General features: G+C 44.9%; 3 protein-coding genes across 4 annotated transcripts; 1 reads left to right on the forward strand and 2 right to left on the reverse strand.

Annotated features, from left to right (window-relative positions):
• Window positions 1-1,345: 1,345 nt before the first annotated feature.
• MKRN2 (makorin ring finger protein 2) lies at window positions 1,346-11,422 on the reverse strand. The gene is made up of 8 exons (XM_077276147.1): window positions 11,231-11,422; window positions 5,425-5,553; window positions 5,155-5,327; window positions 4,464-4,774; window positions 4,046-4,260; window positions 3,685-3,795; window positions 2,053-2,197; window positions 1,346-1,608 (listed from the first exon to the last, which is right to left on the reverse strand). Exons 1-8 carry the CDS (start codon window positions 11,254-11,256, stop codon window positions 1,462-1,464), a joined length of 1,257 nt encoding a protein of 418 aa, XP_077132262.1. The 5' UTR covers window positions 11,257-11,422; the 3' UTR covers window positions 1,346-1,461.
• Window positions 11,423-16,043: 4,621 nt separating this feature from the next.
• On the forward strand, window positions 16,044-23,252 carry MKRN2OS (MKRN2 opposite strand). The gene is made up of 4 exons (XM_077278192.1): window positions 16,044-16,347; window positions 19,476-19,525; window positions 22,633-22,795; window positions 22,874-23,252. Exons 1-4 carry the CDS (start codon window positions 16,097-16,099, stop codon window positions 23,091-23,093), a joined length of 684 nt encoding a protein of 227 aa, XP_077134307.1. The 5' UTR covers window positions 16,044-16,096; the 3' UTR covers window positions 23,094-23,252.
• Window positions 23,253-23,487: 235 nt separating this feature from the next.
• Window positions 23,488-44,917, reverse strand: TSEN2 (tRNA splicing endonuclease subunit 2). 2 transcript variants are annotated; one of them, XM_077276163.1, is made up of 12 exons: window positions 44,859-44,917; window positions 41,788-41,986; window positions 37,320-37,401; window positions 36,940-36,976; window positions 35,135-35,597; window positions 33,832-33,909; window positions 33,695-33,745; window positions 31,750-31,888; window positions 31,382-31,418; window positions 30,209-30,320; window positions 26,457-26,546; window positions 23,488-23,716 (listed from the first exon to the last, which is right to left on the reverse strand). In XM_077276163.1, the coding sequence occupies exons 2-12, from the start codon at window positions 41,971-41,973 to the stop codon at window positions 23,657-23,659; spliced, it is 1,335 nt and encodes a 444-aa protein (XP_077132278.1). In that variant the 5' UTR covers window positions 41,974-41,986; window positions 44,859-44,917; the 3' UTR covers window positions 23,488-23,656. The 2 variants fall into 2 exon arrangements, with proteins under 2 accessions (XP_077132278.1, XP_077132279.1); XM_077276164.1 differs by having other exon boundaries at window positions 41,788-41,983; window positions 44,859-44,902.
• Between the last annotated feature and the right edge of the window lie 27,172 nt (window positions 44,918-72,089).

The raw sequence follows: 72,089 nt of genomic DNA on the forward strand, positions 1-72,089 counted from the left end.
AAGTTTTGGCAAACTCCAGCCTGGCTTTTTTATGTCTCGGGGTAAGAAGTGGGGTCTTCCTGGGTCTCCTACCATACAGTCCCTTTTCATTCAGACGCCGACGGATAGTAGGGGTTGACACTGTTGTACCCTCGGACTGCAGGGCAGCTTGAACTTGTTTGGATGTTAGTCGAGGTTCTTTATCCAACATCCGCACAATCTTGCGTTGAAATCTCTTGTCAATTTTTCTTTTCCGTCCACATCTAGGGAGGTTAGCCACAGTGCCATGGGCTTTAAACTTCTTGATGACACTGTGCACGGTAGACACAGGAACATTCAAGTCTTTGGAGATGGACTTGTAGCCTTGAGATTGCTCATGCTTCCTCACAATTTGGTTTCTCAAGTCCTCAGACAGTTCTTTGGTCTTCTTTCTTTTCTCCATGCTCAATGTGGTACACACAAGGACACAGGACAGAGGTTGAGTCAACTTTAATCCATGTCAACTGGCTGCAAGTGTGATTTATTTATTGCCAACACCTGTTAGGTGCCACAGGTAAGTTACAGGTGCTGTTAATTACACTAATTAGAGAAGCATCACATGATTTTTCGAACAGTGCCAATACTTTTGTCCACCCCCTTTTTTATGTTTGGTGTGGAATTATATCCAATTTGGCTTTAGGACAATTCTTTGTGTTTTTTCATTGGACAAATTAAATGAAGATAACAAAGAATTTGTGATTGCAATCATTTCCAGGAAGAAACTGAGTATTATCTGACAGAATTGCAGGGGTGCCAATACCTTTGGCCACAACTGTAATGGTTGTGCCTCTACTTTTCTTATGGTATGCAAACATGTTGTTATTGTGATTAATGGTGGTCTCCTATTCTAATTAATGGGCGCTGGCATCTCCATGTTGTCCCAGCAATTGGTTCATAAGTCAAATTCTAAAACAGATTTAATATAACTACAATAATCCCAACCAAGCGTCTGGCAACAGAATTGGACACATACAGTCTGACATCAGATAAGTCAGAATATATCTACCCCCCTGGACCAATAGCCCAGATGCTTTTAAAGCTTTTGCAGATGGATGCCTTTCGGTCCATACTTTGCATCAGTATTTGTAAGCACAAACTAGAGGAGTAAGTTGAACGCGGAAGATATATAAATTTTTTTTGTGTGTTTCTTTTCCACTCCTAATTTTGGAAAAAGGACAATTTCAGATGAGTGCAACACAGGCAGATTTTTGTGCAATAAAAGGTATCTATAAAACCTGTATCCAAGCTAAACAATTGCCATAATATTCATTCTATTTACTAGGTAAAAAAAAAAAAGAGCCTGAGCGGAGGAGAGGGCCTCCCAGAATTAGGACAAGATCATGGAGCGGTTCAGTTTTATTTTCTTGTGAAAAGGACACTTGGTTCTGCCATCACACTACTCCCACACAGTCTCTGTGCTCTACTTTCTAATAAATATACGTTTTAGCTAGAAGAAGCTGCGTCTGGCTGGTCGGCCCCTGACAGATGCATGAACAAGTCTCCTAGTTCAGACACTTCATCATCCGTACTGGGGACGCTTCGATTTTCTCGATCTTCAATAAAGTCCCAGAGCCTGACTGCATTAAAGAACTGTAACGAAATAGAACAATGGATTATATGGTCGTATACGACGTTTATCAGCCATATAGTCATGCGCCATCTATTGTGAAGTAGTGACCGGTAAGGTCCCCAATACACATTAGACCAAAGTTGGCCGAACACAGGATCGACCACCAGACTAACATGTACGGAGACTTCACGACTCATTGCCCAATGTCATCTGTTGGGAGAAGGGATCTAACCGCAGATTCCTTTGTTCTCCATGAAGAGGAGTCTGACCGCAGCTCACATAGGGGACACGAGAACTGTCGGCCAAGCAGAGAGTACCCGAGTCTATTCAGGAGAGCTGATGGCTGAATAATCATTCTGCCGACAGCCATCTCAAGTGCAGGGGGTGACAGGACTTTAATGTCATCACAGTCGGAGTTTTAGTGATACAGTAAATTAAGAGATTTTGCATAAATATACACGCACCCTCACTGTGCCCTCTGATCCAAGCTGTTTTCTTGGCTTCTCGGGGTCTGCTCTGGTTCCATCTGGGTATGCATGCAGGTACAGGCACTTACCCCCAAAGGGGCAGGTGCTGCGTCCCTGATCAAAATACTTGCAGGCCTTTTTACTAAAACAGAAAAATAGGAATATTTTACAATAATACACACATTTTCCCCACATTCTTCTCTGACCAGTACAACCTGGCAATGGCCACACAGCCAATACGACGGCTCTTTATAAAGCATTGTACAAACATGGAAACAACCCAGAGAAAGAGACTGCACTAGTTGTCAGATGGGTGAAGGTTTTTTTTTCCCCCTTCACAAATTGTTCCTCACATTGAAATGCCCATTATGTCATTATATTTCATTTTTATTATTTTAATTGGCTCTCTGCTGTAACTGGAGCTGGTAAATTAGCCCAAATTACAAGGGACCTTCAGCCTCCTGGCTGCATAGCACAGGTGACTGGGTGTCCTAGGACCCAACATCTCCTGCTTTCTCCCTACATCCAGCGATCACGACCGCTGAGTCCAGAGGAGAAAGCAATGTCACCGCTTCCTACACTGTATACACGGAACTTGTTCAGCGCTGTGTATACAGCAATCAGGAAGGCAGAGATGATAATAAACCCTCTCTGCCTTCTCTATGTAGAGTTGGCTGTGTCTGACAGCCAGCTCCCACCATCCCTCCCGCAGCTACATCATCTCAAGCAGATGCACTACTATGCAGTTACGTTTTAATACATGACTACAGAGTAGAACGCGGCATCCTGGACCTGCAAAAGTCCTCTTCTATTTAACAATTCCCAGGTGGCGCGACACCTGCACCCACCCCAGGCTGCGGCAGCATCTCTCCAGGCCACAACCTCCAACCCAGGCTGTGGCAGCATCTCTCCAGGCACCGGCACCCAACCCACACTGCAGCAGCATCTTTCCAGGCCGCGACTTCCAACCCAGGCTGCGGCAGCATCTCTCCAGGCCGCGACTACCAACCCAGGCTGCGGCAGCATCTCTCCAGGCCACAGCACCCAACCCAGGCCCCGACACCTGCACCCACCCCAGGCCGCGGTAACATCTCTCCAGGCCACGGTAACATCTCTCCAGGCCGCGGCACCTGCACCCACCACAGGCAACGGCACCTGCACCCACCACAGGCCGCAGCAGCATCTCTCCAGGCCGTGGCACCTGCACCCAACCCAGGCTGCGGCAGCATCTCTCCAGGCCGCAGCACCGGCACCCACCCCAGGCTGCGGCAGCATCTCTCCAGGCACCTGCACCCACCCCAAGCTGTAGCAGCATCTCTCTAGACTGTGGCATCTGCACCCACCCCAGGTTGCGGCAGCATCTCTCTAGACTGTGGCACCTGCACCCACCCCAGGCCGCAGCAGCATCTCTCCAGGCCGTGGCACCTGCACCCAACCCAGGCTGCGGCAGCATCTCTCCAGGCCGCAGCACCGGCACCCACCCCAGGCTGCGGCAGCATCTCTCCAGGCACCTGCACCCACCCCAAGCTGTAGCAGCATCTCTCTAGACTGTGGCATCTGCACCCACCCCAGGTTGCGGCAGCATCTCTCCAGGCCCTCTCTCAGATTAGATGGGAGACAGACACTTACCCCATGCCTTGCTTAAAAGCATCAATAAGTTCATCCTTCTTGCTCTGATCTTCTACCCAGTACACGCTAGGAATCACAAACTCGGAAATAACACGACATTCTGGGCACGACCTGATGAGGAAACAAGGAACATTACAGAGGAATAGACACAGGGTTTATGTTAAAAGTGATGAAATCAGACGTGTATTATTATTTGATTGCATAAAGGTAATTAAGATTTAGAGAGTCTCAGCCTTCACATTTTACGGTGGGGCGACTTATAAAACATTCTAACGTCCAGTGATAGAGCGGCGGTGCAGCTGATCTAATGTCTGTGTGCTGTTGGATCACTTTTTTGGGAGCGCGTCGTGGTCACACTTACTTTATAACCGGATTCTCAAACTGTTTGGCACATCGCCACTGTCTGATGCAGGAGAGGCAATATGTATGGCAGCAGTTCGACAGGATTCCGAACCTACGCTCCGAGGGGGAAGGCTTCTCATACACCACCTCCATGCAGATACTGCACACTTTGTCTTGGCTGGCCTGGAAAGCAAAAGCCTTTTCCATCTCGTGTTCAAATGCCGCCATGCACAACTGGGAAGGAAGCAAATACGGGCGATTATCCGCAGTCCTAGAAATAATGCATTAACGGGATCTCTGGAAAGTGCTCAACACTAATGTAATAGAGATATAAAATGTAACTTTTTGTATAGCTTAACATACTATTTTTTTTTTATATAAAATGTGTAATCAGCACATCCAGGTTATTGACACTGATGACTACGACTTTCCCGCACCTTTTCGTGGGATTTTCTCTGTTCCTGGTCATATGGATGAAGAACTTGTAGGTTGCAAATCTCACACATGTCTCCATGAATGTAGACACAGGTTTCTCCAAAGTGACATGTCCCAGCGGCTGCATAGGGACAAAGCTGGTGGGGGGCTTCAAGATAGGGGGCTGTCATTTCTACTTCTTCTAATCCAGTGCAGATGGCTTCCAGGTAAGAATGTGGCTTTACGACCAGATCGGCGCCTTGTGCATCGCTGCAAGACTGCGGATTGGAAATTGGATCGACTCGGCTCTTCTCTTCCGTCTGTCCGCATAGATCTGATTACAAAAGATATAACATTAGACACTTTATTTCTCCCATCAGCTGAAGGAAAAGAGATACTGTGTTAGGCCGGCTTCACAAGTACATGCTGCAATGTAACAGCAGCAACTTGAGCTGAGCTCCAATCGCTGCTGCTTAACCATCTAGATGCTGCTGTCAATCACTGACAGCACAATTTACATGATTCTAAATGTTTTGGGCATCTGTTCCCTGTGATGCAATTGTCTACTTAAGGCCAACGATGACACCATCTTACTGCTCCTGAAAAGCCCGACCTAAGGAGCGCAGGTTCACATCCCCTAGGGGGGATAAAAAGTTATGCATAAAGAAAAATGGATGGGAAGAGAAACATGGAAGGCTAAACTACTGTACATACCACGATCTCGGAGAACGATAGCCTTCTTCTCTCGCTTGTGCGGGGTGGTCTTGGTGACATCTGGAGGGGCTTCCACTGGCAATGACGATGCAGGAGGGGCCTCGACCGAAGCTGCTGGGACATCTTGAGGGTAATAAACCATAGGAGAGCTGGTAGGCTTAACATGATCATATCTGGAAAACAAACATATATATGATGCTGAGCTGTGACCCGAGAGTTTGCGCCTTAATGCGATGTGTCATGGTAATCAGCAATGTGTAAGCTCCGTACCTGCAGCGGGACCCATAGGCGCACTGGCCTTTTTGGTAGAATCGGCAGATAGAAGAAGGTTTACTGTTCGCCAAGTCATGAGAGAACAAACAGCGGTTTCCTTCTCGACACACCCCATGTATGAAGTATCTGAGGACACAGAATGAAGATGTTACAGGAGCAATGGAAGAAACAAAAGGGTCAAATCTGAAGTCCTACATTATGTGTCGAAAAGAAACTCGGCTAAAGATGATCAGACATTACCGTCCATCACGGCACAACTATTTTTTTAACCTGGACCATATTTTATAGGCAGCACGCATTAAATTTACTAGCAGCGTGCTCTGCGCCCAACATGTGGCTACAATACTCTCCAGCACAATATCAAAGGGAACTCGGCAGCATGCATCTGCAGTCAGATTCCCTCTAAGAAGCATCAACAATGGTCGTGCATGTCCAACGAGGGCAGATGGCTGGGTTCAGGGATGGTTCTACAGATGCAAGCATGGCCCTGGTGCGAATGTTGAGACTTGTCTGTGGTTCGGGCATGAGACACAGGTTTGGGTTGGGCACAGATCTTGAGGTTCAGGTAAGGACGCAGGAGCCGAGTATGATGGTCTTAGGACCTTATTTATTAAGGTGCAATTAAACATCGAGTGCGGAAAGACAGAACAGTCCAGAACGGATCAATGTGGAAAACAAAAAACAGATTAATTTCTAGCTAATATTCCAGTTTTAAGAAGAAAACTTTTGAAATGTGACAAGTTTTGCTTAGTGGGGTCCGGATGTAGAAACCCCCTGTGATCACTAAAACAACGAAGCAGAAGCGGCTCTCTGAGGCTATGTGCGCACGTTGAGCATTTGCTTTCAGAAATTTCTGCAACGTTTCTGCATACCTTGGCAAGATAAACACTGCAGAAAAAAAAAGCGCAGTTTTGGTGAATTTTTGCACAGATATGAAGGCTTTTTGAGCTAAATATATTTAGAAAAAAAGTTTTGTGATGCAATTTCTTGGTTCCACACCACCTTTTTCGTGCTCACGCAGTGTGGCATCAGAGTAATGGGATTAGGGCTTGGTGTCAGAAGAGGTTATTGACACCTAGCTCTAGGATTAGTAATGAAAAGGTGTCAGCCCGAAACCCTCATTACTAAGCCGATAAGACTGATATCCAAGAAGTATATTTTCTCCTTGCAGAGATTGACATGCTAAGCATGTCGAGATGAGGAGACTTAAAGCCGCAATGCTCCTCTGGGAAATATGCTAATTATGCAAATTGTCTCTTCAGAGAGGAAGAGAACTAGAACTCTCCAATAGGTGGCACTAGAGTTCTAGTTCTCTTCCTCTCTGAAGAGACAATTTGCATAATTAGGATAAGACTTAAGGTACCTTCACATTAAGCGACGCTGCAGCGATACAGACGATGCCGATCGCTGCAGCGTCGCTGTAGAGCTGTCACACAGACAGCTCTCCAGCGACCAACGATGCCGAGGTCCCTGGGTAACCAGGGTAAACATCGGGTTGCTAAGCGCAGGGCCGCGCTTAGTAACCCGATGTTTACCCCGGTTACCAGTGTAAAATGTTAAAAAAACAAACACACATACTCACCTTCGCGTCCCCCCGCGTCCGCTTCCTGCACTGACTGAGTGCCGGCCCTAACAGCAGAGCGGTGACGTCACCGCTGTGCTGTGCTTTCACTTTATGGCCGGTGCTCAGTCAGTGCAGGAAGCGGACGGCGGGGGACGCGAAGGTGAGTATGTGTGTTTGTTTTTTTACATTTTACACTGGTAACCAGGGTAAACATCGGGTTACTAAGCGCGGCCCTGCGCTTAGTAACCCGATATTTACCCTGGTTACCATTGTAAAACATCGCTGGTATCGTTGCTTTTGCTGGCAAACAACGATACACGGCGATCTGACGACCAAATAAAGTTCTGAACTTTAATCAACGACCAGCGATATCACAGCAGGATCCTGATCGCTGCTGCGTGTCAAACACAACGATATCGCTATCCAGGATGCTGCAACGTCACGGATCGCTAGCGATATCGTTTAGTGTGACGGTACCTTTACACACACACATTGTCACTAGCCGAAGGAAAGATGAAGGCTGGAGGCAGATGTTCATAGTCTGGGAAGGAGCCAATAGCCAAAGGTTCCCAGGTTATTAATATCAGCTCACAGCTGTTTGCTTACACTTTACTGGCTAGTTTACAAGGGCACCCCAGAAAAAATTGACATAGGGCTCCCCTATAAAATCTAACCAGGAAAGGCTAGGCAGACAGCTGTAAGCTGATATTAATAACCTGGGAACCTTTGGCTATTGGCTCCTTCCCAGAATATTAACATCTGCCTCCAGCCCTCATCTTTCCTTCGGCTGGTGACAATGTGTGTGTGTTAGTCTTTACTTAGCCTCGCTCTTCCCACTTGCCCTGTAGCGGTGGCAAGTGGGGTTCATATTTGTGGGGTTCATATTTGTGGGGTTGATGTCACTTTTGTATTGTCAGGTGATATCAAGCCCACAGTTAGTAATGGAGTGGCTTCTATACGCCACCTATCCATTAGTAACCTCATAATGATATTAGAAAAAACAGAGACACCCAGAATAAAGTCCTTTATTTGAAATAATGACACCGAGTCCTTTAATGAATCTTAATTAAACCATACTTACCAAATGCCTAATCCACCGAAGCCAATTTCTCCTGCAACAAAAATAAAATAAACTGCAATATTCCTCACCTTTCTGCAGATATGATCCATAATGTCCCACGATGATCCTGATCACTTCGAGAGCAGTCACTGATACACTGAAGGAGGTAATCGCTCCCGCAGTGTATCGCTGGCGGCCGGGTAGAGCGGTCACATCTCCCAGTACACGGGAGAGTATATAGTGGTTTATTATTTTACATTTTTTCTAGGAGATGAGGGCATCGGGGATTTGGTATTAGGCGAGTATAATGGGTTTTTATTTGAATATGTATGTAATTATTTTATCTTTTATTTATTTTATTTTTTTTTAACTGTGAGCACAGGTGTAGGCTGTCCAGACTACGTCTCCCATCAGCGGCACTGTTATCAGTGACAGCAAACGTAGCCCGATGGGAGCAGTAGTCTCATCAGCCCACTCATGCTGACCTGCGGTAAGCTTTTTACAGCAGGTTATCGTCACAGCTGACATCTTGAACCCGCGGGATCCTGACCGACAGAGTTACCAGCGGTAGCGTTACCGTGGGTCACAGTCACGCTGACATCTGACATGAACCCGCAGTGCTCTGACAGACGGTCTTACCGGCACTAGCGTTACTGCCACTAAGAACCACAGCGCCGGTGTTTCTTTCCCACGCTGTCACACAGATGACAGTGTGTGAAACACCATAGGAAGCTGGTAAAACGCAAACAAAAACTCAGCAAATCCGCAAACATTTTTATACCTGCGTTTTTGCTGCGGATTTAACTGAGTGAATTGAAGTCAATGGGTGGGGAAACGCTGCAGAAACGCAAGAAGAATTGACATGCTGCAGAAAAAAAACGCTGCAAATACGCACGAAAATTTACTAATCATGTGTACAGGACTTCAGGATTGTCACTGAATTAGCTTGCATAAGGATTCCATAGCGGTTTGGCCCATTTCTGCGCGGAAAAAGCACTGCGAAAACGCATCAAAAACGCACTTTGTGCACACAGCCTGACAGTTCTGCGTTCCTCCAACAATAAGGACTGGTGGCCACAATGGCCAAAACCAAGAGGTGAAAGCTGCTCTTCTCCGAGACCACGGACAGGCTCAATAGAAAGTACAGAGTTCATCTTCAGCGATGTGGTCGGCTGAGGGCTCCCTCTCCTTTGTCTTCGCCATGGGTGGTGGTCTCGGCACCAGTGTACCCACCAAAACTTCATATGTCATTATTACATGACGAAAGTTTTCTAAAAGTTCAGTTACATTTTAAAAGGCGAGTTGAGTCTTCAAATACATCTAAAAAGTCTTGTAACATGGGAAGGTACGGTCTTGTGATGAGGGTGTAGGCCAGGTACCGTCCAGGATTATGGTGCAGTTATGGGTCATGTATAGGTACGGATTGGGAATGTTCAAATATTAGGGTCTAATACCTGAACTCACAAGATCAATTATCACAGACCCGCTGTCTGACCAGGATCTGCAGCCATAACACAGATGATAAAATGTGGCCAACACCAGGTGGCCTAAATAAACCCGAACTAAGAATGTGAATTGGGCACAAATCTGGATAAACGAAGTGTAGAGGGGCGGTAGGGCCGGGTACGGTTCTTGCCCAGATTATTTGAGGCCGAGGCACAGAGAGAGGCAAATCTTTCCAAGATGCTTGTGACTGGTGGGTGGGCTTATGCAACTCTATTCCCTTCTCACACAGTGGCCCCTGGTCGTGTGAAAACAGGGTCTCATTGGAGTTATTGTCACCTTTCCGCAGGATCGGTGATAACTTACTGATCGATAAGGGTCCAACTGCTGGGACCTGCACCGATCGGCAGTGTGGGCATGTTACCCTCGTGTGAACGGAGCAGCAGAGCACATGCTCATCGGCCACTGCATCCATCCATTTGCCAACAGACCCCACGATCAACAATCACTGGAGAACCCCTTTATTTATCAGGATCGGACGGGGTCCCAGTGGTCCACACCCCCACGATCAACAAGTGATCATTGGAGAACCCCTTATTCTCAGGATGGCAGGGTCCCAGTGGTCTCACCGCTCATCGTATGGCAGGGGCCCAGTGGTCGCCCCGCTGATCCTATGGGAGGGGCCCACTGGTCGCCCCGCTGATCCTATGGGAGGGGCCCAGTGGTCGCCCCACTGATCCTATGGGTGGGGCCCAGTGGTCGCCCCGCTGATCCTATGGGAGGGTCCCAGTGGTCGCCCCGCTGATCCTATGGGAGGGTCCCAGTAGTCGCCCCGCTGATCCTATGGGAGGGTCCCAGTAGTCGCCCCGCTGATCCTATGGGAGGGGCCCAGTGGTCGCCCCGCTGATCCTATGGGAGGGGCCCAGTGGTCGCCCCGCTGATCCTATGGGAGGGGCCCAGTGGTCGCCCCGCTGATCCTATGGGAGGGTCCCAGTGGTCGCCCCCGCTGATCCTATGGGAGGGTCCCAGTAGTCGCCCCGCTGATCCTATGGGAGGGGCCCAGTAGTCGCCCCGCTGATCCTATGGGAGGGGCCCAGTGGTCGCCCCCGCTGATCCTATGGGAGGGGCCCAGTAGTCGCCCCGCTGATCCTATGGGAGGGGCCCAGTGGTCGCCCCCGCTGATCCTATGGGAGGGGCCCAGTAGTCGCCCCGCTGATCCTATGGGAGGGGCCCATTGGTCGCCCCGCTGATCCTATGGGAGGGGCCCAGTGGTCGCCCCGCTGATCCTATGGGAGGGGCCCAGTGGTCGCCCCCGCTGATCCTATGGGAGGGTCCCAGTAGTCGCCCCGCTGATCCTATGGGAGGGGCCCATTGGTCGCCCCGCTGATCCTATGGGAGGGGCCCAGTGGTCGCCCCGCTGATCCTATGGGAGGGTCCCAGTAGTCGCCCCCGCTGATCCTATGGGAGGGGCCCATTGGTCGCCCCCGCTGATCGCCCCGCAGTAACACCGGACAGTATATAGTCAGGCCCCTGACCTCCTGGTGATGGAGGAAAATCTCCCCGCTCCCCACACTGTCCTCCCCTGTAGAGAACCCTCCCCCCCAGGCAGAGCCCCTCCACATGTACTACCCACCCCCTGACACTCCGCACAGTCCCGCCCACTAGCAGCACGGTCCCGGGCCCCCCTCACCCCAGTCCGTACACAGGGCAGACCCCACAGGACCGGGCGCCCTCACCTGCACGTCACGTGTTTTGTGCTCATGGCTCCGTCCAGACAACGGCCACACGCGTGTTATTGTCGCGCAGAGGTCTCCTGCAGACTCCTCCCCTTCTTCTCCTTGCCCCGCCCCCCAGCTGCCGCCGGTATGACGTCAAGAAGCGGTGCAGCTCAATAGCTCTTCCGGCGATAAACATGTCCGCAGCGCCTTAGTTCCGGAGCATCCCGTCACTTATTTTTTCCCTAAACATGAATGCGTCCCTCCCCCCTCCTAGGATTAACCCATCACATCCTGACAGTGAGAAAAGCGGACTCCCCGCACAAATCTATATACACGGCGATATACAAGTCCCTGCAGCGCGGAAACGCTGTGGAGAGTCACGCGTGGCGTATTTTTCCACTTATTTCGCTGCAACACATTCAGTTTGTGATTTTTTTTATACATATTAATGCAAATCTTACTCTTTGCCCTAAAACCGCAGCGTAAAATTCCCCGTATGTGAATTCTCGCCTTAGCGCGTGTTCACACTCAGCTTTTTGTAATGGTTTATAGATTTTGTGCCGAAATCCGCATGAAAAAACGCTTAAATCATCGGCTTTCTATTCTTTCATTGAAACCGCAGGAACTTTAGATCAGAAGCAAAACTCCAGCGCTGAAATAATAAAAAAAAAACCTCATGGAGTGCTGCAGGGAAGGTGCCATAAAAAATAATTTTATAACAAAAAAATTTAAAATAATAATGTTTTCATTAAAAAAACAAAACAAAATATCATTTGTTTTTAATGGATTAAAATATGAAAAATAATTTAAAAAGTTTTGATATGTTCCACTTTTAAACACTAGGGGGAGCAGCTGCTGAAATGTGCAATGAAAACCCAGTGCACATAGTGACCTAATGGGCCAACAAATAAGGGCCATAGCTCTAACCAAAAACCTACAGAAACACAGGGGTATACAGGCAAAGGTAAACGCCAAATCTTTATCAATCAAAAGGTCGAGACATATTAGCAGAATCTAAACATAAAGTGTGCGACATCGGCAAAGCCACACAAAACGGCTCCAGATACAGAAAATAATAGACATTAGATGACCAAGTAAATGGACAGTCAGGTGAAAGGTCATGTATATTATCTCCCGATTATAGTCATAATATTTAGAGACCAGTATAATATAAAGTGGACATAACCCTGTGCTGGACTAAACAAGAGCCGTGCAGAAAAGATTAAACCAATGGAATAGGGAGGTAAATAAACCTGTGTGGCAGCCACTGAGGCACCCCGACGCGCGTTTCGCATTCAGCTTCCCCCGAGGGGTGACGGTTCATTTATTTGGTTCTCAGTATTGCTCCTTCTTTAGAACTAGTGACTATAGTCCTGTGACTAATGCACAACTCTTTTTTCAGAAAAGATCTCTGTTATATTTCAAATGGTTTTTTTTTTCCATCTGTTTATTTCCTTGTAGGAGTTCATCATTCCACTTTCTATCCATTTTATCTTGATGTATACCTCTAGAGATCAATTATTTGATTGCTGTATTTTTTTGTATGTGAAATTCTTTCTGAGTGTATACTTACAATGTCTATTATTGGCTGTATCTGGAGGGGTTTTGCGTGGCTTTGCCGATGTCTGACACTCTGCTTTTAGGCTCTTTAACTATGTCTTAAAATTTTGTTCAATAAAGATTTGCCTTTTTATCTTTAGCTGTATCCTCCTGTGTTTCAATAGCTTTTTGGGGTTTATAGTTCTTTTTGCTAGTGTACAACTAGCTCAGATTACGACTGCAGTAAATGTGGGCGGGGTCTGATCACGTGTGTGATGTCACCGCTCCCCGCCCATACTGGGTGAAGTTTAGGACCACATTTTGTTGGTGAGTTCAAAGTGATACTGAGAAGTGGAAACACTGGAAAGTGTCACCGAGGACGGCCGGCAGAGCGGATTCTGGTAGTTGGTGCAACTCGCTGTATCATGCGCTGGTGTTAGATACATGAAGCATATCATGTGCTGCAATTAGATACATGGAGTGTAACACGCTGGCATTAGATACAGGGCTCAGTGTCGTATATCGCACAGGATGGGATTAGATATGCAGTGTCTAATGTATGCAATGCATCACACCGCTCCGTCCACTTCTATGGGAGCAGTGGTGTAATGTGTGACACCGTTCCGTCCACTATGGTGAGTGAGATGTATATCCTCCAGGACACTATTGTGAGTGAGGTGTATATCCTCCAGGACATTATTGAGAGTGGCGTGTATATCCTCCAGGACACTATTGTGAGTGAGGTGTATATCCTCCAGGACATTATTGAGAGTGGCGTGTATATCCTCCAGGACACTATTGTGAGTGAGGTGTATATCCTCCAGGACACTATTGTGAGTGAGATGTATATCCTCCAGGACACTATTGTGAGGTGTATATCCTCCAGGACACTATTGTGAGGTGTATATACTCCAGGACACTATTGTGAGTGAGGTGTATATCCTCCAGGACACGATTGTGAGTGAGATGTATATCCTCCAGGACACTATTGTGAGGTGTATATCCTCCAGGACACGATTGTGAGTGAGATGGTTATCCTCCAGGACACTATTGTGAGGTGTATATCCTCCAGGACACTATTGTGAGTGAGGTGTATATCCTCCAGGACACTATTGTGAGTGAGATGTATATCCTCCAGGACACTATTGTGAGGTGTATATCCTCCAGGACACTATTGTGAGGTGTATATACTCCAGGACACTATTGTGAGTGAGGTGTATATCCTCCAGGACACGATTGTGAGTGAGATGTATATCCTCCAGGACACTATTGTGAGGTGTATATCCTCCAGGACACGATTGTGAGTGAGATGGTTATCCTCCAGGACACTATTGTGAGGTGTATATCCTCCAGGACACTATTGTGAGTGAGGTGTATATCCTCCAGGACACTATTGAGTGAGGTGTATATCCTCCAGGACACTATTGTGAGTGGCGTGTATATCCTCCAGGACACTATTGTGAGTGAGGTGTATATCCTCCAGGACACTATTGTGAGGTGTATATCCTCCAGGACACTATTGTGAGTGAGGTGTATATCCTCCAGGACACTATTGTGAGGTGTATATCCTCCAGGACACTATTGTGAGTGAGGTGTATATCCTCCAGGACACTATTGTGAGTGAGGTGTATATCCTCCAGGACACTATTGTGAGGTGTATATCCTCCAGGACACGATTGTGAGTGAGATGTATATCCTCCAGGACACTATTGTGAGTGAGGTGTATATCCTCCAGGACACTATTGTGAGGTGTATATCCTCCAGGACACGATTGTGAGTGAGATGTATATCCTCCAGGACACTATTGTGAGGTGTATATCCTCCAGGACACGATTGTGAGTGAGATGGTTATCCTCCAGGACACTATTGTGAGATGTATATCCTCCAGGACACTATTGTGAGTGAGGTGTATATCCTCCAGGACACTATTGTGAGGTGTATATCCTCCAGGACACTATTGTGAGTGAGGTGTATATCCTCCAGGACACTATTGTGAGGTGTATATCCTCCAGGACACTATTGTGAGTGAGGTGTATATCCTCCAGGACACTATTGTGAGTGAGGTGTATATCCTCCAGGACACTATTGTGAGGTGTATATCCTCCAGGACACGATTGTGAGTGAGATGTATATCCTCCAGGACACTATTGTGAGGTGTATATCCTCCAGGACACGATTGTGAGTGAGATGGTTATCCTCCAGGACACTATTGTGAGGTGTATATCCTCCAGGACACTATTGTGAGTGAGGTGTATATCCTCCAGGACACTATTGTGAGGTGTATATCCTCCAGGACACTATTGTGAGTGAGGTGTATATCCTCCAGGACACTATTGTGAGTGAGGTGTATATCCTCCAGGACACGATTGTGAGTGAGATGTATATCCTCCAGGACACTATTGTGAGGTGTATATCCTCCAGGACACGATTGTGAGTGAGATGTATATCCTCCAGGACACTATTGTGAGGTGTATATCCTCCAGGACACGATTGTGAGTGAGATGTATATCCTCCAGGACACTATTGTGAGGTGTATATCCTCCAGGACACGATTGTGAGTGAGATGTATATCCTCCAGGACACTATTGTGAGGTGTATATCCTCCAGGACACGATTGTGAGTGAGATGGTTATCCTCCAGGACACTATTGTGAGGTGTATATCCTCCAGGACACTATTGTGAGTGAGGTTATATCCTCCAGGACACTATTGTGAGGTGTATATTCTCCAGGACACTATTGTGAGTGAGGTGTATATCCTCCAGGACACTATTGTGAGTGAGGTGTATATCCTCCAGGACACTATTGTGAGGTGTATATCCTCCAGGACACTATTGTGAGTGAGGTGTATATCCTCCAGGACACTATTGTGAGTGAGGTGTATATCCTCCAGGACACTATTGTGAGTGAGGTGTATATCCTCCAGGACACTATTGTGAGGTGTATATCCTCCAGGACACTATTGTGAGTGAGGTGTATATCCTCCAGGTCACTATTGTGAGTGAGGTGTATATCCTCCAGGACACTATTGTGAGGTGTATATCCTCCAGGACACTATTGTGAGTGAGGTGTATATCCTCCAGGACACTATTGTGAGTGAGGTGTATATATCCTCCAGGACACTATTGTGAGGTGTATATCCTCCAGGACACTATTGTGAGTGAGGTGTATATCCTCCAGGACACTATTGTGAGTGAGGTGTATATCCTCCAGGACACTATTGTGAGGTGTATATCCTCCAGGACACTATTGTGAGGTGTATGTCCTCCAGGACACAGAGAGCAGCTGCTGGGGACAGCTCAGGTGTTGTGCCGCTTCCTGTTTCATGTGACAGTCGGACAGCTCCTATGGCGACGTTCAGGGATCAGGAAGAAGCTGGAGCCCCGCAGCCTCTGGCACCATGTCTGGTGAAGTTCACACATTGTGACCGAGACATCTACAGCCGCTCTGTCCCTGAGCAGTGCCCTGTCTGTGGGCGCCGGCCGGTGAGCTCCTGGGCCCTGGAGCAGGCTCCCGTCAGCATTCCTAACCCTTTTGTTAATGCACACAGCGAGAAATGCTCTTTTGTACTGAAACCAACAAAAGGCCACTTTCTAGGGTAAGTTAATCATCAATGAGACCTAAGCTCTAGATTTTCTGGAAAATCGAAAGCTCCACTGATTCCTGGCAATGCAACAACCTTGAAAAATGGCAACTTTGGCATGACACGTCCATAAGATATCAGTGCGATGATCTATATATATAATCGTCTAAGGGGCACTTCCGTCTGTTTGTCTGTCTGTCACGGAAATCCCAAGTCGCTGATTGGTCGCGGCCAGCGGCCGCAACCAATCAGCGACGGGCACAGTCCGGCCGCGAAATGGCCGCTCCCTCCTCCACTGCAGTCAGTGCCCCCTCCATACTCCCCCCCCAAGTCACCACCCGCCGCCCACATAGCGTTTTAGCAGTCCGTTAAACCGACTGCGTTACACCGCGTCATAACGGCTCTGCTATATACTACATGGCTGTTATATACTACGTGGCTCTGCTATATACTTTGTGGATGTTATATACTACGTGGCTGCTATATACTACGTGGCTGTGCTATATACTACGTGGCTGTGCTATGTGGTTGTGCTATATACTACATGGCTGTTATATACTACGTGGTTGTGCTCCATACTACGTGGCTGTGCTATATACTATGTGGATGTTATATACTACGTGGCTGCTATATACTACGTGGCTGTGCTATATACTACGTGGCTGTGCTATATACTATGTGGCTGTGTTATATATACTACGTGGCTGTACTATATCCTGCACCCCGAACCCCCGACATCCAGCGCCCGAACCCCCGACATCCTGAGACAAATCAGTGACAGACGCAGTCCAGCCGTGAATTGACGCGGGATTTAAACCACGCTTCCCTGATTGGTCACGCCCGGCTGGCCGAGACCAATCAGCGATATTGGCACGGGATTTAAACACCGCTTCAGTGATTGGTCGCGCACGGCCGGCCGCGACCAATCAGCGATATTGGCGCAGTATTTAAACACTGCTTTGGTCATTGGTCGTGCCCGGCCACGACCAATGAGCGACAGGCGCAGTCCGGCCGCAAATTGGTGCCAGATGTGAACCACACTTCGCTGATCAGCCAGCCGGACGCGACCAATCAGCGATATTGGCGCGGAATTTAACCCCCACTCACAGCGTGACGTACATACATACATACATATTCTAGAATACCCGATGTGTTAGAATCGGGCCACCATCTAGTGGTCTAACTTGTAGCTAGATGTGTGGTGAGTACCTTGAACCTCCAAGTGCTTCACGAAATTTGATAACGTTTTTTCCACAAAAATGTTGTTTTAGCACCAGTTTTTTTATTTTCACAAGGGTGAAAGGAGAAAATGGACCCCAAAATTTGTTGTGCAATTTCTCCTAAGTACGCCGATACGCCACATGTGGTGGGAAACTACTGTTTGTACACACTGCCGAGCTCCAAAAGGAAGGAGTGACGTTTTGGAACGCAGACTTTGATGGAATTGTTTGTGGGCGCCATAACGCATTTGCAGAGCCCTATATTGAAATCGTTCTACCGTCTCCTGGCATGTGAATTTCACAATATGGTGGCATATATGAATTGTGTAGAGTGCATCAGGTTGGCATATGTACGTTGTGTAGAGTACATCGAGTCGTACAGAAATAACTTTAGTAGATCATGGATGAGATGTAGAGTTTGAAACAGTCGTTCATACACAGACCAGGTATGTCCAGGCAGGTGTCACCTTGACAAGTGGTGTCCTTTCGTATCCCCCTTTTGTAACACTTTGCACCTTTTCAGCGACCTTCCTCTCTTTGCAGTTTGAGGGACCTCACCTGGGAAAATATTAAGATGGGAGAAGGTATTACGCCCCACGTGTTGCGCCACACACGATGGCTTCAGCAGGGGCCCTGATACACTGTTCACTTAAAAATCCATGGTGGGAGTTTTAGATTCACGAGACCTGAAGTCTCACAAAAAAGCAGCTCATCAGATGATCACACAGTGTCTGTTGTGAGTTATTTGCATCCCCACTGATTTGTATGACCGTTTCTGATCCGTAAAAGCGGATAGGAATATGATCTGCTCTAATTGTCATGGATCCCACACTTGGATCTGTGATTCTCACAGCTAGGTGTATAGATGAATGAAACACTGTGGGTCACTGTGCCATCCGAGAAAACAAAATCAGATATGTGAATGCAGCCTTAGGTGTTGCAATGATTTACCAAGGATCAGGAAAATCATCACTTTGATGCAATGCAGAATATCTTAAAGGGGTTGTCCACTACAGGAAGACCCCAGCTTAATCAATTGAGGACCCCAATTAACATAATAGTGGATATTTACCTCCCGAAGGGGGCAACAGATGCCTCTTCATGCCACTTTCCGGGAACAGCGGTGCAACTTTCCAGGAGCGACATCGCTGCAGGAAGTGATTACACACTGTTTTTATTTTAATTGATTACTGTAAGTTGTCCGCTACCAGGACAATCCATTGAAGTAGTTCCCCTCTTGTAAAATGAAAAAAATAGCAGATACTCATCTCCTGCACTGGCGCCTTTCCACTGATGTTGACGCCACAGCTCCCGTAAGCGCTGCAGTCAATCAGTGGTGGCTTTTGGACTTCTTTGTTCTCAATTTTGCTTGATCGCGATTAATCCAAGGGAAGAGCACTGCAGCCTCTGATTAGCTGCAGGGCTCACGTGGCATAAAATTGTCAAGCGAGCCCCGGGAGACCGGTCACCAACATCACTGGAACACCACCACTGCGGGAGGTGAGAATTTTGCTTTATTTTACGAGATGGACTGGAGATGTCTAGATAGTGAGTCCAGCAGCACATGACTGATCAAACCCAGCACAGTTGCTCGCAACACCCTTGGCATGACCAAACAGTACAGTGCACCTTCCCACCTACTTATTCCACTCTCCTCCGGCTCCTGTAAATCCAGAGCTGTCAATCATGAAAGCAAGAGATGGAAATCCAGCAGATGGGAAGGTGAATGTAACTGTTTGGCCTGTGCTTGGTTTGAACAGTCATTTAGTGCTGACAGCTCCTTTTAAAATCCCATTGCTCTGATAAGTTTTGTGCTGTCCCTGCAGTCATTTACTTACTAGCGTTGTCCAAATCTTCTGTACTATTATTTCACTTACTGTACTTATTTAAATGATGGCTGCCGCTTCTCCTTGTTTCTTCTAGGGAGTATGACGGTTGCTCAGATCTCCATGTTGGCATCACCAGTTCTAAAGGTAAAGGTTATGTTGCATATTGCATGGGTAGCATTCAATCCCTATTCACATACACCACAGTATCGAGGAATCATTCTGAAGGAAGGTTGTGACTTATCCCATTGTATAGGCCTACATCCATACATGCTGCATGTGGACTGTTGAGAGAAAAAAAAATATATATATACAGTATATATATATATATATATATATATATATATATATATATACACACGGTATATATATATATATATATATACACACATACACACACACACACACACACACACACACACACACACACACATACAGTACACACCTCATTTAAAGATTTTTCTGTATTTTTCTGACTATGAAAATTGTAAATTCACACTGAAGGCATCAAAACTATGAATTAACACATGTGGAATTATATACTTAACAAAAACGTGTGAAACAACTGAAATCATGTCTTATATTCTAGGTTCTTCAAAGTAGCCACCTTTTGCTTTGATGACGGCTTTGCACACTCTTGGCATTCTCTTGATGAGCTTGAAGAGGTAGTCACCGGAAATGGTCTTCCAATAATCCTGAAGGAGTTCCCAGAGATGCTTAGCACTTGGCCCTTTTGCCTTCACTCTGCGGTCCAGCTCACCCCAGACCATCTCGATTGGGTTCAGGTCTGGTGACTGTGGAGGCCAGGTCATCTGGCGTAGCACCCCATCACTCTCCTTCTTGGCCAAATAGCCCTTACACAGCCTGGAGGTGTGTTTGAGGTCATTGTCCTGTTGAAAAATAAATGATGGTCCAACTAAACGCAAACCGGATGGAATAGCATGCCGCTGCAAGATGCTGTGGTAGCCATGCTGGTTCAGTATGCCTTCAATTTTGAATAACTCTCCAACAGTGTCACCAGAAAAGCCCCCCCACACCATCACACCTCCTCCTCCATGCTTCACGGTGGGAACCAGGCATGTAGAGTCCATCCGTTCATCTTTTCTGCATCGCACAAAGACATGGTGGTTGGAACCAAAGATCTCAAATTTGCACTCATCAGACCAAAGCACAGATTTCCACTGGTCTAATGTCCATTCCTTGTGTTCTTTAGCCCAAACAAGTCTCTTCTGCTTGTTGCCTGTCCTTAGCAGTGGTTTCCTAGCAGCTATTTTACCATGAAGGCCTGCTGCACAAAGTCTCCTCTTAACAGTTGTTGTAGAGATGTGTCTGCTGCTAGAACTCTGTGTGGCATTGACCTGGTCTCTAATCTGAGCTCCTGTTAACCTGCGATTTCTGAGGCTGGTGACTCGGATAATCTTATCCTCAGAAGCAGAGGTGACTCTTGGTCTTCCTTTCCTGGGGCGGTCCTCATGTGAGCCAGTTTCTTAGCACTTGATGGTTTTTGCCACTGCGCTTGGGGACACTATCAAAGTTTTCCCAATTTTTCGGACTGACTGACCTTCATTTCTTAAAGTAATAATGGCCACTCGTTTTTCTATACTTAAATGTTTTTTTCTTGCCATAATACAAATTCTAACAGTCTATTCAGTAGGACTATCAGCTGTGTATCCACCAGACTTCTGCACAACACAACTGATGGTCCCAACCCCATTTATAAGGCAAGAAATCCCACTTACTAAACCAGACAGGGCACACCTGTGAAGTGAAAACCATTCCCGGTGACTACCACTTGAAGCTCATCAAGAGAATGCCAAGAGTGTGTAAAGCAGTTATCAAAGCAAAAGGTGGCTACTTTGAAGAACCTAGAATATAAGACATAATTTCAGTTGTTTCACACTTTTTTGTTAAATATATAATTCCACATGTGTTAATTCATAGTTTTGATGCCTTCAGTGTGAAGGTACAATTTTCATAGTCATGAAAATACAGAAAAATCTTTAAATGAGAAGATGTGTCCACACTTTTGCTCTGTACTGTATATATATATATATATATATATATATATATATATATATATATATATATATATATACACATATATATACACTCACCGGCCACTTTATTAGGTACACCATGCTAGTAACGGGTTGGACCCCCTTTTGCCTTCAGAACTGCCTCAATTCTTCGTGGCATAGATTCAACAAGGTGCTGGAAGCATTCCTCAGAGATTTTGGTCCATATTGACATGATGGCATCACACAGTTGCCGCAGATTTGTCGGCTGCACATCCCAAAGATGCTCCATACAAGGCAGGATAGATCCATGCTTTCATGTTGTTTACGCCAAATTCTGACCCTACCATCCGAATGTCGCAGCAGAAATCGAGACTCATCAGACCAAGCAACGTTTTTCCAATCTTCTACTGTCCAATTTCGATGAGCTTGTGCAAATTGTAGCCTCAGTTTCCTGTTCTTAGCTGAAAGGAGTGGTACCCGGTGTGGTCTTCTGCTGCTGTAGCCCATCTGCCTCAAAGTTCGACGCACTGTGCGTTCAGAGATGCTCTTAGGCCTACCTTGGTTGTAACGGGTGGCGATTTGAGTCACTGTTGCCTTTCTATCAGCTCGAACCAGTCTGCCCATTCTCCTCTGACCTCTGGCATCAACAAGGCATTTCCGCCCACAGAACTGCCGCTCACTGGATTTTTTTTCTTTTTCGGACCATTCTCTGTAAACCCTAGAGATGGTTGTGCGTGAAAATCCCAGTAGATCAGCAGTTTCTGAAATACTCAGACCAGCCCTTCTGGCACCAACAACCATGCCACGTTCAAAGGCACTCAAATCACCTTTCTTCCCCATACTGATGCTCGGTTTGAACTGCAGGAGATTGTCTTGACCATGTCTACATGCCTAAATGCACTGAGTTGCCGCCATGTGATTGGCTGATTAGAAATTAAGTGTTAACAAGAAGTTGGACAGGTGTACCTAATAAAGTGGCCAGTGAGTGTATATATACACACACACATATGCCATTTTTTACCATCTCATCTCAGTGTAGGAATGAGCAGCAGACTGTTCTTTCCTATACCGAATAAGTTTTTAAAAAAGGTTATGCTGATGCAAACACACCTACCCAGCATGCACCCGATGCACGGAGCCCATGCATACCTTCTGTGCATGTTTCCAATTTCTGATGCTTTCCTCTTTTATATGAATTGCTTTAATAAAAACACCAAATTTCTTTCTTTTCCTAAGGAATTGTGCACCATTACAATGAATCTGGCACCCACAAGGACGCGAGCGGCTGGGAACAGTGTGTGAGCGTACCACTGGTGCCGCCCGACCAACATGCCCTCATTTACCAGTGGGATTCGTACCTAGAAGACTTTTCCTATCATGAGACATGGCTTCCTTACAGGTCAGTCTTCAATCTTCCACCATAAATGTTTTATTCTTTCCATGTTTCCATTTTATAAGTTCCCATTACCTCTTCCAGATATGATGAAACAGAGCACAACTGCTACACGTATGCCTTAAAGTTCATCAACGGCCTCCTCCATTTACAGGAGAAGAAAACATTTACCAAAGAGGAATTTACAGAGAAGTTTGTATTACCAAGGAGCCGCCGAGCATCCAAGTACATCACTCTGTGTCACGAGGTGTCCCGGAATTATTACTACATGGTAGACCACCCTAGATACGACGGAGGGGCATGAAGACTAGTAGGCGCTGTGGTCTACTTTTGGATAAAAAAAAAAATGGAAATACATTAATAAACTTTTTTACAATTCTGGGCAGTAAGAAGCCGCTGGAGAGACGGGACATGGACTGTGTGCAGAGTACATTGACTGATTAATAGAGATGAGCGAACGTGCTGGGATAAGGTGTTATCTGAGCATGCTCGGGTGCTGAGTGACTTCGGCGTGCTCAGATAGTGTGTCAGAGTCCCCGTGGCTGTTCGACAGCCGCAACACATGCATGGATTATCTGTTTTTAGGCAATCCTTCCATGTGTTGAGGGTGTCGAACAGCTGCGGGGAATTGGACATAGTATTCGAGCACGCCGAAGTCGCTCAGTTAGCACCCGAGCATGCTCAGATAACACCTTATCCCAGCACGTTCGCTCATCACTACTGATTAGCTATAATTTATTATAAAATGAGAATTCATTTAGCTCATTCTATCATTTGGAATAAATATGGCTAAACCAGTCATTATCCATTAAAGCACCAGGCAGCTCTGATAACATTTTATTGTAAAAAAAAAAAAAAAAAATCACGTTATAGTTCATCATGTTCCATTCTCTCTCGGGAGGAGATCCAGCGATTTACGATGACCTCCTGTAAACAGAAATAAGACGGTTATATAGACACAATATAGGCCAGCTAATAGACACACAGTACTATGGGGGCACTGGTATTGCTGCTGTATTACACCCATCTGACACCGGCCTTAGCCTAGCGTCACATCTGTGCTCGCACTTTCATGTTTTCTGTTCTGTGATAGTGACACAAAAATTATTGAGCGGATCCATCATAGAAATGGACAGCGGCATTAAGTGGTTAAACAGCGGCAATGCTGTTAGAGGTGTATGTTGGCTGTATAATACAGCTAGCGTCTATTCTTTGTGGAGCGGGTACAGCTCCTGACGAAGCCACTTAGGGTGGCGAAACGCGTCGGGCATCTTTCAGGCCTCCGTGTGACTCTATCTTTGGCGAGTTCACCCTGCCCTTGATCATTGTGGTGAGGTATCCTTGACTCTGGGCATTTTTATTTTTTTCGGGTGAAATTTTTTGTCTGTGTATTTTACATTTGGACATTACTTGCCTCTCTTTATCTCCTGCTTGGTACTACCTGTCTGATTATTCTAGCCTCTGTGTTAGTATCCATGTGATCTGGTGTGACATTTTTTCAGTGCGCATATATTTTCATTGTAGGATTGATTGTGATCCCCTTTACACTGCATTGCTTCACACAAAGGGATGTTTCCCACATTTTCTAAGTGTCTGCTGTGTATATTATGTATATTACGGTTGGTTTGATCCACAGCATTGTGTGTTTATTTGAGGCACTTCATTTAGTTCAGTGATAATCTTCTATGCGCTGGCCATATCCATTCATATTTTATATAAGTTCACTATTTTGTATATTGAGGATGATGGTTTAGTCACACGTTTGGGGGACTGTAGCCCCATTACGGGCAATTCAGTTTTGCACTTATGTCATTTCATGACTTTTAATTGTTTTTATCTTGGTGTTACTTCTTTTTGTACCTAATAAAATATTTGAGTATATCTCTGTGGTGATCCCTGTTTCATGGGCTGTAGCTTTTTTTTCTCTCCATTTGGACAATACAAAGGTGACATCAACCCAACGAATATGAACCCCACTTGCCACCGCTACAGGGCAAGCGGGAAGAGCCGGGCAAAGCCCCAGAATTGGCGCATCTGATAGATGCGCCTTTTCTGGCGGTTCCGGGCTGCTACTTTTAGGCTCTGAGGAGAGGGATAGAGAGGATAGGCAATATCCATGGCCCCTTACAAGCCTGAGAATACCATTCCTCAGCTGTCTGCTCTAGCAAGGCTGGTTGTTAAAAATGAAGGGGGGGACCCCACACTTTTTTTTAAAATTATTTATTTAAATAATTAAAAAATATGGTGTGGGGACCCCTCTATTCTTGATAACTTTGCTGACAGCTGAGGGTTGCAGCTTCCATTTGTGAGCTTTGCCTGGCTGGTTATCAAAAATAAGGGGGAACACAAGCAGTTTTTTTTTTTAATAAGTTTATTTACAGTGCAGGAGCCGGCTGATGAATACTCCCATCAGCCGCTCTTGCTCTTGCAGGTGTCGGCTGATTGGAGCGGTAGTCACATCAGCCGACACCAATGACCGGAGGTAATCTTTATACCTCCGGTCACAGCTGAGCGCTCACCCTGTCTTTTGAACCGCGGCTCTCTGAACGGTGGTGATGATTTCACCGCTGATCAGAAGTGGTGTTTGCCGCACTGTCACGCACATGACAGCATATCAAACACTGGGTGTTCGGGCCCCCCATTCAAGTGAATGGGGTCCGGGTTCGGGTACTGTTCTGGTACCCGAACCAGAGCTTTTTGTAACTGTTCGGCTGGACCCAAACATCCAGGTCTCCGCCCAGCTCTATCCATGACCAAACTTGCAGTGAATCTCATCTCGTGGAATGAGGGTGATGGTGCAAAACTTCTGCTCAGGAAAAAAAGCGACAAATGGCGAGCAATCAAATTCCACCATCTATGGAAGATGAAAGTAGGGTTCTGATAACTTTCAGTAAATAAATTCCAGAATTTTACTATTTTGACAAGTCTCTCCGTGTTCTTCTAATATGTCACCACCTTGGTCAGATCTACCATTCACTTCCGGTAGTCGTATATATCCTTGTAAGGACAAAAATTACAACTCTTGATTTGGAGTGGTGCTTGAATTGCACACACGGACACTGCAAGACTTGAGAGCGCACAGTGTCAGTGCGGCTTGCTGCACACAGACTCACATAGTGAGGGCGATGAGCGAGCACCAACACTGGCACAGCGTGTTCTCGGCTCCTGCATTGTCAGTGTGCGCAGGGCTGAGGATTGTAATGGAGGCAGGAAATAAGTAAAATCTGCACTACAGGTATCATTTTTATAGGTGTTAATTTCCCTATATGAATATATAAGTGGTTACATTTGAGTTTTGAGGGTGACAGACTCCCTTTACAATATTTGGAGATCTGACAGTAGCTGAAGTAACGTAGTAACTATTGATGAGTGAACGTGCTTGGATAAGGTGTTATCTGAGCATGCTGAGTGTCTTCGGCATGCTCGAATAATAAGTCCGAGTCCCCGCAGCTGTTTGACAGCTGTGAAACATGGAAGGATTGCCTAACAAACAGAAAATCCCTGCAGGTGTTGAGGCAGTCGAACAGCCGTGGGGACTCGGACATATTATTCGAGCACGCCGAAGACACTCGGTTAGCACCCGAGCATGCTCAGATAACACCTTATCCCAGCACGCTCACTCATCACTATTTGTAACCCATGATTGTAAACCGGCTCATTAACTTGCCTGAACTTTGAAATTTTGTATACACTCGGGGGAGCTCAGATCCTCTTCTGTGACGCCGGGAGGTTTCATTAAATAACAGATCAGCAGCTCCTGTAAAGACAGAAGGAGGTTGACATTGCGATCACATTGTAAATGACACAACCGCTGTTACAACAGCAAACAAGCAAAATGTTCAGGCCCAGGGCTTCCAGGTCACATCATCGATCGGTGGATATATTTTTTATATTTTTTTTCTGTGTCGACTGATTTTATAAAAACAGCTGTATTGAAAGTAGAGATTGTTTTTTATTCCTATACGAAGGCATATAATTAAAGAATATAAGGCAGCCAGGAGCTTACAGCATACCCACTGTACAAGTCAATGTATAAACCACAGGCACTGACATAGCGGACTGCACCAACCTGCCATCATAAATACTTTATAGGAGCGCGTCTTCGACTGCAGGGCTTGATACATCAGGTGCTGACACTGCCGAGATAGACGAGCCCAGGAGCAGCAAAGTATGTTCGTTTGGATTAATTTTAGGGATTAATGTCTGAATTAAAGGTAATCTGTCAGCAGGTTTTTGCTCTGTAATCTGACAGCAGCATGATGTAGGGGCAGAGACCATGATTCCAGCGTTGTGTCACTTACTGAATTGTGTTTTGCTGTACAATACAATCAGTGTTTTATCAGCAGGAGATTATCACAACAGTACTAGGTGTTTCGAGTCTACTAGTCCAACCCTTCCCCACCACTACTGATTGGCTGCTTTTTATGTATGCTTTGCATAGGCAGAAAGCTGCTAATCAATGATGTGGGCGGGTTATACAGAGCTCAGCAGCACAGTTAACAACTTAACCAGGGCCGGTTTTAGGCAAAGTGGGGCCCTAGGCAAATATTTAAAATGGGGCCCCAAATGCTAACATATTGCACCATCAAACAGAAACAATTTTGGTTGTAGCTACATGCGCTGATTTCAGGCCACTAAACGAGTGTGATTAACAATATTGAAGTCATTCGCCGCTTGTTTCCAGCCTCTTTACACTGGCTGAGGAATAATGATGGGGACAGAATGATCACTAGTAAATCAATCTGTCCCCATTCAGTATCATCTTAGCAGCATATCTGCAGTTTTAACTGGGCGATGTGCTGATGAGAACAATGATTTTTGTTCCGGCATATACTGTACATACATACACCGTACATACACACAGATACACATACCGTACATACATACACAGACATATACCTTACATGCATACACACATACAGTTATATACACATATAGTATACACATACCGTACATACATACACCGTACATACACACAGATACACATACCGTACATACATACACAGACATATACCTTACATGCATACACACATACAGTTATATACACATATAGTATACACATACCGTACATACATACACCGTACATACACACAGATACACATACCGTACATACATACACAGACATATACGGTACCTTACATGCATACATACATAGTTATATACACATATAGTATACACATACCGTACATACATACACCGTACATACACACAGATACACATACAAATACAGTATATGCAAACACATACATATACCTTACATGCACACAGATACACATACATATACCGTCATACATACACATACCGTACATACATACACAGACATATACGGTACCTTACATGCATACACACATAGTTATATACACATATAGTATACACATACCGTACATACATACACCGTACATACACACAGATACACATACCGTACATACATACACAGACATATACCTTACATGCATACACACATACAGTTATATACACATATAGTATACACATACCGTACATACATACACCGTACATACACACAGATACACATACAAATACAGTATATGCAAACACATACATATACCTTACATGCACACAGATGCACATACATATACCGTCATACATACACATACCGTACATTCACACAAATGCTGTACATACATATACCATACATACACAGATACACATACATATACCGTACATACATACACATACCTTACATGCATACACACATATACTGTACCTACACAGTTATATACACGTATAGTACACACATACCGTACATACATATACCATACGTACACCCAAATACACATACCATACATATATACATATACCGAACATACAGATACACATACATGTACCATACATACACACATACAGTATATACACATAGTATACACATACCGTACACACATATACATACACATATACTGTATGTACATGCACATACATATATACCATATATCCAAAGAAATTGATTGCACATACACAGATACACACAGATACTGTACATACATACACACATAGACATACACATACTGCCATACAAATATACCATACATACACACATATGCCGTACATACATACACAGATATACACACAGATAGAAACATACACACAGATGCACACACACATACATACAAGCACATATATACACACATACTAATCTTGTATAGGTGATCAGATGAGCCCTTGGATGAGGTCACATAGTTCAGCTGGAGAGGGCTGCAGACCCCACTGTGGGGGATGGGGCACAGAGCAGACAGCACTGATATCAGCCCCCTGGTCCTACCTGCTGTCCCGTGCAGTGAGCTCCTCGCCCATCTCTTCACAGTGAGGAGACGCTGCAGCCTGCTGGGAACAGAACAGTGGAGGGAGCAGAAGACACTGTAAGGCTCTCTTCCTCCACTGATGTCTCTATGTGCTGTGCGGTGGGGCACCTCACCTGACTGTAGGGGTGAGTACTCACGATTGGGACGCGCCATGCAGGAGGACAGCAACCAGTGAGCGCTCTCCTCAGTCTGGTCATGGTGAGGTAAGGAAAGCGTTCATTGGCCAGCGTCTCTCCCTGCATGACACGCCACCTTTTTGATCTCCTGCACTTCGCGCCCCGCTCTCTCCCTCGCGCTGGGTGTTCCATGATTATAGGAGGGAGTGAGAGGGGCCCGATCCTGCATGATACCGGGCCTGCCTGCAGGGGCCCCCCCTCCACCTCTGGGCCCCGGAGCAGTGCCATCAGCAGTATGTCCACCACTGGCTGGGGGCCCCTAGGGCAGCGGGGGCCCTAGGCAGCTGCCTAGTCCGCCTGCCCCTAACGCTGGCCCTGAGCTTAACACAACTGTGGCGCCCAGTAAACTAAATGATACATTGCTGGAATCAGGGTCTCAGCATTTGAATGATGTTGCTCTCAGATGGTGAAGCAAACACCTGCTGACAGATTCCCTTTAATCTTTTGGGGTAGGTCTGGGATCTGAATTAATTTTAGCATCTTAAATGAAATATATTTGAGAGATCTTATATGTAATTAATTTTAGGGGTTTATTTTCAGTGACGTGGGGTCCGAATTAATTTCTGTGGTCTGAATAATTTTGGGGGGTTTGCTTTGGGGCCAAGTCTAAGGTTTTAATTTTTAGCGACTGGTTTGGGGTTTCAATAAGTTTAAGGGTCTGTTCTGGGGTCTAAGTTAATTTATTGGTCTGCTATATTTTTCCTAATAACAAGTAATATCTCATGGGATAAATAATTCTACAAAATGTGCAAACTGTTAACCAGGCGACCACTTGGTGTTCGGCTCGTGCCTTCACCTGACCGTGGTAAGCTGGCCTTTACCAGAGGTGGCTGCACGCAACCAGAACTGTAGGTTTTCACTCTATGGCTAATCAGAGGGATGTTACTATGTTATTACATATGTCACCGCAGCAGGTTAGTCCTTACCTTAGACACATTCATGGTCGTCCTGTTCAGGCCAGATAAGGACCTCCATGTCAGGGGCCGCAGAGGAGGACCCTCATAGTTCTCATCCACAAGCTCTACAATCACCGAGTAACTGTAAGGAGGTGACAACAAGGATTATTCTCAACATCAATCAAAGCTTTTGGCTTTTGCAATTTTTTGGAGGAGGTGGAGTGATGGAGAATACCGCAATATTGGTACTTTGATTTTTTTTTTTCCTTTACCAAGTTGAATAATTTTATGGTCCGAGAGTTACCAAATATTTATCTATTTTTTAAATATGGAAAAGGGGATAATTCATATATATATATTTTTTAATTTAATACTTTTTACAACTTTTTTTTACTCTCACTGTATTTGTTAGGCTTCTTTCACACTTCAGTTGTTTGGCGTCAGTCAGCTCCGACATAGTGACGAATCGACGGATCCATCACAATTGTTGAGAAAACGGTTCCAATGGATCCGTTTTTTTGACGGATCAGTTACTTGGGGGTTGTCCGGGAAAAGTATCTACTTTTTGGAGAATGCGCAATTGAAAAAGCGGATTGGGGCGACGGATCCGCCGAAATGACGGTCGCGACGGATCCGTCGCCCATAGGCGGCCATTCTATGGATTGGCGGACCCGACGGATTCGTCGCGAACCGCCATTTCGGCGCAGACAAAAAACGTTATAATGTCCGTCAATGTCCGCAAAATTTCGACGGATCTGTCGCATGGCGGATGGAACGGACCATCCGCCACAATCCGTCGCTAATGCATGTCTATGGGAAAATAGCGGATCCGCCAAAAAAAAATGGTGGATCCGCTATTTGAGGAAAATGGCGGTTTTAGACTGACGCCAAAAGACTGAAGTGTGAAAGAGGCCTTAGGGCACTTGAACCCTCGATCATTTGATCGCATGTATTATATACTGTAATTTTAGTACTGCAGTAGATGGGCTTCACACAAAGTACATGGGCTTCACACACTGTACCCCACACGGGAAAGCAGCGGCGCCCTGCGATCGCTTTGCAGAGAGGCAATGGGCGCTCAAAAGGAAAAAAATTAAATGGATGAAATTTAGATGCACAAAACCAAAACATCTAAGCCAATTAATGTCACTTAATTAAAGGTGCATATGCTAATTAATTACAAATTCAATAATATGTACCAACCTGGCGTGGTAGAACGGAGGTCCCTTACGATACAGCACTGAAAAACAAAACAAAATACGGACATTTAACAGCAGAAAAAATAAATAAATAAATTAAAAAAAAGGAAAAAGAATTGGGAAATCAATTTTCTGGAATGCTGAGCAAACTGTGGGATAGAAGACTTTGTGATCTCAACTGTCAAAATTAACAACTACCCTGAGCACCATGTTAGAAACTGCCGCGATTCAGTCATCCGTTTTTCTATAGCGCCATGTATACGTAGCCGAGATATAATGTTTACCATGCTGGACCTTATTGCACTGCTGGACTATGAGCCATCACATGGGAAAAATACAGGTCACCTATAGAAAGGTGTGCGATTGACTTACACAGGTCAGTCCCATACTTCAGGCCCACTTTGGGCACCCAGCCCTTACATCGGAAGTGGTGATATGCCATATAACGTGTCTGGAAGTTTTCCTGTGCTGAACTAAACACTTCCCACAGTTTTACTATAGTTAAAGGTTCCTAGAAAAAATACAAAAAACAAACAATATTAATACTAAATGGTGTACTAGGGTTCAATACTGGAATTCTACATTATACAGGTAAATGCTGGACAGTAAATCAAGGTAAACCAAGAGACTTTCTTTCAGACAACACGTGCATATAACGGGTTATTTCCATCCTCACATATGGGTATTGTCCGATAGTACTTGCAAAGACAAGCAATTTTGCAATTTACTGCTTGTTAAAATTTTCAGCCGTTCTTGAGATATGAACACTTCTTTTGCTTGCAGCTCGTCGTCTTGGAGACCGACCATCGCTGCTAGACAGCAGAACCTGAGCAGTGCTTACAAGATCGCTAGCCATTGGCCTCGTCCATCGTCAGTGCTGTGCTTACAAGCTAGACAGCAGCGATGGTCTGTAACCTAGGCAACGAGCTGTAAACAAAACGAAAGTGTTAATATCTCAAGAACGGCAACAGAATTTAATAAGCAGTAAATTGCAAAAGTGCTTGGTTTTACACGATTTATCAGACAGCACCCATCCAGAAAGATGGAAATAACCTTCTAATAGAGTAAGAGACACTACAAGCTATAGCAAATCACATTATTCTGAATTTAGCTGCCTTTAAATGTATTCCTATATGAGAAGCACATTACTCCTTCATCTTGATGACTTCCTCACTATCTCCACTATTCCTTTACTTTCTCCCGTGATAACAGGTAATGGAAAAGTGGACGAGGCACAGCAGAACCTCAAATATCCTTACTTAAAGGACTCCAGGTTAGCAATTCTGTGGTGGTGGTTACTGGGTAATCTAGCTAGAATTAATGAGAGTGAATGGAGAAAGCATCGTTTCAGCAAAACTTTTCGGCTGAATATAGGACATTTCTCACAAAGGTCTGTAAGTCTTTTATGTAGCCGAGAGCTTTGTAGAAATGTTAAAAGATCCTCTCCCTTTTCTCAGTGTTACAGATAGCAAGAATGGAGAGTATGTACGCAGTAGATAAGTGGGGAAAGCATGTATAGTCTCATGGAGGGCAGAGAGAGTGAGAGGCCATTGACTAGAAAATATTTGCACCATAAATAATGCCAGTCTCTAGTCAAATAATCACAAATATGGTGCATGTAAAAATGTGCAACTTTTTGTTTGTGTTACACCAGAAAGTGGGGAAAGCATGTATAGTCTCATAGAGGGCAGAGAAAAAAAAAGCAGAAAAAGAGAGAATAGCACATGGTGAAGAAATAAATTTAAGTACTGGAGCTGTGCTGATAAATAAAAACAAGTGAAGATAAAGAAAGCAGCACAGATAGCTCACACTGAGCATGTACTGCAGGGAGGGACACGCATGAGAAAAATCTGAAACTTGGATCAGGCTGCAAACGGCATATTAGGGGGGCTGAAAATTAATAAAGGAATGACAAATGCAGGCTGTAATTTTATTACCTAAAAGGTAACCACTAACATATGTAAAAAATAAATAAATAAATAAAAAACATTTTTTAGGTCAAAAGTTCATAGCTTTTAAAGAAAATGTCTGGATAAATTGACACACAGAGGAATTGATGACAAACATGAGTGTTTCTTCACTGGGGTAAAAACTGCCTAATTTAGAGAGACGCCATTGACTAGAAAAATATTTGCGCCATAAATAATGCCAGTTTCCAGGAAAATAATCACAAATATGGTGCATGTAAAAATGTGCAACTTTTTGTTAGTGTTACACCAGAAAACTGTTTTAGAGGGAATGATAAAGGCACAACAGTAGGCGAAACACAGTGGAGGGGAACATGATGATAAATCCCCCCTCGGATTTTTCATCTTACCTTTTTAGATGTGATGGACAGGCACCCCATGGCATATACTAAGAAGAAGGCCTAAAAGACAAGGTGTTAAGAAACAAATAAGTAATATAAATGTGCTATGATTCTACACGAAGCATTGGAGGGAATATCACTCTTACTTCTTCATGGCTTAACTGTAAATACTCCAAAATTCTGAACGGATTCCGGCGGCAAACCAACTGCAACTTCTTCACTTCCTAAATTCATAAACATTAAAATGGGAGCAAATCAATGTATATAGTTAGAGATCAATCTTTGGAAAGTTATGAATTTTTGCGCTATACTTCATTATTTTAATATTCCTCCTCCTTTCCCAAAGACGATGCTGCCATCTAGTTTCAAAGATCTCTACATTGCCTTCATGCAAACTGCGTATAAGACTTTCCCATTCAATCTTCGTATTAGGGAACATAGTATACAAAGTCCCATAGCAGATTGTTTGCATACAGTGTGCGGATCTTGTTAAGCAGCAATTAAAAGCAGCTTCTAAAGGAGCATGAACTGGGCATTGAAACTGCACTTTCAACATGGTGTTTGGGAGAGAAGGAATCTAAAGGAGGTATTGATCAATTATAAATTAAAAGTGTAGTTACTCTTTAAGGGTTGTGTAGACAAGTGAATTTTCAGTCCAAGTGCAATTCGGCAAAACATCAGATAGCATCTGGACCAATGTTATGCTACAGGGAACAAGTCTGATTTTATTCCTCGGACAGCGTCTGTCTAAGGAAAAAAAAACACATCATGCCTGGGTTTGATCTGATATTCGGAGCGCACTTTGCCAAGCAAGTCAATAAGTGCGTGGAGAACATCAGACTGCACTCGGATGACATTGGAGTGCAGTCCGATTTCCATTCCTCGGCTGGCCTCGTTTTAAGTCATCTGCTCTTTATAGTTGAAACAACTAGAAAAAGTTATCAGCAGAGGAAAAAAATAAAACCAGCAAAGGCACTGCAAGAAAAAGACCGCCGGCTTTTTCATATAGTCTTCACCTAGGAAAACCTCGGTGGCTTCGCCATTGGAATAAACGCGTCGTGTGCAAATACCCCTTATTTCCCAAACACAGGACAGAGAGACAGGGAGGGTCCTGCTGTCTCACATTTACACCGAGAAGCTGCAGCTGCATCCCCCTATTCTTCCAAATACACAAGACAGGTTTTCATTGAGGACTGACTTTTGCATATAGAACGGTGATGAGTAGTGATGAGCGAGTGCGCTCGGAGGTGTTATCTGAGCATGCTCATGTCTTAATCGAGTATTTTCAGTGTCCTCAAAAAAAAATGCTCAAGTCGCCGCAACTGTTCGACAAGGATTGTTGGAGATTCAACACGATTTTTACAACCTGGTTGGTGGTAATGTGGTCATGGGTAACACAGGAAAAGATCCGCAGTGTATAGTGCCAGGTCCACTGTGCACAAAACTTACACCTCTGTCCTCCTCCATGTCTTCAGCCTCCACTATAGTTTCCTCTTCTACCATGACGTACTCGTGCCCCCGATCTTCCATCACGCTCGTCCCTTCAGGCTCAGTGTGAACAGTCTGTTTTTCAGGCTTACATCCACAGTGGATGATAAGGTCATCGTGCCTATGGCAGTGCATCTTCTCGAGAGCTTCTTTGCCCTGCTGAGTAGCTTTGTGATTGGCGTTGGGGTCGGAGCCATACTGAGACAAGGGATCATAATGAGGATCTCCTTCTCGAACTACGCCGTCCTTATTAGGAGACTCGGGTTGTAGCTCCTCTACATTACCCTCCAAATTTACAGTCTCATCTTTTTCGCCTGGCAGATTAATCGGTCTGGTGTAATCGCCAATTATCTTGCCAATTGACTTTGAGTCCATGTTCTGTCCTCTTAACAGTTCTTTGGCCCACTCTACATGATGCTGATACCTAACAACATAGAATCATTTTCCAAATTAATTATTAATAAAACGATGTAAAAAAAGAAATAAAGTCAACGGATAAAAAGACACATAAACAAGTAATCTAAACCCCTGGCCGATATGTATGATTTCTGATTATCGGCTATTATTAAGTTTGTAATGCTTTGATCTAAACATACAGGAGTACTATTACCACCCGTTTATCTGACATTTTAGAAATATATGGCAGATCTAAATGGAATCTGTCAGCACAAAATGACTGATCAAACCTAGCACAGGTGTTCTGCGCACCATAGGCTGAGCAGTTCAGTACACCTTCCAATCTACTTGTTATCCCTCAATCTCCATCCTACTTTTCTTTAATTAATAGCTCAGACTTTATACAGTCAAAGAAAAGCAGACATGGATGTAAAACAAACAAAACCGAAGATAAAAACTGCAGTAAATTAACAGTAATAGTGCATGAAAATTATATAGGGTGCTTAGTAAACGTGATTTTGATGAAAAAAAAAAAATGTAAACCTTCCCGCCGCGTCAAGGTGACCCTAATCAGGATGGTCCTAACCTCTAGCATTAAAGTCTTACCATGCCGAGAAGGACAAAGACACCAACTAATGGACACCCAGCCATGGGGAGCTATCTAAACGTAATGTCCAATTCAAAGAAAAGGGAGCCCACGCCCTTATAGCACATAAACGTGAAACAAAAACCTAAATAAATTAACTGGAATGTAAGTTGGTATGAATGCAGCGTGTACTTGCATGTTCACACTGGCCACTAAATAGACAAAAAAGCCTTGATGTGATGGGATGGCTTTTACGTTTTTTGATAAAAAAAAAAATCATCACATTAATCCTTGTTCACATTCATGTCATTTAACATCTGGTAACGATTAAATAACAGAGGTTAGGATCATCCAGAATAGGGTCGTCTTGACGTGGTGGGATGGCTTTTATCAAAATCAAGTTAACTAAGTACCCTGTTAGTTTCCTGCACGATTACTATATATTTATTTATTGCAGGGTATTCGCTCATTTTGTTTTTATCTTCGGTTTTGTCTGCTTATTGGTCAGTGTGAACATGCTCCTACATGTTGCATTTATACCAACTTACATTTCAGTTCCTAGATGGAAAACAAGTAGGTGACAAGATGGATTGAACAGTTTGGCCACGCCAGGAGCGCCTTTGCTTGGCGTGAACAGTCTCCTAAGCTAGAGGACTGAATGGATTTGTGGCCCTATTAGATCTATGGCCTAATTAAGGGGGTTATGTAAAAGTCTTGTATCTTATTGATGGCGCCGGCTCGTTCACAATGTAAAGCGATAAACTTATGGCCAGAATTTACTTACTTGATGGATGAAATAACTGGAAATTTAATTTTGGAATCTGCAAAAGAGAGACACAGTTTAGCGTTGGCATATTTATTTATCACCACTGATCGTGGAATTAGGGGTCAAAAAATCCTTAAGGTCTCTATACACAAATCCTTAAGGTCTCTATACACATCAGACAAAACATCCAATTTTGACCATAACAAATGATCGTTATGACCAAATGGTGCATGTTGAATTTTTTCGGCCCAACACACTGTGGAAGATCAGTGGAGTATAAGCCCAACCGTTCGTCAGCCCATATCTGTCCCATGTGTATGGGGCCTATCAGCACCGAATCTCTGCACCCATGGTCTTTGCTGATGGATATATTAAGCTGCTGGTGATATTCACTTTACCTTTCCAGCGCCTTCTCAGCTCCTCCTGTGCAATGTTGTAATCTGGTCTACTCCGTGACAAAATCCCCTTCCCAAAATATCCCTGGAGACAAAAAGACAAAAATAACAATTCCTAATCCATTCTTAGGTTTGGTTCCGATTTTCTGAACGTCTCTTTTTGGGGAGTCTAAAATGCAAGTTTATTATAGGTTACCTACAATGGTTGCCCCAAATTCTTGATTTCAGCCCCAAGGGAAAGGCTTAGGTAATAGTGATGAGTGAATGTGTTGGGATAAGGTGTTATCTGAGCATGCTCAGGTCCTAACAGAGTGTCTACGGCGTGCTCGAATATGTTCGAGATCCCGCGGCTGAATGTCTCACGGCTGTTCGAGAGCCACAACACATGCAGGGATTGCCTAACAAATCTATTCAATTGTCTTCTGGTCATATAAGGGTGTGTGCAAATGGGAGATAATGTGTCCCTCAGAGACCAAAAGGTGTATGGTTTTGTTAAAGGACCTTTTGGCATAAAAGTACTTTCACACATCACATTTTTTTCTGGAGCGGGCAAAATAAAGAAAAGGACAGATTTCCATCAGTGTGCAGGATCAAGTTTTCATTAGTTTTTGTTCATTGTGTAATTTTTTACCACCCGTGTGTCATCAGTTTTTCTTATATGCAAAAGAAAAACAAACATACAAAAAAAAACCAAAAACCTGATGGCGGTTCCCGAAGCTTCTCATAGCTTTAGGCAGTGAAGTACAGGCAGCAGACAGAAGATTTTTTTTTCATGGACCCATAGATTTCAACAAATTTGATTGTCATGTCACATAAAAAAACAGAATTTTTTTTTTTTTGCAGACTATTGGTCCATGAAAAAAGAAAACCACAAAAATGGGTCCTTAGACTGCAAGTAAATTGTGACAAAAGTCAATGGGGAAAGTGGCAAGTGACTGGTTTTGTAGTAATTGAAAGATTTTATGCTTTTACTTTTTGCCTAAGGAATAATGAAGGTAAGGCTAGGGTCACAGGACTGTAATAGCTGTCATCCGAGAGAAAAGGGCTGGTTAGTCAAATCACACCCTGATCGGAGCGTAATCAGAGCGTGATCAGAACGTGACCAGAACGTGATCGGAGCATGATCAGAACATGATCAGAATGTGACCAGAGCATGATCAGAGCATGATCAGAATGTGATCAGAGAATGATCAGAACATGATCAGAACGTGATCAGAGCATGATCAGAGCATGATCAGAACATGATCAGAACATGATCAGAACGTGATCAGAACGTGATCAGAGCATGATCAGAGCATGATCAGAACATGATCAGAACATGATCAGAACGTGATCAGAGCATGATCAGAGCATGATCAGAACATGATCAGAACGTGATCAGAACATGATCAGAACGTGACCAGAGAATGATCAGAGCATGATCAGAACGTGACCAGAGAATGATCAGAGCATGATAGGACGTGACCAGAGCATGATCAGAACATGATCAGAGCATGATCAGAGCGTGATCAGAGCGTGATCAGAGCATGATCAGAACATGACCAGAACATGACCAGAACGTGACCAGAACATGATCAGAACGTGACCAGAACGTGATCAGAGCATGATCAGAACGTGATCAGAGCGTAATCAGAACGTGATCAGAGCATGGTCAGAGCGTAATCAGAACGTGATCAGAACGTAATCAGAGCATGATCAGGACATGATCAGAACGTGACCAGAACATGATTAGAACATTATCAGAACGTGATCAGAGCATGATCAGAACATGATCAGAACATGATCAGAACATGATCAGAACATGATCAGAACATGATCAGAACTTGATCAGAACTTGATCAGAACTTGATCAGAACTTGATCAGAGCATGATCAGAGCATGATCAGAGCATGATCAGAACTTGACCAGAGCATGATCAGAGCGTGATCAGAGCATGATCAGAACGTGATCAGAACATGATCAGAACATGATCAGAACATGATCAGAACATGATCAGAACATGATCAGAACGTGACAAGATTTTATGCTTTTACGTTTTGCCTAAGGAATAATGAAGGTAAGGCTAGGGTCACAGGACTGTAATAGCTCTCATCCGAGAGAAAAGGGCTGGTTAGTCAAATCACACCCTGATCGGAGCGTAATCAGAGCATGATCAGAACGTGACCAGAACGTGACCAGAGCATGATCAGAGCATGATCAGAACGTGATCAGAACGTGATCAGAACATGATCAGAACGTGACCAGAGCATGATCAGAACATGATCAGAGCATGATCAGAACGTGATCAGAGCATGATCAGAACATGATCAGAGCATGATCAGAGCGTGATCAGAGCATGATCAGAGCGTGATCAGAGCATGATCAGAACGTGATCAGAGCATGATCAGAACATGATCAGAACATGACCAGAACGTGACCAGAGCATGATCAGAACGTGACCAGAACGTGACCAGAACGTGATCAGAACGTGATCAGAGCATAATCAGAACATGATCAGAACTTGATCAGAGCATGATCAGAACTTGACCAGAGCATGATCAGAGCGTGATCAGAGCGTGATCAGAACGTGATCAGAGCGTGATCAGAATGTGATCAGAGCGTGATCAGAACGTGATCAGAGCGTGATCAGAACGTGATCAGAGCATGATCAGAACATGACCAGAACATGATCAGGGCATGATCAGAACGTGATCAGAGCATGATCAGAACGTGATCAGAGCATGATCAGAACATGACCAGAACATGACCAGAACATGATCAGGGCATGATCAGAACGTGATCAGAGCATGATCAGAACATGACCAGAACATGACCAGAACATGATCAGAGCGTGATCAGAACGTGATCAGAGCATGATCAGAACGTGATCAGAGCATGATCAGAACATGACCAGAACATGACCAGAACATGATCAGGGCATGATCAGAACGTGATCAGAGCATGATCAGAACTTGATCAGAGCATGATCAGAACATCATCAGAACTTGATCAGAGCATGATCAGAACTTGACCACAGCATGATCAGAACGTGATCACAGCATAATCAGAACGTGACCAGAGCATGATCAGAACGTGATCAGAGCATGATCAGAACATGATCAGAACGTGATCAGAACTTGATCAGAGCATGATCAGAACTTGACCAGAGCATGATCAGAACATGACCAGAACATGATCAGAACGTGATCAGAACTTGATCAGAGCATGATCAGAACTTGACCAGAGCATGATCAGAACATGATCAGAACATGATCAGAACGTGATCAGAACTTGATCAGAGCATGATCAGAACTTGACCAGAGCATGATCAGAGCATGATCAGAACGTGATCAGAGCATAATCAGAACGTGACCAGAGCATGATCAGAAAGTGATCAGAACTTGATCAGAACATGATCAGAACGTGATCAGAGCATGATCAGAACATGATCAGGGCATGATCAGAACGTGATCAGAGCATGATCAGAACGTGATCAGAATGTGACCAGAGTGTGATCAGAGCGTAATCAGAACGTGATCAGAACGTAATCAGAGCGTAATCAGAACGTAATCAGAGCGTAATCAGAGCGTAATCAGAGCGTGACCAGAGCGTGGTCAGAACGTGACTAGTGATCCTGTGTCCGAGGATAAAACCTAACATTAGTCGTCTGCACCTGCCCTTACTTTGTTTAAAATCCTACACACCCAATTAAGTTGATATAAAATGATACAACAGTAAAAGAGGGGTTTAATTCTACAAATTATATAGTTAATATGGTTGATAGAAGACAAAAGCTCTGCAAGTTCAACCATGGGAAGGAAAATGACAAAGGGAAGAGGCACATGGGCATCCACAATGCATGATCCAGGACCAATCATTCAGAACTCCGACCTGATGTTGTAGATGACAGCTGGGTGTGCACGGCGACATTTGACACTCAGCAGCAATTCTCAGACCAGCCACGCGTCCAAAAACATTTCTGCAATTTGTTGGGTGGTTATTTTACAGCTTTGATCCTGCTGTATAAAAACAACCAAAGCTCACGCAGGTCACTGTCACGTGCGACCTGCATTGTCGTCTATGGCAAAATCGGTCACCTGCAACTTTGCCGCCAGTGATGGAAGATGGAACATATTTGGAAACATTTGTGACTGTCGCAGGCACGTTAGGTCACAATGTGGCACCATAGGAAAAGAATTAGATGCAACACTGAATGACATATATGGAGGTGTAGCACTTAGTGAGCTCGCACGGCAGAGTCAGCTGTCAATCAAAGTGCCAGGGTGGGCTTACAGCAGTCACTCACTGTACAGTAGGCAGAACTGTAGCCCCTCTGATCACCGCCCCTATAACTGAAAGCCGGCGGCTCCCGGGAAAGGTTACATTCATTTTCTCCTAGCAGCCGCACTTTCAGTAAGGCGGCCTATAGTCTGTTAGCCCAGGCGTCATGATATGGCTACCTTAGCAGTTCCCCAGGGGTGAATGCTCTTACCTTTCCATACAGCAGCTCTATATCGTCTGTGCTCCTCACAATCACATTATTGTTAATAATCTCTCCCCTACAGATCCGGAAATCCTTCATGTAACAATCATGAGCTAGTGGGATGGGAAAGGGGGATTCATAGGACTCGTACACCTTCCTCTTCCTCCGAGGAGCGTGGAACGTGGCCTGAGACATGGCCGAGCCTCTGCTGATATAAGAGAAGAAACAATGGAGTATACGATAAAGAATACAGAAACAGACAAGCCGCCATATATCCCATCGTTAGATCTGCCCCCGGCGAGGCTGATGTGAATTCTCCCCATAACACTGAGGCCAGAGCCACACATCAGACATCCACGGCACATGGACGGAGGGCGATGTCTGGACCAGCTGAGAGGCTCCTGACCCAGTGTCCTTATGGGGGCTCCCGACCCAAACCCAATGCCCTCAGAAGGGCCCCCGACCCAAACCCAATGCCCTCAGCAGGGCTCCTGACCCAAACCCAATGCCCTCAGCGAGGCTCTGGACCCAACCCAATGCCCTCAGCAGGGCTCCTGACCCGAACCCAATGCCCTCAGTGAGGCTCCGGACCCACACCCAATGCCCTCAGCGAGGCTCTGGACCAACCCAATGCCCCCAACAGGGCTCCTGACCCACACCCAATGCCCCCAGCAGGGCTCCTGACCCAAACCCAATACCCTCAGCGGGGCTCCCGACCAAACCCAATGCCCTCAGCGGGGCTCCCGACCCAATGCCCTCAGCGGGGCTCCCGACCAAACCCAATGCCCTCAGCGGGGCTCCTGACCCAAACCCAATGCCCTCAGCGGGGCTCCTGACCCACACCCAATGCCCCCAGCAGGGCTCCTGACCCAAACCCAATACCCTCAGCGGGGCTCCCGACCAAACCCAATGCCCTCAGCGGGGCTCCCGACCAAACCCAATGCCCTCAGCGGGGCTCCTGACCCAAACCCAATGCCCTCAGCGGGGCTCCTGACCCACACCCAATGCCCTCAGCGAGGCTCCTGACCCAAACCCAATGCTCCCAGCAGGGCTCCTGACCCAAACCCAATACCGTCAGCGGGGCTCCCGACCCAATGCCCTCAGCGGGGCTCCCGACCAAACCCAATGCCCTCAGCGGGGCTCCTGACCCAAACCCAATGCCCTCAGCGAGGCTCCCGACCAAACCCAATGCCCCCAGCAGGGCTCCTGACCCAAACCCAATGCCCTCAGCGAGGCTCCTGACCCAAACCCAATGCCCCCAGCAGGGCTCCTGACCCAACCCCAATACCCTCAGCGGGGCTCCCGACCAAACCCAATGCCCCCAGCAGGGCTCCCGACCAAACCCAATGCCCTCAGCGGGGCTCCCTACCAAACCCAATGCCCTCAGCGGGGCTACAGACCCAATGCCCTCAGCAGGGCTCCCTACCAGTGTCCAGCTCATCACAAGAGAACCCTGAACACATGAAAAGCTGGAGACCAAGCACCGCTGCCGGCTGCTGGACTGCATTGAGTAGCCTGAAACATATTAAGATACATGCACTTCTTGGAGACAATTTTTTTTAAACTTAAGTGCATTTAATGGGTTAATTTTTTTGCAATTATTATTATTATTTTGCATTATTAGCCTCTGTGTTAGGCTAAGTACACATTAGCGTATCTGTGCAGTGTATCATCTGCATGCCAAAACGCATTTAAACGCATTCTTACGCTGCATTTTTTATCCGCATCAGCTTTTGTATGACGCCAAAAAAAAGCTGCGAGTGCATGCGTTCAATATTTCTAGGAGGGCGTGTCTCAATCAGTTCCTGGACATGCGCAGTCCGAAGTACGCAAGTGCATTGATCGCATGTCCTTATGTACCAATGCGTCCCCATAGACTGTAATGCCTTGTTTCTACGCACTCATCCACATGCTTAAGTCTGCGCATATTTGACGCCTCAAAAAATGCAACACGTTGCGTTCACCGGACACCGCGAAACGACGCATGCGGACGCATCCACATACAAACTGATGCTAATGCACGTCGCTGTGTACACAGCGTTAAAGATAGGTAGGCAAGACGCACGCGGACAGTACGCAGGTCTGCGCAAAAAAACGCTAATGTGAAACCGACCTTACACTGTCTATTGTTAGCGTCAGATGAGTCAACCAACAATCGATCAGCGAGCTCCTTCCTGTCCAATGGGAGAGTTTCCAACCATTATCTGTTCCTTTCTGAGCTTACTTATGACCACAGATCACATCCAAGTTGAATGTGCAGGAAACGGAGTCAGCAAACCCAATGGCAAAATGATTTTCAGCCCCACATCATTTCAAATAAATAAATGTCCCCACAGGTGGGCAATCCCTTTAAGTGTCCTATGTGAGGATCTGAGTGTTCAGGAGGCCATCGTTCAGCGTCTGGTGGGCTTGAATACACTATAGCCTCTCACCCACATGTAGGGGGCTGAGATGTGCTGATTGGGGGGTCACACAGTGCGGTGATGGGACCCTGAGAACCATATAAAATTGCTTTGTCAAGGGAAAACCTCACTGGTATTCCCTAATGTGCCCGCACTGCAATCATATTTTCCCACAGTGCTGTTTTAATACCAATACCAATTATAATTTTATTTTTTATTCAAAATTGCAAAAGTGTTCACACCCTCCAGGGCTCTGCTTACAGTAACATCATGGCTTCTATGCATAACACGTCGCATCCTATTATACTGGACACTGGAGACCCCCAATGACCGCACACTTAGGGGCAGGCCGCGGTATAATGAGGGGGGAGGACAGTGGAGAGACCCCTTCTGATGTGATTGTGCTGATGATACCGAATTGCCCAGACAACCAATCAGGCTCCACCTTTCATTTCTCCAGTCCAGGTTACGAAATAAAACATCGAATCTGATTGGTTGTCAATAACCTCTGACTATAAATACACAAAAATGCGTCTCCATCACATTCACACTGAGGAGCCGTTTACGACGACGTCAGTCAGTGCAGAGAGTATGACCGGTGCTGACAGTCACTACTGTAAGTGACCCGCGGGTAGACGACACCCGCAAAAAAAACCCAAATATTCCGGTGTCACTCACCCATATACACTCAGGAAGCCGAGCACCACGTGCAGCCACCCAGACCACGCCTACAAGAGTCATGTGACCTTACCGTAATGTCTATGCAGGTGACGCAGCCTCTGCCGTATTGTCTAGATTATACGCGCCTTCTCGATGCATTCCTCCCTGACTCTCAAGTGAGGCGAAATGTTGAAATAAACGCAATTTCGCCATTTTTTCATGTTTTTTTCCCCGGAATTTTCGAAGACTCGTATCTCTTAGGCCACATTCCCACCATGAGCTTTTGGTCGGTTTTTGATGCTGCATATTTTCCGCACCCGTTATTATTATTTTTTAAATACACAGCATAAAAAAACTCAGCAAAAACTCATCGTGTGAACGTAGCCTTACTGGGCATAGTTTTTGGGGTACAAATGGCGTTTTGATCAACTTTTATTGCATTTTTTTCTGAAGACCAAAAACAAATCACCAATTTTGGCATTTCAATTTTTTTTTACGCCATTTAATAAGCGGGTTGAATTCATTTTATGTTTTTTTAACGTGATTCGACATTTTTATGTTCTTTTTCTTTATTAGTATTTTTGATATTTTTCTTTTACACGTAATATTGTAGTTCCCATAGAGGCCTGACGCTCGCTTGTTCAATAGAGTGTATAAGACAAGTCTCCCATGAAGCCCGGCCTGTGGCTGTACGCTGTAGGACCACCAAAATAGCACAAAAGTGGCCTTCAGGAAGTCCCCCATTACCATGACAACACTTGACAACGTGCCTTAAAGGCTTCCAAGGTTTTCCTAGGCCGAAACACATCTGGAATAAGTCTTTTTCCTGAAGCGTATTTTTTGGCGGTTTTGCCCTAGTTTTTGAGGCGGTACTGCCACCGTCGTCTTTTAACATGAGAACTGGACACGGGGCAGCAGCCAGTGCCGATTCTCACGCTGTGACGAGCGGTGGCATCAGTAAGGTTAGCGGAAGTCACAGCCGCTGAACTGAGGTAACTTTACTGATGTCACCGATTCCCCCCCTGCTCCTGCGTCTGGAGCTTCATTCTCTGAGTGGGGCTCCATATACTAGGTGAAAAAGATGGGGATTGTCGTGGGACCTCCACTTGGATTCCGGCGGACCCTGTGCATTTTTTTAATGGTAATAAATGGGGGAAAGAGGGATATTGTCGGAAAGTGCTTTTTACAATAAAATTACTTTTCTGTGTGTTTAAAGGGCCACTGTCACCCCCCTCCAGCCGTTATAAAGTAAAAGAGCCACCTTGTGCAGCAGTAATGCTGCATTCTAACAAGGTGGCTCTTTTAGTTTTTGGTTCAAGTATTCCCAAAATAAAGCGTTTTCAAACTTAGCCAAAATACCGGTCTCTAGACAGGGAGGCGGGTCCTCACTCCCCAGCTTGAACCTCTACTCTGCCGTCACTTCAATCTTCAGGGGCTTTCATCGCCGCCCCCTCAGCGCTGTTTACGCTTCAAAACCGGCGCCTGTGCTGTGTACTACTGTGCTGCGCAGGCGCAATGAGCTCTGGCCATCTGACGTCACAGCCAGACTGCGCCTGTGCGGCCGCCCTGCCTGTGAATCCCAGCCCCGCACTCTGCATAATGCATAACACAGTGCGGGGCTGGGATTCCAAAGGTGGGTGGCCGCACAGTACAGGCGCAGTCTGCAAGCCTGGCTGGGACGTCAGACGGCCAGAGCTCACTGTGCCTGCGCAGCACAGTAGTACACAGCACAGGCGCCGGTTTTGAAGCGTAAACAGCGCTGAGGGGGCGGCGATGAAAGCCCCTGAAGATTGAAGTGACGGCAGAGTAGCGGTTCAAGCTGGGGAGTGAGGACCTGCCTCCCTGTCTAGAGACAGGTATTTTGGCTAAGTTTGAAAACACTTTATTTTGGGAATACTTGAACCAAAAACTAAAAGAGCCACCTTGTTAGAATGCAGCATTACTGCTGCACAAGGTGGCTCTTTTAGTTTATAACGGCTGGAGGGGGTGACAGTGGCCCTTTAAGTTTATTTCTTTTGCCTACAGAGTTAGTAATGGGGGTGTCTGATAGACGCCTCTTCATTATTAACCCTGAGCTTTATCTCACCATCACCATCCATTACACAGCTGACATCAACACCGAAACCATTACCCTGATTGCTAATTCGAAAGAGCTGAGGCGAAATGCCAGAATTGAAGCATCTAATGGATATGTCATTTCTGGGGTGTCTGAGTGCCAGTCTTATTAGCCTGGGAAGGGGCCAATATCCATGAACCTTCCCAGCCTATTAACCCCTCTCCGACGTTGGGCTTAATACTACACCCACGTCGAACTCCCTCCCTTTGATGTGGGCTCCGGCGGTGAGCCCACGTTTCCCGCCACATATCAGCTGTTTTGAAGAGCTGACATGTGCCCGGAATAGGCACGGGTGGAATTGCGATCCTCCCGCAGCTATTAACCCATTAAATGCCGCTATCAAACGCTGACAGCAGCATTTAACATGCATTTCCAGCAATCGCGCCGGAAATCCGGTGGTCGGCGCCCATAGCAAGTGAGGTATTCTGCTATTTGCAGGTGATCTGAGCATCACTTCTATGTAGCAGAGCTGATCGGGTTATGGCAGCTTCTAGTCTCCCATGGAGGCCATTGAAGCATGCCAAAAGTAAAAAAAAAATGTTTTTAAAAATATTAAAAAAATAAAAAAATATTAAAGTTCAAATCACCCCCCTTTCACCCCATTCAAAATAAAAGAATTATAAAAAATCAAACCTACACATATTTGGTATCGCCGCCTTCAGAGTCACCCAATCTATCAATAAAAAAAAGGATTAACCTGATTGCCAAACAGTGTAGCGAGAAAAAAGTCAAAACGCCAAATTAAGTTTTTTTTATCTCCGCAACATTGCACTAAAATGCAATAATGGACGATTAAAAGATCATATCTGCACCAAAATGGTATCATTAAAAACGTCAGCTCAGCACAGAAAAATAAGCCCTCACCTGACACCAGATCACGAAAAATGGAGATGCTACGGGTATCGGAAAAAATAATCTAGACATGTTTGGTGTCTATGAACTCATGATGACCTGAAGAATCATAATGGCAGGTCAGTTTTAGCATATAGTTAACCTAGTAAAAAAACAAAATGAAAAACAACTGTGGGATTAAACTTTATTTGCAATTTCACTACACTTTGCTTTTTTTTCCCTTTTTCCAGGATATGTTAAAACCAATGGTGTTGTTCAAAAGTACAACTCGTCCCGCAAAAAACAAGCCCTCATATGGACATATTGACTGAAAAATAAAAAAGTTATGGCTCTGGGAAGAAGGGGAGCGAAAAAAAAAGAAACCGCCAAACCAAAAATACCTCTGGTCATAAAGGGGTTAATATCAACCCGCAGATGTCTGCTTAACCTTTGCTGGTTATTGAAAATAGCAGGGATCTCATGTCTTTTTTTTAGGGTCCCCCTTTTTTAATAACCAATAAAGTTTGAGCAGACAGCTGTGGGCCAATTTTAATAGGCTGGGAAGGTCCTTGGTTATTGGTCTCTTCTCAGACTAATAAGACCAGCTCACAGCTGTCTGCTTTCCCTTAGCTAGTTATTAAAATAAGGGGATCTCCACACCATTTTTTTTCATTTCTTTATTAGCTAAATACATGTACAATAAACTACACATGCACGGCAATAATTATGTATCTCACATCTATCTATCTATCTATCTATCTATCTATCTATCTATCTATCTATCTATCTATCTATCTATCTATCTATCTATCTATCTCTGTATATAAGATTGCTTTATTAGTTGGAAAACTAGCTTTAAATTACATAGAGAATTACAGTATGTAAAAGTTGATGTTATAAACGCATTGTCATATGGATGCTAACTGAGAAAAATTGCTTTTTTTCTGGATCGACATCGGACTGATTTTTCTATACGTTAGTGTGACTCCAGCCTTATTGTTATATACAGTATGTGGTATAATGTGACTTCTTTCATTGGCTTTGCAAATTTCCCAGAGGAGCATGCATGGTGTATAAGTCTCCTCACTCTGACATGCCAGGCCTGGCTTGTCACTCTCCACAAGGAGAAATGTTAACCCTTAGATTTCATGCATTGATCACACATCAGTTGTCCATAGTCCCCCAGGCTGCATGCTATGCCTGTGCCCGGCCACTAGATGTCACGATCTGTCCATTTTTTAAAAAACTGTCACCAACTTATTGTCATATACAGTATTGTAACCCAGTCTGAATAAGAGCTGAGATTACTGACATTTCTGTTCTACCTTTACCTGTATCATATACGCTGTAGTTACCACTTTGTCCTCAAGCCATATTACTATTCAGGGTTGTCAACTTTATTTTTTTCTGGCCAGTTTATCAAAAAAATTACACATTGGAAAACCAGAAATCATTATAATTATATCAGTGATCCATGTCTACATCCCATAATTCTGATATGAAAACATCAGCTGTATTCCCTGTAAACTGTAAAATGATGATAATTCCAATCGAAATTTTCTGTATAAGTTTCCTCAGTTTAAAAAAAAACTCTCGGACGCCTTACATGTTTTTAATGGACTTTGGCAAAAAAGTGCCCATTTTTACTGTCTGTCCTGCAATTTCTAGACAATTGGGAACCCTGTTGTTATTTTGTTGTCCCAGGAAAATTCTGATTTCATGGCGTCTGCAAAAGCACCCCAAAAAATAGACAACTTTTTTGTTTATCCACTTCACCCTTGGGCGATTTTCTGGGTTTTTTTTGTATTTTTCGCCTCTTCTTCCAAGAGCCATAACTTTTTTTTATTTTTCCAGCCATATATGAGGGCATCATGCAGTGGCGTACTGACGTCACTGCGCGATTGCGTGTTGACATCATCACACGCTGACGTCACTGAGTGCAGAAGTCTGGCCCCCGGGAGGAAGAGGATGACAGACCGCTTGCACCCAGACGGGGTGGCAAGCAAAAGGAGAAGAGGTCTAGAAAGGACAATTCCAGGAGGCATAGTATACCACATAAAAGAGACACGAAAGGGTGTCATTGGGTTGCTGGCTGCAGGTGTGTGGCTGAACTGCCGGCCCCCGCTTCTGGATGTTCAACAGGACCTGATGACTACAATGGCAATGCAACAGGAACTGAGGGACCACTGATGGCGGGTGAGCCATCAGACGGGTCGGATGAAAAGGATAGTCTGGTACCATTGGATGAAGAGGGAGAAACGGACGCACAGGGGACACATACAATGGCTTTTCCGAGTCGACCTCATAGTCAGCTTGGTAATAAAAATGGTGACTGTGGCTTGTGCACGGCAGGTAGCAGATGCCAGTGCTGATGATAGTGAGTAGGGTTGAGCAAAACGGATCGGTCATTTTCATAAGTCGCCGACTTTTGGCAAAGTCGGCGTCTCATGAAACCCGACCCGATCTCTGTGTGGGGTCGGCCATGCGGTACGCGATCTTGGCACCAAAGTCGCGTTTCGTATGACGCGTTTAGCGCCATTTTTTCAGCCAATGAAGGAGCGTGGGCAGAGTGATGACATAGGTCTTAGGGGAGTGCACGCCTATCGCCATTTTATTGCTTGTGCGCAGTAGGGATTTGCAATGTGCAACACGAGATTTTCTGTGCTGGGATGGGACGGAGGGAGAGAGAGAGAGAGAGAGAGAGAAAAAAAATAAATAATTTTCTCCATTGACGTGCATAGGGTTTCGTGTTCCGGACGATCCCCGACTTTTCGCAGTAATCGGACGATTTCGCCCGACTCGACTTTTCAAATAGTCGGGTTTCGCGAAACATGACTAGACCCTAAAAAAGTCAAAGTCGCTCAACCCTAATATTGAGGTGTCACAATTTCTGCGGGTGATGAGAGAATGGATTGGTGCGGCAAGGTCCTTCCTGGCAGCTGTGTGGCAGAGGAGTGTTCCCCAGGTGGAGCCTAGAGAGGTAGGGTCGGTGAGGAAAACAGCAGTAGCAGAGAGTGCTCCAGTAACAGAGCAGTGGTTCCACCAGAGTTGGATACCCCTGTGATATCATCTAACATGAGGGTAGACTTGGTTTGTATGGATGATAGAGCACGAGGCGAGGTCTACGTGTGTTTTTATGGGCCTTTGGAGGCACACAGTGTCAGACTGAAGAACATTGCATCTCAAAAACATTTCTAGAATTCGCCCTTTTCTTACTTTCGACTCTGCAAAAACTCTAACTGTCTCACTTATTCATTCTCGTCTGGACTATTGTAACTCTCTACTAATCGGCCTCCCTCTTACCAAACTCTCCCTGCTCCAATCTGTCCTGAATGCTGCTGCCAGGATCATATTCCGCACCAACCGTTACACCGATGCCTCTACCTTGTGCCAGTCATTAAACTGGCTACCCATCTACACCAGAATCCAGTACAAAACTACTACCCTCATCCACAAAGCACTCCATGGCTCAGCACCACCCTACATCTCCTCTCTGGTCTCAGTCTACCACCCTACCCGTGCCCTCCATTCTACTAAAGATTCTGCGCTGTGTTTTTCTATAATGTCTTTTATTGTCAGTACAAGTCCCTTCTAAGATGTAATGTGCTGCGGAATATAATGGTGCTATAGAAATAAAAATTATTACCTTGAACTGACAGTTCTTGTGTTCTCCACTAGATGGCAGCACGTTACTTTTCCATTGTTGGTCGTGTGTTTAGCTCCGCTAATGACCTGAGGTTAGCATCCTCCATAATCAGAACCTCCCACTCCCGTCTCCAAGACTTTACACGTGCTGCGCCGATTCTTTGGAATGCACTACCAAGGTTAATACAATTAATCCCCAATCCCCACAGTTTTAAGGGTGCCCTAAAAACTCATTTGTTCAGACTGGCCTACCGCCTCAACGCATTAACCTAATTATCCCTGTGTGGCCTATTAATTAAAAAAAAAAAAAAACATAATCAGGTTCCTTGCATCGTGTTCTCATACACTTTATGCAGTTAATAGCCCTCTGTGTCTGTACTGTTACATACTTAGGCTGTTAACTGGTTCATGCAGCTTTACATGAACACCCGAGCCTTACACTATGGCTGGTCCAAATAACTAAAGCAATTGTCACCATCCACCTCTCGTGTCTCCCCTTTTCCTCATAGATTGTAAGCTTGCGAGCAGGGCCCTCATTCCTCCTGGTATCTGTTTTGAACTGTGATTTCTGTTATGCTGTAATGTCTATTGTCTGTACAAGTCCCCTCTATAAGTTGTAAAGTGCTGCGGAATATGTTGGCGCTATATAAATAAAAATTATTATTATTATTATTATTGTCTGTACAAGTCCCCTCTATAATTTGTAAAGCGCTGCTGAATATGTTGGCGCTATATAAATAAAAATTATTATTATTATTATTATTATTGCGTCCACCAGAGGATTTTATTCTGTAGGCCCACCTTTCTCCCCCATTCAAAGTCCCCATAGCAGCTGCAAGGTTTGCACTATGAACTCTCATTAAGGAGAAGCCAGGGCCCACTGGAGGATTCTCCGGTTCTCTGGTGGGCCAGTCCAACCGTGGAGGCACACCTGAAACAAATGGTGAGAGAGAAAATATGGAAGGACGAGTATGTGGAGATATTTTCGTTGTTGCCAATGGAGAAGTTTAATTTGGACCGTGTTAAAGCAGATGAGAGCAACAAAAGAGGTAGAATAGTGGCTGAGGTACCGCTTGATTTCTCAGACATTTGCTGATTGGCTTCAGGCATTTGCCATATTGGCTAGTGTGATAGGGGAGAAGGCGCCTGAGAACTGCTCGGCACTTGGACGGAATAGGGTTGGTTACACTATGATGAGCAGATTAGACAGCAGAAGGCGGTACGTCCACATTTGCAGTAGGATCACAAGGAGATCAGTCTATGGATGCGGCTGATGACAGCCCCCCAAGCAACCTCGCAGCCCTTTTCTGGGTCCCCCAAGTTTCTGCCAATTTGGGGGAATCTGCGGCAGCACCTGGAAGGGAGTTTGTTGGCGATTTAATGAGAAAGAGTGCAATGTTGGCGAGTTATGTAGAGTTAAGCACGAATGTTCAGGTTGCGGAGGGAACCATAGCTCTGCAAAATGCTTTAAGAGAGGGAAAGGACACTTGGGGAGGTTGCGAGTAAATGGGAGGATGCCAATGAGAATTGATCGGATGCAGCATCATCTAAATAGATTCCCAGACAGAGAGCTGGCCAGTATTTTAAGTGACGGTTTTAGATACATTTTAGATTTCCTTCCGAGGTAAACAGAGTTTCTATGGAAGTACGTAATTGAAAGTCGGCAAAGTTACGGACCCCCCTTTACCGAATATGAGGATTTTTCCTTTGGAGTCAGTCCCTAAGAAGGAACCTAACAAATTCCGGATGCTACATCATTTATCGTAACCGGGGGGTCATCAGTAAACAATGGGATAAGTCCAGAGTTGGTTCATGTACCATATGTGTCTTATAATAGAGCTGTGGAATGAGTCCAACGGCTGGGAAGAGGGGCCTTGTTCACTAGAACAGACACTGAAGCTGCTTTTCGTTTACCCAGACAGTTATCATTTACTAGGTGGATATATGGGATGGGACTTATTACATAGATTCTTCTTTGCCTATGGTTCGATCTCTTGTTTGTATTTTGAGAAGTTTAGTTCCTTCTTGGAATGGGTGGTTAAGGAAGAGTCAGGAGTTGATTCAATTTTATATTATTTTGACAATTTCTTATCTATTGGCCCGGTGGGGTCTCCAGTGTATGCGATGCTTTTGAACACAATGGAACAGGTGGCTGATAATTTTGATATACTATTGGCTTCAGAAAAAAATGGAAGGCCTAAGAACTACATTAAGTTTCTTGGGAATTAAAATAGATGCTATGTTAATGGAATGTAGATGATAGACATTGCAAGGAAAATAGATCCCTTTTATGGGGAGCGCTCTTATGTAGTATGGAAACAAAAAACAACGCACCAAAAAGCAGTTTTGTAGTCAAAATGTGCAAAAAAATTTTTATTAATATATTTATTATTATTAAATACAGAACAGATAAAAGGCATAGCAGGACAGGTCCTACAGTAAAGCATCACACATGGAAAAAGGGTCAGTGAATGGCGCAGGAGTATATCTAGGAGAGGAATAATAGCGTAAGTCCCCCATCGTAATCATATGAGTTCATCATGATCAATACACATCACAGCCAACAGTAGGCTATCTAGGGATCATGTACTCAAACACAAAAGTAAGGACAAATAAGCACCAACAGGGAAATAGCAATAAACAGCCGTCAATACCAACTCCAGACACCACGCCGTCCACAACCCACTCCGACGCGCATTTTGGAAAGATTCCTTCCTCAGGGGGCATTGAGGGCAGATGTCAAGTCCGGTCCTCAGCTGGGCCTCCTAAAAGAAGAGGCCACAGTCCAATGGATTGGGGTTTCTTGTACGTTGTGAACAAGACTCATGCCAGAATTTTATTTCCATTCAATCTTGGACATGCTTCGGATATTTTAATTATGCACGTGGGGGGAAACAACATGGGTGTGAGGACATCAGGAGACTTGATTGTCTGCGTCTCATGTCCTCACACCTGGTTATAGTGATTGTTTGGTCCGACATTGTGGCCAGGCTTGCATGGTAACATGGCCAATCTATTGAGTGTTTAAATAAGGTGCACATTAAAGTTAACAGGGAAGTAGCCCTTTTCCTGGCTAGAAATGGGGCTAATATAATGAGTCATCAGGAATTGGAAACTCCATCCAGGGAGCATTTGATACAGAAAGGGGTTCATTTGTCTCCAATAAAAATTGATCTTTGGGAACTGGGTTTAAGGGATGGCCTGGAAAAAGCAGTTAATGTGTGGAGGGACATGCACGCATAAAGTGTCATTCATGCTTGTCATATCGGGAACAGGTCTGTGGAAAGCCAATTCGTGGTATGCGTGACCCATTTTGGTGGGGTCATCCTTCTCCTTTTATAACAGGTGAGAAAATACTTGGAGTCCACACTGAGCCAAGGTCTCAGGGGACCAATCTAATTGGGGTGTGCCATTCAGCAGGAGGGTCTCCAAATCGGTGCCGTGCGGTTGGGGGCAGAGAGGAGCAGCTGATGGCACTAAGTTCCTTATATTTTACTTAATATGTTAATGTTATTTAATATAGGCCGCTTTGGCCAATTTATGCAAATCCCGTAGTGTTTGTCTTTATTATGGGTTAGGGTAAGGTCAGAAGTTAACAGGGGGATGGCAAGTAGGGGAAGGGGTTTTTGCTTGGCCACAGGCTGAAGTGTCAGCCATTCCTTAGTCAAGATGCAAGCTCAGCCTGTGAGCCCGCATCAAAGTCAGGGACACAGCCGATGACATAAATATACGTCGTGAAGGGGTTATTTGCCAGATATATTTAACATTATGCTACTTCTTTTCATTGTTCATCTGTCAGTGTACGATACATTGCTAATGGGGAGGAGCGGATCTTTTAAAATTACACATACAAAATAAAAAAAAAAAAACAATTTGTGGTGAATCAGTTCAATGCGATATTAAGGATGGCAGTATTTAGTACAAGCAACCATAGGTTCAAGATCCCCTGTAGGACTAAAATAGTATATACAGTATATAAAAGTTGTGTAAATCTGCACTGGACCACTGAAAAGTTTGAACCCACCAGTCCATGCAATGTTTTTTCTTGTATTTATTGGAACTTGCAGATTGTAGATTCAGACTGAAGGCAGCAAAACCATTAAGTAACACTCTTCCCAAGCCATCTCAATAGGGTCGAGGTTGGGTGATTGTGGATGCCATATAGCAGAACTCCTTACCTCTTGTTCTTGGTCCCTTGCATAGCCTGGAGGTGTGTCAAGGTCGATGTCCTCTAGTGACACAAATCTTGGTCTTGCTAAGTGCAAAGTAGAGGGAATGTCATGTCGTCACCGAATGCTGGGGTAGCCATGCTGGGTAAATGAGCCTTGAATTTGGAATAAATCACCATCAGTGTCACCAGCAAAGCACCCCCCCACGCATCACACCTCTACCTCCATGCTTCACAATAGCCACCATACATGTAGAGACCATCTGCTCATCTTTTCGGCATCTCACAAAGACATGGTGGTTGGTACCAAAAATCGTAAATTTTAACTGTTTGGAAAGCAGAAACAATTTTAACTGATTTAACATACAGTCCTTGTGTTGCTTGCCCCAAGTCTTATTTGTGATCCTCAGTAATGGCTTCTTTGCAGCAATTCGACCATAAAGGCCTGCTTCTCATAGTCTCCTCTGGACAGTTAATGTTGAGATGTATCTGCTACTTGATGTCTATCATTTATGTGGGCTGTTATCTGACATGCTGTCAATTTGTGTTTTCTGAGGCTCATCACTCTGATGAACTTATCCTCTGCAGCAGAGGTAATTCTTGATCTTCCTTTCGTGGGGCAGTCCTTATGAGAGCCAGTTTCATCATAGTGATTGATGGTTTTCATGACTGCACTTGAGGTCACCTTCAAGGTTCTTCAAGATTCTACCAATTTTCCACATTGACTGATCTTCTTATCTTAAAGTAATGGTCTCTTTACTTAGCTGAATGCTTCCTTCCATGTCCTGGCCTCGAACAGTTGTGGAATAGGACTCAGGACTGTATGAAACACCCTTGATAGTCGTAAATTCTTTGTAAAGGTAATTGACTCTTGACAAGGCATATCTATCTATTGGAAACCATTACTAGTGACTACTTTATGAAGATGCTTGACAGAATACAAGGATATGTATGGCCATATTCACATGGCAGTATCTGGTCAGTATTTGACATCAGTACTTGTAAACCAAAATCAAGTAGGTAAAAAATGCAGAAGTGGTGCGTGTATTCCTGTTATATTTTTTCTCTTCTACATGCCCAACTCCTGGTTTTAGCTTACAAATACAATGTAAAATGCTGACCAAATACTGATGTGTGAATGTGGCCTTATTAGGGTAAAATAGGTGACAACTTTGAATCTAAGGTTAAACACATACACTTGTTTGTTTAAGACATGTTTCTTTATTCCTTTGTTCGTGTTCCTTTGTGGTTTTGCTGCCTTCAGTCTGAATTTACAATGTGAAAGTTCCATTAAGAACAAAGAAAACTATTGCCTGAACGGGTGTGTCCAAACTTTTGATCTGTGGTGTATAAAACAACATATTCGGCATTCCATGTCTACAAAAGTCTCATCTTTCAAAACATAAAAAAACTATTTATCCAGTACAGTAAATGCAATTAATAAAAAACAAAAATGGAAATTCTGTCTAAAATTGCTGTTTTACAGTCAATGCACCGCCTCTAAAAACTATGATAAAGAGCAAACAAAATATTGTAAAAAAAAAGTACCAATAAAAACTACAATTTGCCAGCGAAAAACAAGCCTTTACACAAACTCCATGAAATGAATAATAATAAAAAACAAATTGGCAACACAACCACATTTTTTTTTACAAAATTCTGATTTTGCTAAAATAGAAATAAAACTATACAAGTTTGGTATCACTATAATAATACTAACCCGGAGAATAATATTAAACTCACAAATTTACCCCAAAATTTAGCTGTTGTACAGCACTCTGAAAGTCGAAAAAATCTAGCATAAATGAAAAAAGATCCTTACTTAAGTGAATACGTGAGGATCAGACGGAGTTTTCAATTTTGCAATTTTTCTTGCTGCAATTAAAAAAAAATAAATGATTAATTTGCCAAAATACATATCACCCTCATTCTAAGAAAACATCCTCTTTGCAAAACATATCCAGTTTCTTGTATTTGTGATGTTTCCGTGTTTTTTTATGGTAGCAGGAAAAGTTTGATGCGTCCCTTGGGGATTGTTTAATTCTATAATATGTTTGCAGGTTAAGAAGCCACGTACCACAACAATTTTTTATTGTAAAATCTCATATTTTGAGAACATTCCTTGGCATGGCAAAACATCTATTCTTTAATGATGTTTGTATAAAGGTCTGATTTCTAACACTGGCTCTACCGTATTTTTTGGATCATGCAATCTAAAATAACACACAATACAATCTTATATTTAACTAAAAGTACCGTATATACTGAGACGGGTAAAGAAATATTTATTGTTTTTGTGTAGTTTTCAAATTAAAAACTTTCTGCTCTTTTTTATGACAGCACCATTGTCCATTTCTTTCCACTTTGAAGTAGTTTTTTTAACTGTAATTTTATCAGAATGTTTAACCCCCTGGAATTTTAATTTTTTTGCTTTGTTTTTTTCCTACTCGCCTCTTAAGGAACGTATGAGAGCTTTAATGACACCATTAACTCTCCTGAAAAATAGTAAAAAATGGGGTGAAATTGGCACAAAAAAATGTAATTCCACAATTGTTTTTTGGGGTTTTGTTTTCATGGTTTTCAATGTGTCGGAAAAAAAATCACCTGCCATCATGATTCTCCGCGTCAGTACAATTACAGCAATGAAATTGAAAACAAATCTTTGTTCTACTGGTCAGTATGGTTATCATAACAGCAAATTTAAAAATACTTTTTTTTTTACTTCTTAAACATTTTTTAAAAACGTGAAAAAAATTGGCTTCAGCAGTATTCTTAGAGTCATTTTTTTAATTTGGTAGAGCAGTATAAAGGATTGTTTTTTTTGGTAGGGTGAGCTGCAATTTTCATTAATAACATTTTGGGATTAAAAAAACTTTCTGATCTTTTTTAAAAAAATAGCAATTCTGATCCTTTTTTCCATTTCAGCATTCTCTGTATGGGATAAATATTTTTTATGTTTTATTAGTTCAGACAAAGTGATCCCTAATATTTTAATTTTTTTTTAATTTTAGATTTGGCTATTTATGTTTCGAGGAAACAGAGTGATTTAAACTTTTATATTTTGGATATTTTTTATAGTGGGTTTTTTTTTTTTAATGTTTTAATGCTTTTTACATTTTTAATGGTCTCTTTAGGGAAGTTGAACCTGAGATCACTTGGTCGCTTGTACATGTAATTGCTAATATAATAATAATCTTTATTTTTATATAGCACTATCTTATTCCGCAGTGCTTTACATACATTGTCATTGCTGTCCCTGATGGGGCTCACAGTCTAAATTCCCTATCAGTATGTCTTTGGAATGTGGAAGGAAACCCACGCAAACACGGGGAGAACATACAAGCTCCTTGCAGATGTTGTCCTTGGTAGGATTTGAACCCAGGACTCCAGCGATGCAGTGCTAACCACTGAGCCACCATGCTGCCCCATTATCCTATGAAGCCCAAGCTGAGCTTCACAGGTGTAATCTCATTGCGCCTGGTGGTGGCAGCATCGGTGTTGATGGGAGTTGGGATTAACTCCCTTTAACAGAGACATCTAAAGACCGTGAGCCGAGCTCTCCTATGTTCTCTATGAAAGAACTACTGCCAGACTCCTCCCTGCCCGATCAGTTACCCTGATTCTCACGTAACAGCTTCCTCTCACCACTGCAGTCTCTGCATTTGTACATGACCTTTACAGTTTGATAAAAGGGAGTCTCTCGTGAAGATTTTGCTACCTTATCTGAGAACAGTATAATGTAGGGGCCGATACCTTGATTCCATCGATGTGTCACTTTCTGGGCTGCTTGCTGTAGATTTTATAAAATCTTTGTTTTATCAGCAGGAGATTATTACTCGAAGACTAGCAAACCTGCTGCCAGGTAGTCCAACCCTGCCCCATCACTGATTGGCAACTTTCTGCCTTTGCAGAATATACACAGAAAGCTGCCAATCAGTGCTGTGGGCGGGGTTATACAGAGCTCAGCAGTCATAGAACTGATAGATCTGCAGCAGAGAAAACGGTTTTTAATCAAAACTACAGCACCCAGCAAAGTAAGTGACACATCGGTGGAATCAGGGTCTCTGTCCCTACATTATGCTGCTCTCAGATGGAGCAGCAAAAACCTGGTGACAGATTCCACCTTAAGCCAGGAATGGGGCTGGTTTAGCAATTAAAACATGCAGACAGCCCCCTTTACACACTGCTGCTGGAAATGCTGTCCTGTGTCAAAGACAGAATTGGAAGCAAAACTACTTTTATGGAGTGGTTATAAGAGGATTGGAGATTAAATAAAAATATTATTTAGTGATAGAATTTACTATATACAACTAATGAATTAACATTTTTTTTCCTTTAGGTTTCCTGCATCAAATCTGAAGGGAACAATAATGGGGCTCCATACAAGGCCCCGATAATGTGAACTGAGCCAAATAAAGTGACGCTTTCCCATCAACTTCATAGGAAATAATAAGGTCATCTTTTTGCCGATAATACTTTTTCAACAGTCAGGTTTGGAATTCAAGACTAAGACCACCTATTAGCATTTGTTTGCCTATGGACACATAAGCGTATATGGCAAAAGACAGTCCTCTGCATATGCATTGTATGAATGTAGCCGAAGAAATGACTTAATCAAATTGTTAGCAACTCTAATAGATAAGAACATGACTTTCATTTTATTTTTATATAGACTTTTATATTAATGCAATGGGTTTTACAGTTTATTTAACATTCATCAGAGTATACATATGCCATGACCGGCTGACCACCATGTGAGGCTGAATAAGAAACTGGCAGGACTTTATGGCTCCGATTCATCATTTGCGATTTATTGTAGTCATTTTTCTTTTTTGTGTCTTATGGTATTTGTTGACATTTTTGGCACAAAATCAAAAATGCTCTTTATTTTTATCTTTAACCATTTTTTTGGGACTTTTAGCTTCAAAAGGAGCAAAACCTTTAAAAAGTTGCATGTTAGTCTTAAAATGCACCGAATTAAAAACTCTGCCAGAAAATGTATTCCGGGCAGGGACTGGAACGAGATGCTCTTTAGGGCTTATACTCACTTGCATGAAATACGGCAGAGTCTCGCATGGTAACACCCGGCTCTGCTGCCAGCACTTGGGAGCGGAGCGTGCAGCTCCATGTATTGCTGTGCGGGGCCACACGCTTCGCTCTGGAGTGCAGGTGGCAGAGCCGGGTTTAAACATGCGAGACTCGGCCGTATTTCACGCAAGTGAGTATGAGCCCTTAAAGAAAAATTCAAGATAAAATACTAGGGAGAAAGTATAGCAAATAGGGTCTTATCCAACAAACATTAAAAGTATTTTTATCAGATTGTTCTAACCTGATCTGTATTATAAAGCGTTTTAAGTTAATGTTCAGCTGCTGCGGATTCTTGGGTTGTCAAAACCGACAAATATCAGGATCAACGCGTTTCAAAGTGACAGACATTTCTTCATCAGGAAACAACCACATACCTATGTGTGTGGTATAGGTATGTGGTTGTTTCCTGAAGAAGAGAAACACCTTGAATACAAACCACAAGTTAATAAATTTCTTTGAATTGATGTCTTCAATAATCGGCAATGTGGAAGGTATCCTGTTGTGAATTCTGCTCTTGGGTTCCCTCCGGTGGTTGTTGGTGGTAATACAGTTGTCCCTGGGTTGCAATCCTGGGCAGGTGTCCCTGCTGATTGCAGCTCTGACTGGGGTATTTAGGTGTGCAGGATTCATAAGCCCTTGCCAGTTGTCCATTGTTCTTGGAGGTTTTACATCTCTGTCTGGTTCCTCCTGCCCTGCTGCCAAATCAACAAAGATAAGTGTCTGGTTTTTTGTTTCTGCAGCACACATGCTGTGTGCTTTACAATTCAGAGCTATTCATTGTTTTTTTCTTGTCCAGCTTAGAGTGTGTTTGGATTTTTCAGTCAAGTTGGATTCTCAGGAGATGCAGATATACATTCCATGTCTTTAGTTAGATGGTGGAATTTTTGTATTATCTGCTTTGGATATTTTTAGGGTTTTAATACTGACCGCTTAGTATTCTGTCCTATCCTTTCCTATTTAGTTACCATGCCTCTTTTGCTAAATCCTGATTTCTGCCTGCGTGTGTCTTTCCTCTAATACTCACAGTCAATATTTGTGGGGGGCTGCCTATCCTTTGGGGTTCTGCTCTGAGGCAAGATAGAATTCCCATTTCCATCTATAGGGGTATTTAGTCCTCCGGCTGTGTCGAGGTGTCTAGGATGTGTTACGTACACCCCACGGCTACTTCTAGTTGTGGTGTCAGTTTAGGGTTTGCGGTCAGTACAGATTCCACCTACTCCTGAGAAAGTCTCATGCTGCTCCAAGGTCACCGGATCATAACAGTATCCACAAATTCTCCAGATCCTGTTAAAAAATGCAATATTTGGTACAAGTCACATTTCATGAATCTGTCTAAAACATCTGGATAAGCAAAGTTGGCACTAAAAAATAAAAATAGACCGAAAAAAGAAAGACAACTTAAAAAGTGGCGCAACGAGTATAGAGAATAAGAAGCAAATACTAAAGCCACTAAAAAAAGCAAATTACTCTAGAAAAAAAAAGAAACAACAATAATGAATAGGGACCATATTTTCCTAGTTTAATGGGGCATTTATTTTAATATCACGCTCCAGCTGTTAGCTTCAACAAAAGAAAGCTATTTGGCAGAAGCTTTCTCCTCTGTACCTTTTGAAAACACATGAATGCTCAGCTTAGTGGATCGTTAAGGCTACGTTTCCACATGAGCTTTTGGTGAGTTTTTGATGTTTCAGAATTTCTGCATGGTTTCTGTACCTAGTATTTAAATTAGAGTTCTTGCAATTTTTTATTGCATTTTGGGTATTTTTTTACATACGTTTTATCTATTTTTTTTTACGCTGCGGTTTTTGTCCCTATGTTGCTCTGTCATCTTGTAAATTAAGCTGCTTTTTTTTTATACTTCCTGGTATTTGGCTTTGACAAAACTTTACTGATATACCTAGGTGCGGATGACATACCTTTTTAAGATTTTTTTTTATGCCATATGTGTTTTTTACCCTCGAATTTTATGCATCTAATGTAAGTCTATCTGTAAAATCCGCACAGAAAACTCAGCATACCAGCAAGAAACCTTGAGGCTTACTCATCCTCCCCGGGTCCAGCACCGACTCTCCACCACTGCTCAGTATTTGTTTGTGGTGGTGATGTCACATTGGCAGCACTGCTACCAATGAGTGTGCTCAGTGGCTCTGAACGGCTTGTGCTGTCTTGTCAGACAGAGGCACTACAGCGCTGGTGGTTTGGAGAGAAAGTGAGCCAGATAGTGCCAGAGAGCAGACTGGAGCAGTCTAAGGCAGGAAGAACGCAGCAGGGGCCGTGCAGCCACGAGAAAGAGCTGCAGCTCCTGGACAGAGATAATACCGAAAGCAGAACAGATTGCAGTGAGCATGTAGGAGAGTGATATCAGGGGAGACCAGCTGTGAATGGGCTGCTTCCCTCTGATAACCGGTAGCTGGAACACCGAGGTTGTAACGGACTCTACGACTTACAGCAGAGACCGGCAGGACAGCTAAACTGCAAGTTACCTGTCCGCCTCAATACCCAGGAGGCACAGTGACACATAGAGCCTGGGTCATGATAGAGACCCTGTAAAAAGGCCGTACTGGGGGGCCCACGGCACTTAAGGGGAGGCCGCCATGACGGGGTTACGTGGGACCTGGGGAGCTGGAGCAGTTTTTGATGGGTGTATATAGTTAAGGGTTAATTGGAATATGAGGAGGTGGCTTAATGGCATTTTTTGAATGTAGTGGGTGGAGCTGGGGGGTCTGCGGGGAGGGGGCACATAAAAGGGGGCACACTCCTCACGCAGGCATCCATTTTAGGTACCTGCGTGACAAGTGAGGAATCTCCGTTACACTAACCGGCATGGATATTGAAGCGATCCTTCAGCGTCTCCGGACGGCAGCCAGCTCTCAGGGGACCGACTGGCTGAATGCTTCGGTGACCAGTCTCCTCCAGAATACATCTGAGGCACCTTCCCAGGTTCAGCAGGACGGGCGCCGGCCGCGGAGGACCAGACCTCCGGCGCGCCTAAGTCCCGATGTGATCCCCAGGGCCCGGCGCCGAAACAGGAGCCCCTCCAGGGACCCTCCGGTAAGCAGCGCTGCCCCCTCCACCGTGCAGCGCAGCGCCGGGAGGAATCCTATTGAACGGCGGGGCCTACACCGGGGGGCGGAACCTTCCTCCCCTCCTTCAGTGACCGGTCGGCGTGGGGCGTCTGGTGCAGGAGCAGGGTCTGCGGCCGCCAGCACGTCTGCTGGCACCGCTCGGCGTGGGAGGCAGAGTGAGCCGAGGAGACGGGGGTCAGTTGCGGCGGCCCCTCAGCAGCGGAGACCATGCGAGCGGCAGTCGGTCGGCTCTGCCAGCAGCGTGCGGCCCTTAGCAGCGCACAGCTCCAGCAATAACAACGCAGCAGCGCCCTCTGCTGGTGATGGCCAGGGTTTTCAGGTTTCTGGTCACAGCTCCAGCAATATCAGCGCAGCAGCGCCCTCTGCTGGTGGTGGCCAGGATTTTACAGTTTCTGTCAGGCGTCAATCGATGGCTTCGGGAGGCGATGACAGGGACGTATCAGCACCAAGAAGCTACTCATCTTCCAGCGGGCGGCAGGATGCTGGCTCGGCCTATTCCACATCTGCAGCGCCAGGGCAGTCAGCGTCTTCACCAGGTCGCCAGTCTCCAGTTACGGTTGGCAGGAGTTCGGCGGCCAACATCGCGGATCAGTCCGGCATGGAATACGGACACCTTCGGCTGGGAGCTGGACCTTCGGCTGCTGGGCTCACAGCACCCAGGCAGCTAGGTGAGAACATTTTTCCTTTGCTTAATATGCCAGGCATAGTTTCCCCTGAGGCTAGGAGTACTGATGTAACTTCGGGAGTTGCTAGTGGGGGTATGGGTTTAATTCTGAGAGGTCTAGGTGAGCTAGCAGGCTTGTGGGGGTCCGGGATTAGCAGGGGGGCTTTGCCGTCAGCAGCTTGGTTGGGACATACGGGGTCGTTTGAGGGGTCTAGACAGTTACCGGATTTTTCGGGTTTATCCAGCAGTGCGGGTCCTGCGTCAAACACTGGGGGCTCATCGAGAGAGACTGGCGGTGCTACACCGGCGTTATCAGTAGGGCCTGGGTCAGGGATTGATGCGTTAAGTGAAGGAGCTTCGCGGGATAAGGAGAAGGAGGACGTCCCGCAACTGGACGATGCGGCTAAGGGGGAGGTTTACGTCTGTTTTGAGGGCCCTTTAGGGGCGCACTTAAAACAAGAAATTAGGGAAAAAATCTGGAAAGGGGAGTACATAGAAATTTTTTCTCTTTTACCCCTAGAGAGATTTAACTTGGACAGACCTAGAAAGGAGGACTCTAAGAAAGAGGATGAGGAGAAACGGAGATATAGATTGATTCCCAGATCATTTTCAAATTGGCTACAGGCTTTTGCTATTATGGCTAGCATAATTGGGGAGAAGGCCCCAGAAAATTGCTCGGCGCTATTTTGTTATTTAGATGCCATAGGGGAGGCCTACAGGACCTACGGGGGACAAGGTTGGTTACGCTATGACGAACAATTTCGTCAGCGGAAGGCTTTTAGACCGAACATTAGGTGGGATCACAAGGACATAGCGTTGTGGATGAGAGTTATGGTCCCGGCCCGTTTAGGTCAGACCAGCCAGCCTTTTCATGGGAGCGCCGGGAGTTCGGGACAGTCAGGACACTCGGCGGCTGTACAAAAAGGACTGTGTTTCGCCTTCAATGATGGGGTATGCAGATTCGGGAGCAAGTGTAAATTTAGACACGAGTGTTCTTCATGTGGGGGGGCGCATAGCGCCTCAAAATGTTTCAGAGGTAACAGGCAAAAAGGCGGAGACTCTGCTGAAAAAAGGGGTGAGTCCGGTACAGTGGGTCGTGATGGAGGCATTTCTAAGTAGATACCCAGATAGGTCAGCTGCGGCGTTATTACGTGATGGTTTTAAGGAAGGTTTCAGAATTCCTTATGTTGAGCAAGTCGTTAGTTTGAAAAGAAAGAATTTGAAATCGGCGTTACAATTCCCGGAAGTTGTGTCGGATAAGTTGAAGAAGGAAGTTGCTTTGGGAAGAATGGCAGGCCCGTATGTTGCTCCTCCGTTTGCAAATTTGAGGGTGTCACCTCTTGGCGTGGTCCCTAAGAAGGAACCTAATAAGTATAGGTTGATCCATCACCTATCATTTCCGAAGGGATCTTCGGTTAATGATGGTATCGACCCCAAGTTAAGTTCGGTGTCGTACTTATCATTCGATTCAGCGATGGAGTGGGTTCGAACATGCGGAAAGGGGGCTAAGCTGGCGAAGACCGACATCGAAGCGGCCTTTCGTTTGTTGCCAGTTCATCCCGACTGTTTGCATCTATTGGGTTGTTTTTGGGATGGCGGCTATTTTGTTGATCGTTGCCTTCCCATGGGTTGCTCAATTTCTTGCGCTTATTTTGAGGCCTTCAGCACGTTCCTGGAATGGGTGGTGAAGGACATGTCTGGGATTCGTTCATGTTCACACTATCTAGACGACTTTCTGTTTATAGGGCCAGCAGAATCAGCAGATTGCTCGATCTTGTTGCACACAATGGAGAGTGTGGCAAAAAACTTCGGTGTGCCTTTGGCGGAGGAAAAAACAGTTGGTCCGGTGACAGTGTTGAGCTTCCTAGGCATTGAAATTGATACGGTAGCAATGGAGTGTAGGCTACCCGCAGATAAGCTCATCGCATTACGTCAGGATGTGGTTAATGCGATCGGTTTGAAAAAGATAAATTTGCGCGGTTTGCAATCCCTGTTAGGGAAACTGAACTTTGCCTGCAGGATAATGCCGATGGGTCGTGCGTTCTGCCGCCGCCTATCGTTGGCAACAGTTGGGGTAAAGTCCCCTTTGCATTTTATCAGGATAAAGAAAGAATTTCGTGATGATTTGAAGGTGTGGGCAGATTTTCTTGACGAGTACAACGGTAGATCTCTGTGGATTCAGCCTGTTGCATATGCCGCTTCCTTGGGCATTTTGGTTCATGTTGTCGAAGAGAGTGGCTTTGGTCTTTTCTTTCGTGGTAGCTGGTCTGCAGCGGCGTGGCCTGAAGAATGGAAGGAGGAAGGGTTGACGAACAATCGGCTACTACTGCATTTGTTCCCCAGGGTAGTGGCGTTGGCCCTGTGGGGCGACAAATTGAGGAACTTGAAGATTTCTTTTTGTTGTGAGCATGATGGAACAGTGACGGCGGTGAACTCGTTATCAGCGGCTACGCCGGCGGTAGTGAAGGTCTTGCAGCACTTGGTTTTTCTGGGCCTTAAGTTCAATTTATGGATTGTATTTGAAGTTGGCTTGTCAGCGCCAGATCCAATAGTTGTCGCTCTTTCTCAATTTCAGGGGCAGCTTTTCCGGGATTTGGCACCCCAGGCGGAGAGCGCGGGTCTGGATTGTCCAGTCAAATTGTGGAACCTGCCGCGAGGGCCGTAGCGGAGTTGTTTACCAAATCGCTCGCGGACTCATCTTGGTCTCATTATAATCAGGCTTGGAGCCTGTGGGAATCCTGGATGTCAAGTTTGGATCCAGATATAGAGGAGGAGTATGGTTTGTTGTTGTTCCTCGGTCATCATTGGGAGGCAGGTTGGTCTGTTTCGCGTTTGAATAAGTTTTTGGCGGGGCTAGCATTCAACCTTAAATGCAGAGGGCGTAGGGATATAACGAAATCCTTTTTGGTTCGGCAAGTTGCTCGGGGTTGGAAAAAAGGGTGGAAGGCCTCAGACGGACGGCGTCCTGTGTCGTATGAGGTGCTTTCAGCTATTGGTCGGCAGTTGCAGGGGGTGTGTTTTTCCGAATGGGAAGTGGTTCTGTTCCGGGCAGCCTTTTCGTTGGCCTTCTTCGGGGCATTTCGGTTAGGAGAGTTGGTTAGCCCGTCCGTTAGTAAAAGAGGTACTTTATTAAGAGAAAACGTTGATGTGGAAGGGAACAGGGTGGTGGTGTTTGTTAAGGCCTCAAAGACGGACGTGTATGGGAAAGGGTGCAAAGTGGTGCTGTTCAGTGTTGAGGGATCCCCTTTATGCCCTGTGGCTTCAGTGAAGGAGTACTTGGCAAAGGGCGGTGCGTTGGATGAGCCATTGTTGGTGCATGAAAATGGGGCTTTCTTGTCCCGTTTTCAGTTTGTTTCGGTATTTAGGAAATGTTTGGTTGCAGCTGGCTTACCTGCAACTCAATATAGCGGGCATTCTTTCAGGATCGGGGCAGCAACTGAAGCCGCTAGGTTGGGCCTTGGAGAAGATGTGGTTAGGAGAATTGGGAGGTGGGAATCTTCAAGATTCCGGTCGTATGTTCGCCCAAACCTATTGTGAATTAGGGGCGGCTGTGGTGAGTTAATTGTTTGTTGCCTTTCTTTCTTTATTGCAGGGGCTGATCCGGTGCTCGTCTGGATCATGGGGCACTCGTATGTTGTGTGGGCTGCATTGCGTGCTGCAGTTCGCCCGGACGGTCGCCAATTGGGTCTTTCCCGAGACACAGTGACTTTACGATGGATCGGTAAAAGGGGTATGCTGTGGAAGGAATGGTTACCTGAATTCCATCGCTTTGTTAGATTGGATAGAGTACCAGAGATTGTGGTGATTCATCTAGGGGGTAATGATTTGGCTAAACGGTCTTGTAGGGAGCTGATTAAGGATATTAAATTTGATATCCTGCGGTTCTGGGTCATGTTTCCAAAAGTGTTGTTGGTGTGGTCTGACATCATTCCGCGTAAAAATTGGCGAGGTGCTAGATCTCTTGAAGGGGTGAATAGGGCCCGGATCAAAATAAACAGGGCTATATCTCGGTTCATGGTGAGGAATAGTGCGTTGGCCGTGAGACATGTGGACTTGGAATCGGGGCAAGGAGCTTACTGGAGAGCCGATGGCGTGCACCTGAACGCGGTGGGAAATGACATGTGGTGTTTGGCTATCCGCAGTGGCATTGAATTAAGCCTGAAGGTGTGGAGGGACATGAATGGCTAAGGTGTCAGGCCATTCGTGTTTTTTGGCGGGGGTGGAGGTCCTCGAGGTCGGTGGAAATGGTAAATGGTGGTTTAATGGGGGGGGGATCTTGAGAGGTCCTGGACCCCCCATGAGAGAATTTAACAAGGCGCGGTCCGGTTATCCCGCGTGAGGTGGATTTATGGGCCCCTGGCATGGGGGTGGGTTCGGTGGACCAGGATTGGTTATCTGTCCCTGAGCTGGTGCTTTACGGCTGGGGGTAAGACTTATCCTGGGCTGGACATTGTGGAATTTGGGATGCTGAGTTTTATAACTTTAGGGCCTCGAGGACCGCCCCTCCTATTCTGGGTTGTTATAAAAGTTCTGTTATATTTTATTTTAATAAAATGGCTGCTGTGGCCAATTAAATCCAACATTTGTATCAGTCTATTAATTTGCGTGCGATCTAATTTTTATTCTTTAGGCTGTTTTTGGGGCCTATTTAAGGGAATTGGGTGAATTTTCCAGATCACGGAACTCACGTATACCCTATGTCAAGAAAGGCCGTACTGGGGGGCCCACGGCACTTAAGGGGAGGCCGCCATGACGGGGTTACGTGGGACCTGGGGAGCTGGAGCAGTTTTTGATGGGTGTATATAGTTAAGGGTTAATTGGAATATGAGGAGGTGGCTTAATGGCATTTTTTGAATGTAGTGGGTGGAGCTGGGGGGTCTGCGGGGAGGGGGCACATAAAAGGGGGCACACTCCTCACGCAGGCATCCATTTTAGGTACCTGCGTGACAAGTGAGGAATCTCCCACCCGCCCTCCCTTGTTTGGTTAGAGTAATGGGGGAGAAGTCGACCCGCGAGGGTTTTTTGTGTACTCTTTAAAGAGGTGCCTAAATGTATTTGTTGTTTTGTGAATGTTGTCACGGCAGTTTGGCGGGGGTGGAGGTCCTCGAGGTCGGTGGAAATGGTAAATGGTGGTTTAATGGGGGGGGGATCTTGAGAGGTCCTGGACCCCCCATGAGAGAATTTAACAAGGCGCGGTCCGGTTATCCCGCGTGAGGTGGATTTATGGGCCCCTGGCATGGGGGTGGGTTCGGTGGACCAGGATTGGTTATCTGTCCCTGAGCTGGTGCTTTACGGCTGGGGGTAAGACTTATCCTGGGCTGGACATTGTGGAATTTGGGATGCTGAGTTTTATAACTTTAGGGCCTCGAGGACCGCCCCTCCTATTCTGGGTTGTTATAAAAGTTCTGTTATATTTTATTTTAATAAAATGGCTGCTGTGGCCAATTAAATCCAACATTTGTATCAGTCTATTAATTTGCGTGCGATCTAATTTTTATTCTTTAGGCTGTTTTTGGGGCCTATTTAAGGGAATTGGGTGAATTTTCCAGATCACGGAACTCACGTATACCCTATGTCATGTAGGAGAGTGATATCAGGGGAGACCAGCTGTGAATGGGCTGCTTCCCTCTGATAACCGGTAGCTGGAACACCGAGGTTGTAACGGACTCTACGACTTACAGCAGAGACCGGCAGGACAGCTAAACTGCAAGTTACCTGTCCGCCTCAATACCCAGGAGGCACAGTGACACATAGAGCCTGGGTCATGATAGAGACCCTGTAAAAAGGCTAGAGTTACCTGTCATATGGGTTTGTGTCCCATCCTATACGGGGGACAAAGAGAAGAACTGCACTACAACACCACCGCGTTAGAGGAAGGCCTTTAACTCCACCTGGATAAGGGGACTCCCAACTTGCCCCCAAGCTGGACGGACCCTACCTGTCCTGTGATCTGGTGCCATGGACTGTGGCTGCCTGAAGTCTTCAGTAAACCAGGTAAAGAGACTGCAAACCTGTGTCCTCGTTCTTTACTGCACTATTCACCATCTTCCATCTACACACCGGGAGCCCTGGGGATATATTTTACCTGTGGGAAGTTATACCATTTAGCTGCCATAACATCACCCCAGAGAACCCCTTAAAGCAGCATCGGTCACCCTGACCGAATACCACAGGTGGCGTCATGAACATAAATTTTATTCAATTTCCCTTTTACATGGGCGCCCAGGGCCACGTACCGGGTCACCACGGTGACATCCCTCTGTGAACACCGTACCCAGTACCGGGTACCCCATGGCCCTGGCGGTCGACTCACTGGCGATGTGACATCACTGCCGCAGGTAGTAACAGAGAACAATAGCAGAGGCAGAGACTCAACGTTGGACCCCGGGAGGGTGAGTAAAGCATTTTTTATTTTTAGAGGTTTTCTGAAACTGTAAAGCTTTGTGCCCACGTTGCAGAAATGCTGCGGAAATGTCCACAGCATTTCCGCAACTCCCTGCCGCAGTTAAAACGCATGCTGAATTCGCATGCGTTTTCCCACAAAACACAAGCAATTTGCAAGAGTTTTTAGCTTGCAGAATACTTGCGTTTCCAAGCAATTTGAAGCATCGCTTGGAAAAGTGATTGACAGGTTCGTCACACTTGTCGAGCATAGTGCTTGACAAGTGTGACCAACTTTTTACTATTGATGCTGCCTATGAAGCATCAATAGTAAAAGATAGAATGTTAAAAATAATTTAAAAAATTAAAAAATATGTTTATTCTCACCTTCAGACGGCCCCCGATCTCCTCAGCAGCGCTCCTGGCGGCTTCCGTACCCAGGGATGCTTTGCGCGAAGGACCTTTGTGACATCACGGTCGCGTGACCACGACGCCATCCCAGGTGATTCACGCAATGCCGCCGCGTGCACTACTGAGAGGCGGGAGGACTCCAGGGGCCATCAGAAGGTGAGAATGCGGTTTTTATGCATTTCCACTGCAGCAAAAAACACGGCAGGAAAGCATAAAAAACACAATGTGGGCACACAGCCTAAAACTTCTTTAAACATCCTATATAAGCATTGCATAGCATGCAGAAATCTTCTCTTCAACCTCGGATTTTTCCTTGCAGTCTTGTTAATACAATACATTATCCCATGAATCATCCAGCATGTTCCCGAATTAAATTACACTGTCAATATCTTCTTGTACAACCTTGCAGAATGACTTGCTCACACGAAACATAGTAAAACAAACAAAAAAAAATGAAATAAAAAAAAATAAAAATCTCATAAAGCGTAATTGGAGACCGGACAGTGACGAAGACCATTGTGTCTTCCATGAGAACACATAATAAATTTGTCTAGTAAGAGGCTGGTTCTCCTACAACTACAGTGTTTCAGCAATAATGGGACTAGTATTTACAAAATATTCCTATGGCCGGGGCGTACTATTGTCAAAAGAAATGAAATGGTTACATATTAATAGATTTTATATGCGTGACACGCAACAGTAAACATTATAGGGCCATTTTAGGGCTATTTCCTCTTGGCAACGGCATATCAGGCAATGAAGTGAATTGCAATATAACCTGACCACACAGCTGGGAGATTCCTGCTGATAACCGGACAGTAGTTTATTAGGCCCATTTAGTTGGACTGACCACAGCTGT

This window comes from Ranitomeya variabilis, chromosome 8, assembly GCF_051348905.1.
Source record: "Ranitomeya variabilis isolate aRanVar5 chromosome 8, aRanVar5.hap1, whole genome shotgun sequence".
Lineage (NCBI taxonomy): Eukaryota > Metazoa > Chordata > Amphibia > Anura > Dendrobatidae > Ranitomeya > Ranitomeya variabilis.

Bases quoted from the DNA above. Each gene is read 5' to 3' on its own strand.
- MKRN2OS (XM_077278192.1), top strand. From the start codon at position 16,097: ATGGCGACGTTCAGGGATCAGGAAGAAGCTGGAGCCCCGCAGCCTCTG. The intron at 16,348-19,475 runs GTAAGTTAATCA...TGTTTCTTCTAG, and splicing joins ACAAAAGGCCACTTTCTAGG to GGAGTATGACGGTTGCTCAG. The intron at 22,796-22,873 runs GTCAGTCTTCAA...TACCTCTTCCAG, and splicing joins GAGACATGGCTTCCTTACAG to ATATGATGAAACAGAGCACA.
- TSEN2 (XM_077276163.1), bottom strand. From the start codon at position 41,973: ATGTCTCAGGCCACGTTCCACGCTCCTCGGAGGAAGAGGAAGGTGTAC. The intron at 33,910-35,134 runs GTAAGTTTTGTG...TTATGAATTTAG, and splicing joins ACATGGAGGAGGACAGAGGT to GAAGTGAAGAAGTTGCAGTT. The intron at 33,746-33,831 runs GTAAGAGTGATA...CTTGTCTTTTAG, and splicing joins TACAGTTAAGCCATGAAGAA to GCCTTCTTCTTAGTATATGC.
- MKRN2 (XM_077276147.1), bottom strand. From the start codon at position 11,256: ATGAGCACAAAACACGTGACGTGCAG. The intron at 3,796-4,045 runs GTAAGTGTGACC...TTTCCTCATCAG, and splicing joins TTTGAGAATCCGGTTATAAA to GTCGTGCCCAGAATGTCGTG. The intron at 1,609-2,052 runs GTGCGTGTATAT...ATTTCGTTACAG, and splicing joins GATCAGAGGGCACAGTGAGG to TTCTTTAATGCAGTCAGGCT.